The following is a 72,089-nucleotide window of genomic DNA, read 5'->3' on the forward strand; positions in this document are numbered from 1 at the left end:
AGCGCATGCTTCTGCGTCTGCATCGTTGCGTCGACGCACTCGTTTCAATTCATGGTTCTAAAAGTATTGCGTGTGTTGCAGAGCAATTCACCTCCAGAACAACAGGTGGAGTAACGTGTTTTTGTTGAAGACGACCTAGAGAGTCACGTCTTTGTGTGTGGAAGTCGTTGGTTTGTTTATTTATTTATCAGAGAATTTATTGCCCCGTGCATCGCCACTGCTGCTTTTCATCACAGACACATTTGTCCCGTATTTTCCTTCACAACTTCTCGACCGGCAAGCCAACGTTTGCGGCGATCCATCCATGAATCCAACCCGCTTCTACAACCCGCCAATGACGGGTTGTAGAAATGGTCATATTTACACATTTCTTCTGACAAAAGTTCTTCAATCTGATCCGTTCTCTCGTAAACATTGTTCGTTTTAATAACGACATTGTTCGCTTTTGACGCAAGCCTAGAAAAATGGATCGACGCACGCAACCACGCAAGGAGGTGTGAAAAGGCACGCAAGGGACACGCATGGGGCTCTTGCGTCTGCTCGCTCTGAAAACGTAGAAGCATAAACTAGGCTTACGACCTCCCGCCACACGAACAGTTTCTTCCCGTCGGCAGTCGGGCTCATCAACAGAGCCCGGTCCCCCACTGACTGACTCAGACATTCCACCGGTCACTTTCTTTCATACTGCACACGTCACTTTCACTTGTCACTTTTCACTCGTCACTTCGCTGGTGCACTTTATTTTTTTATTTTTAAATATTTTTAACTTTAACTTTTATTATTTTATTTTAAACTAACCCATAGCCTTATACTACTAACCCATAGCATTATATTTTATTTTATTCCTCGTGCACTGTTGTCTTGTCGTCCACTGTCGTACTGTCTGCTGTTACGCACCAACTACCAAGTCAAATTCCTTGTATGTCTGACATATTATGGGAATAAATGTTTCCTGATTCCTGATACGAATGACAATAAACTCCCCATTTTCTATTTTTTTCCATGACAGCTGGAGGAGAGGGCAAACAAAAATGGTTTTGGGAGGTCTTTGGACAGAAACTGAGCTCTTGGGCAGAGAAAGCAGATGTGTTGATAATAAGAATATCACAAGCAACCCTTTCTGTCCAGAGTCATATCCACCATGTGTCTTTTCTCCTAGGTACTTCCAGCCCCTCCAGCTGGTCGTCGGGGCTACGGTGGTCACCTTGTTGTTCCCGAGCTTCGTGTGGGTTGCCGAAAACCAAGCTTCCGTTCGTTGTTTTCGTAGAAACCACCCTACAATCTCCTTGTTGGCCATTCTCTTGGCCAGCTACCTGTTTGTGTTGGTGCTGGGAGGTGTGGCACTGTTCCTGTTTGGGATCGCCTTCCCTTTACTGAGTAAGGCAGGAACACACATACATAAATACATTACATATTCATTTCACCAAAGCATTTTCTTCCGCGTTGCAGTAGTTGTTTATTTGTGCCCCCCTGATATAATGGTGAAACACTGAACATACTGATTGAAAGTAAGTTACTTCAGCTGAGGTAAACAAAGCCTCAGCCAGCACCTGTGAAATTATTGTGATTTGAGTAACCTCAAGCCGATCCCTTCAACCCCCCTTTGCCTCTTTGCAGTGGTTCTGGTCCATGCTTCGGTGAGGCGGCGAAACCTGAAGAACAAACTGGAAAACAAGCTGGAGAGCATCGGCCTGAAGAGGACACCCATGGGACTCCTGCTAGAAGCCCTGGGACCGGAACAGGAGACTGGAACCTAAAGAGGAAAGGGTAGCGGGGCAGGGCATCCGAAGAGAAATGGATGTCAGTTGAGTGGAAAAGGTGAAGAATAGAGTTGTTAGAATTGTTGTTCAATTATAGTTAGGGCTTGTAAATAAAAGGGGGGGGGGGTGCCGCGGACGCTATGGCCGACACGGCTCGGGTGGGAGTGCGTGACAAGAGACCGAAATGCGTGACGCTGTATAATTTCCTGTTCAAAGACAGACAGTCCGTCTGTCCAATCAGAAGGGTCCGACCTCTGCTATAAGGCCCTACCCTTTCCGTAAGAAGTTAATTTCGTTGTTTTTTCCTATTTGACGTTGTGTTTTGCACTTCAGGGCCACTGTAGCTTTTCCCATAAATTAGAACTTTATCTTCCGAACTTTTCTCTAAATAGTTTCACTTGTTTTTGTCTTATAATCACTTGACTTTCTCATTCATAGGAACCGTGGAAGTATTATGCTCATCAACTCATCAACCCTTCACACCGAGAAGACGCTTTATTTGAAATAGTCTTCTATTCAGCAGAGCCGCAGGATCACAATGAGGATTCTCTTATTGTATTGATGTTATATGATCCACTGAAAATGAATACTCTTTTCCCTACCATTTAGTGAAATTCCATGTTGCATTGAAGAGTTATTTAAATAACATGCAGTGAGAAGGAACAGGGGGGGGTGAGGGACAAAAGGAAGCAGCTCAGTCTAAGACTCTTTGTGGGGCATACTGGAGTTGATACAAAACCCATACAAGCACATGTGAAGGAAACACATGAGTCATTTCTAGTTCTTCAGCCACAGCCCTCTATTGCCGCTCTCTGCAGCCAATGAATGACTTTGAACTTACCCTTTAATTCCTATTAAAACTTAAATCCTTGTTTGACTCCGCCAACACAAACTTTTTTCCCTGTAACCTACTCTGGGGTTTCAGCCATGCTGGTCCATTATTCTCCACAAATAGTGGATGAAGAGGATTGGAATTTGGCTGCAGACATTGAAGAAGCCTATTGACATAGTTGATCCTCTGAGGTGTCTACTAGTTCAGATAGTTTTTTGATTATATTTGGAATTATTTCAACATTTAATAGATTGACCAGTGAAACATGTTTTGGTCGATCGACAAGGTATGCTTAATGAATACACCAAGATGCCAAGACTCACTAGCATAGTGTTTGGTTCCCTGCTTCATTTTTAAAGGACAATGTTGTGTTGTTACATGTCATTAAGCTAATGAGTACTTAGAAGCAGCTATTCCTCTAAATTCTACTCTACTGTTTTAAAAATGTAATTCCATAGCTAATGATTTTGAAGCCGAGGCAGACGAAAGGCTGAAGGTATTTGAGTGATTGAAATTGAATGCTTCAGCTGCCTGTTATGGGGACGATGAAATATATTTATGCATGTGGAATTTGGGATGACTGCGTCACATAAAAACAGCCAACTTGAAAGGCTGAAGAAAGGGAGTTATATCAAGAGAAAGCCACAAGTGAGGTTGACACCGCTAGCGTTACTTTTATCCCGGTTAACCTATTCATGAAAAATAGTGAGTTAACAGCTACACCCTGAGTAGACTTAGGGACTTTTAACATAGGACAAAAGGGACTTTAGAGCAACGTATGTCCTGGGGATTTCTGTAAATCGCCAGACCTCTTGTGTGAAAGCTAACTGGTGTCAGTCTGTTTGGTGAAACATCATGCTAATTGAATATTATTTTTCTATGGTTCAACTTGTGACTTCATTTGATTATGTTAGGAAGAAACACCCTTTTGAATTTAAATGAATTATCTTTTCAGACTTATTTTGCTTACGGACTTTGTTCTGAGGTGAGGACTTCCAAAGAGGAATTCCAATACGCAACAATGCACTAGTCTTCAAATATCACCATTTAGCTAGAGAAAGTGGAATTTATATTTAGGGTTAGGGATCAATTTATTATATTGATTTCAGTGTAAACTTTAACAGTGGCTGGTCAGATACAGTTAAACAGAAATACATTTCATTACTAAATAATGATAGTACAAATTTAAGGTTTAAGGTGGAAACATAATATGTTGTTATAGGCCAGGCTGAGCTTTGCCTGGACAGGTTGCCTGTCAATCACAAAGAAAATGATATTACTTTGAGTTGTATATTACATTACATTACATATCATTTAGCTGACGCTTTTATCTAAAGCAACTTACAATAAGTGCATTCAACCATAGGGATACAAACTCAAGAAACAACAAAGTGCAATTTCCTCCAATAAGCCAATTTACAATTTGCTATAGATAAGTGGCTTCCCAAGTACAATTTAAGTGCTACAATTGAGTCTGTGTTGAGGTCTGAAGAGGTGTGTCTTGCGGAAGATGTGAAGGCTCTCTGCGGTCTTTTTTTTTCCAAGAAGTAAAAAACATATTTCGTATACACACTTGTTATTCAAGTTTAGACTAAAACCTTAATTCTGTGTAAAAGATTGCTTTTGCAGTAAAAGAAAAATCTGTGGCTTCCAAAAGACGATGTGACCGTAGTTTAAGGATGTTATTTATGTTTTGTTGTGTTGTATACGTAAACCACAGACTGTATGTGGGGATGTATCTATTTAATATCTAATTAATTACTTAACTAATTATATATAGATCTATATAATTAGTGACAGACAGCTTTGTAGAAGAGTAATACGGAGACAGTTCTTTTAATTAAGGCGTCCCATTCCACAACAGTCAGTAGCTGCCGGGTTGTAAAAGATAATGTAAAAAAATACATATATTTTTTACGTTATATATATTATTTTTTACATCATATATAGATATCTATATCCATAGATCACTCTATAGATATAGATTTATATTTATAAAAGATTTATAAAAGATTTAATATATATATATATATATATATATATATCACAGATTCGAACACTCACAACCACAAACGCAAGCACGCGCACAATGTTTTGTTTTTCCAGGGAGGAGAGCTTTACGTCATCGCTGGGTTGCTCCTTAAATAGTCCCCTCCCCTCCCAGTTAGACGGGAGAAGCGAGTGAAAGCAGAACAGAGAAACACACGGCGCGGAACACTACAGGTAAGACGCACTCTTAATAATTAACATTGTTCATGAACATATCCGCTCAAAAGTAATCTACTAACATGTAATCGCAAGTTGAGGCAGTATTTATGAATAAAAGAAGTTCTACGCCTAGTGACGACGTATGTTAACTTTCGTCAGTGCGCTCGTTTTAAAATAATAGATAACCGTCCTTGTCATAAATAGGTGATCAGTGTCAGGGATGAAAAACACGGTGTAACCTCCTTCATATTCGCTCGCGGGGAGGACCCGGGAACACGATCCCCATGCATAACATATTCAGCTGGACTTAATAATATGTGAAACTACTTTTACTTAGGTGTATTACAGTCAAGAATATTGTTATTTTACTCCACTTATGAATATGTTATAGATAACACAATGTGGTGTATTGTATTCTAGTTGTAGTGAAGACAAAATAATCAAGCCAACTTCAACAATAGTATGCGACCGTCCACAACTGTTACACAACATACTGTATTAATATTGTACACAACCCAGACGCGTTGGCGGATTCAAAGGTCTAGACCCAGGAAGAAGTTTTGGCTTAATAGAAATAGAACAACACACCAACACTTTTTATTTACCAAGACGGAAAATTGTCTTTGTTCACTAAAACAAAAAAATAAAAGCAAACAAAAACAGATCATAATGACGTCTTGTGAAGATCCTGGGGAAGACATGTTCCACTACAATATTATACGTGACAACAGTGCAATGCACTGCACTGAACTATTCAAACACTTTAAAGTTGGTGCTGCAAAGTTCCAGTCAGCTGTTCCACGGCAGCCTCAGCCAACAGGTCACCATGGCACCGAGGAAGGGCGGAGACAGCGACAGGGGGTTTCCAGGCAAACACTGGCATTAAAGCAAGGCGGCATGGGCGCAAAGGTGGTTACCAAACCCTCTAAGTAATTCCAAGTTTACTCAGAGAGAGAGAGAGAGAGGGAGGGGAGATACTAGCTGGTCTGTTTGCCTTAACTCCTCACACAAACTGTCACACATATTAACCACTGCCTCTGTGTAAGGAAGGCTACACTCACAATGGAATATTGACTCGGATAAGTGCAGTGGGGTTTTTCAGAGCAGGAGAGGGGGGGGGTCTCATGAGGCATATCAGCAAATGTGCACGCAGTAGGAACACCATTCACCAAATTCATAAACAAGAGTTGATCAGATTAAAGAGACATCTAACATATAATGTAGCCAAAAATAAAATGACACTTCCGGAGCTGTTTGCACATGTAGCTGTTGGCCAAACACACCGTCCAAAACCCTAAAATGCCACGTGCCCAGCCAGCCAAACTATTGAGTGACTGCTGGAATAGCAAGGTTAGGACTAACACACAGATGCTCACTCACATCGGTTGCTTGCCTGTGTTAGTCACACGCGATCTTCCTGGCAAAAAATATATATATGCAGGGGTGGAGCAGCAGTCAGATGTTCAGCGGGGGGAAAGTCATGTTTTTGCCAATGAAATCCGTCGCTTCCATAATGGATTAATCTACCAGGCAGAAAGGGCTGCCTCACTGCAAAGTAAAGTTTAGAATATAGAGTGCACACTTTCACAGATGTGGATTAAACATTTTTTCTAATGGTATTAATTAAAGATAGTGATCTCAGGAACCCAAGTTGTCATATTGCTTTCTTCTAAAAGTCAAATTCAGTCCGCTGAGCAGAAGCAGAGTCCATGAAAATGAATCCCCAGTGGGGAAACAAATTTGCCAGACTCATACAGACAACAGACACAGTCCAGACCACAACAGACAAGAAACATGTTACAAGGAACAAACAAGACAAGAAGATGCCTTATAAAACATGATTGACATCAGAAAGATGCTAAACCTAAAGGGTGTTCATTCTAAAATTGAACTGCTGCTGGAATAAAAGACCTCCTGAGTCGTTCAGTAGAACACCTGGGCATCCTGAGTCGCTCACTGAATGAGCTTCTAAATCCATTAAAAACACTGTGCAGTGGATGGCCTTCAAAAGAAACAATTTGTTTTTAACTTGGCCCTTGTTCTCTTTGCTTTAGTGACCTCTAGTGAGTACGGGGGAACCCCAATCACTGAACCAGCCTTTCTGATCAGCTAATTGATCCTATTTTTGTCATCCGTAGTAATGCCGCTCCCCCAGCAGAGCACATCATAGAAGACATAGCTAGAGATAGCTAAGATCCCCTAGTGTCCTCTTCTATGATGTGATCTGCTGGGGGGGGCATTACTACGGATGCAAATGGATTTGACCTGTAATTGCATAAATCATGATCATACATGATATTTGCCGTAACTTGTGTAATATCCATCCCATGCTGCCACTCCTCGGTTCCGAAGTAAGCTGCTCTCTTTTATAATCAGGGAGAACGGCTTTACGCAAAGAGCAACAAAGATTTTTTCAGATGAATCTTGAGTTTCACTGCCATATCAGTCCTCGTGAGTGAAGAGTTCCTTCTTTTACACTGATGATCAGTTGGGTAAAACTGAGTATTATATTCCATTAGGCTAGATTCTTCCAAGTCTTCCCGACCAGAGCAATGGGACGTTATAATTTAAAAGAAAATTTAAAGAAAACATCCCAACAAGTATTAGAGGAATTCTTATTTTTGCCTCTTTTCCTCAGGTAGCTTAGCAGTGGCTGACAGATCTTCTGGGGACTTAACATAAAGACAGCAGACCCCCGTTTCGGCAGCCTGATCTCCAAAACCTGTTCGTAAAAATGTATACGAAAATCTTGAACATACAAATTCGTAGTGATACATACTAAATAAATACGGACTGCAACTGATGACGTCACCCTATTCAAAGTGAATGGGGACCTGCACCCCGTAAACACACTTGCGTGAAGTCTAACGATGTAAAATAAACGTGTTATGATTGCATTTTTAATGAGAAATCAATGTTAAATTGTAAGAATACAATACTAACCCTAACCCCCTCAAAAAATCCAACATGGCGGAGAGATGTTCACTCAAGAATCCAACATGGTCCGCCATGTTGTTCACTCACGGGGCGTGGTTAACCACCGCCAGTTCGTGTGTATTGTTACGAATTTGTATGTTCAAGATTTTCGTATACATTTTTACGAACAGGTTTTGGAGATCACGTTGGTTTCGGTGGTGACCGAGCTTAGCTCTGGACCCTTGACCCGACCTCTGAGGAACAGAAAAACATGTTGCACTTCAAGAAATACTTCACAGAGGGCCTCATCCAGATGGCCATGCTGCTCAGCCTCTGCGGGGTGAGGGTCGACGTGGGATTGGAGCCCTACCTACCTCCCCCCTGGCACGAGATGATCTTGGGACCGACCTCAGCACTGACCCAGACACAGTTTCACAACCTCCGCAACCACCTGGGGGACGACCACGACCTGCACCCCAAAAACATTGACCTGGATGGCTTCTTCACGACGCGAAGGCTGCTGGGCTGGGTCCGCTCTCTGGACAGACTACAGGTGGGGACACACGTCCATTTCAGTCTTCATCTAAAGCCCATGCAGATGGAATCCAAATTCTGTAGTAGTAACCATGAGAACATTCCTAGGAGGTTGACATTGTACAGTCTTGATTTAACAGAGGTTCTCACCGATCCTATCGTGATACCTTCTCTGCAGGTTCCTCACACAGAACTGGAGACCTGGCTGGTACAGCAGGAGGCCAATCCTCTTCCCATGGTATGTCCAGACCTCCTGGAAAGAGCACCAGTCGGGGGTGAAAGAGACCGCACTGCCCCAACTGTGGAAGCCACAGCTGAACTTGGTACCCTGCAGGAAGAAGAGGAGGAGGATAAAGAGGTATATTAGTTTAATTTACTCTGCATAACAACATTTAGGATGTATGTTTTAACAGTTAACTACAGTTAATCAGAATACATACCTTTTAAATAAAAAAAGGATGCTGATATAGATTTGATTCCCACAAGAGGAAATATATTTGAATGAAGAAATGGTTAGTTGATAACGTAACTGGTTAGAGAAGTTTTAAGAGCAGAGTTCAGATAGTGTTGGACATGGTTATGTATACCATGGATCAGCAAGTTCTCTTGACCATTGTCCATGCCATGCCAAGAGATCTACCTCAAAAACATTTGTTCACAGTTTGACAGTTTATAAAACAGCTGCCAAAGACACATTGTTGCCTTTCAGGCGTAGGTTTTTCCGACCAATGGTCTGCTGGGAAGAGAAAGAAAGAAAAAAATTGGTTTACTGGTAGAAAGTTAGTTCCTACAAATGTGTTTCTTTAACAAAAGTTCCTGCGCAGTCCAAATCAGACTGCAACTAGTATTGAAAATATATAATAGTTGCTCCGAGAAGGTCAAAATCATCTGGTTTTCACAGCCAACTTTATACAAATTTAGACACTCCCTAAATCTGTTAGAAGACCACTGACCCACCAACATGCCAGAGAAGTAGCAGTTTAAATATGCATTTATAAATCATGCAAAACTGAGTGTAACGTCATGCGAGATAGTGAGTCAGCACAAAACCTCACCTAACCACAACCAGGGAAATTAAGCAATACAAACAGTGCAGTTGAAATATAGCAGGAACACCCTGCTGGAGAGAATACACCTTTTATATAAGCACACAGAGTAGCCGCCCTGAACAGTAAGTCTTAGTGCTTCCACTGCAGTATTACGGTACCCCTTGAAAAATAAATGTTTAATCTCAATGAGACTTTCCTGGTTAGATAAAGGTTTAAATAAAAACTGTCTGCATGTAGTAATGTGCTTCCTTCAAACATTTAAAAGGTGAGTTTGGGTGTTTTTAGGTCTGGTTGTATATACTCCAATCCACTGTCGGCAGCAGTGGATACGGTGGAAAAGCAGACAGGATTGAAACGTTCTTTAGCCATCCAAAAGAAAAGGCCCAACCCTTAAAAAACAGACTCAGACCATTATGTGTGTGGTCTTTGCCAGTTTACCTTGCAGTGAGACAGTCTATGTTTCCGATGCGAACTGAAGTCATTACTATGCTCCTGCACAAGCCACAGTGGCAGATTTTTTTTTTTTTGGTAGGGCCAGCCAATCAGTTTCAGCAAACATCCCAGTATAATTCAATGCAATGCAATCAAACATGTATTATTACGTTGCAGTTAAATAGTTAACATTTATTCCAACAGTTCAACATAATGAGGACATCTTATTTATACAATTCGGTATATATACATATTTAGTATATCATATAAATACCATTGTAAATATTATTAATATCATGATTATATTATAAGATATAAAGAAATTAACTATATTTATATAAAATCTAATAGAACGTGTATATTAAGATGCCCCTTTGAACCTAGTTGGCTGGGGAAACACCCAAAGTGTTTTGAGGAAAGACCAACTCCAAAGCACCACACAACTTCACACAATCAAATATTTTGGATAAAATGTGCCTGTTCTCCTCGTTGAGTTTCCTCACCGCGAGCCTGCGTGCGTTGTCCAGAAATGTTATCTTTTCCTAATACAGCGAGCTTGACGGAGTAGTCCAGTATGTCCTGGTGTTCTATCGTTTTGTTATTTCTTTTCAACAAGTGCTTCATGTCCCATCTGTCCATACTTTATCGGTCCCCGTTGATTTAAAAAGCAAGCATGGGAAGCAAAATACTGCATTATCCCAACTGCAACCAGCTAGCCATATATTCCGGGTGTAGCAGTCTCTACAGAAGCTTTGTATGTGCGGCGTCCCTTTCACTGCGGTCTGTTGTCTGATTGTGAGGCCAGGTTGATCTGGGCCCAGTTGTTTTACAAAGTTCTTCTCTCTAACGGGTCTTCAGATCATTTTCTCAGGATATAGTGGAGAATAAAACCAAGCTAAAATACAATCAATACAGGACTCGTCTCCACCAGCTTTGCACATCTGTGAGCATTGATGGGCCATTTTAAAACTGCTTTGATCTAAACTATTCCATTGTAGCTTGGGCTGTATGTTTACGGTCATTGTCCCTCTAGAAGATGAACCTCTGCTCCAGTCTCAAGTCTTTTGCAGACATCTTTCCCTCAATTCTAACTTGCATCCCTGTACCTGCCAAAGAAAGGCATCCCCACAGCATAATGCTACCACCACCATGTTTTACTGTTGGGATAGTGTGCTCAAGGCAGTGTTGGGTTTCCACCACATAGCGTTTTGCAATGAGGCCAAAATCTGACAAGAGCACTTGCTTCCACATGTCTTATGGCAAACTTTTAACAGCAGCTTTCGTCTTGCCACTCTTCCATAAAGGCCAGATTTGTGGAGTCCACGGCTATTAGTTGTCCTGTGGACAGATTCTCCCACCTCAGCTGTGGATCTTTGCCGCTCCTCCAGAGTTCCAATGGGCCTGTTGGTTGCTCCTCAGATTCATTTTCTCCTTGTCTAGCTTGTCAGTTTGGGTGGACGGCATTCTCTTGGTAGGTTTGGACTTTCAATTCAATTCATTTTATTTTCTATAACCCAAAATATCAAATTACATATTTGCCTCAGAGGCTTTACAGTCTATACACATGCGACATCCTCTGTCCCAAAACCCTCACATCGGCACAGGAAAAAAATGCAAAAAATGCAAAAACATTCCATGGGGAAAAACTGAAGAAACCTTTGGGAGAACGTCAGTGGAGGGATCCCTCTCCCGGGATGGACAGCCTACAATGGATGTTATGTGTGATCTGCATTAATAAAACGTTGATTATTGTAGAAAGAGAGAGTGAGAGAGGAGCTCTGTGTGTCCTAAGAAGTCCCCCAGCAGTCTAAGCCTATAGCAGCTTAACTAAGGGCTGGTCCGGGCTAACCTGAGCCAGCCCTAACTATAAGCGATATCAAAGAGGAACGTTTTAAGCTTTATCTTAAATGAGCTGACCGAATCTGCCCCCCCGGACTGAAAGTAGAAGCTTATTCCACAAAAGAGGAGCTTCATAACTGAAGGCTCTGGCTCGCATCCTACCTTTTAAAACCCTAGGAACAACAAGTAACCCAGCATCTATGTAGCGCAGCTGCCTTGTAGGGCAATACGGTGTTACAAGCTCTTTAAGATAACGGTGACGGTGCCTCATCAGCAAGTGCCCTGTAGGTGAGGAGAAGTATCTTAAATTCTATTCTTGATTTAACCGGGAGCTGCAGCATTCTGAATCAACTGGAGAGGCTAGATATTTACAAGAGCAGCCTGATAACAAAGAATTACAGGAATGCAGTGTATATATTTTATACAATAAATATTGTCAAAAGAAAATCATCAGAATCATACTGAATTAATTTGATTTGTTACTCGTGTATTGATTACATGCAAATGTTGATACAACTCTATTCCTCTATTTAATCACACTAAGTAGTCACATTATGACCTTTTCCTTCTAGAAATTTTCTCTAACTTTTTTCTCAACATTTTCTCTAACCGGACCTCTTCACAGTTAAAGGCACTACTTAACACTTTTCAGATTTCTATTTGTAAATCATTTTGAAATCCATGTAAACTTTCCCCCGACTTCCAGGTGCTGGACTATTTTATGTTGGGCCATTACATAAAATCACAATGAAATACATTTGTGGTCATACCATGACAAAATGTAAGAAAGTCCAAGTTACTGTATATAAAACAGAATGAATGCTAACGTTGCTTCATGGTCAAATATTTGCTAACAAAATCATCATGTTAACTATGCGCTTTAAATGGGGTGGTCTTCCAAGTCTCCCAGTCGTTCTGCTAAAGTAGGCTTATCTCATTCTTGCTCCAGGTTTGTACCGTAAGTCATACAGAGAAACAAGAGTGGCGTCTGTTATCTCATCTTGCATATTTAATTAAAGCTTTTCTTTGAGTCAGCCAACATTGAAGGGGACTCTACTGATGTGGATGGTTGCTCTGACTCTGTATTAGGGTACGGCTTAAGTTTAATTTGTTAATAGCAACACCTCAGACATGCCTAGGCAAGTTTTGGCCCATGAGACGGCCCGAAGCACATACATTACCTTTCACATCTGCCACCTCAGACTGAAAATAATCTGTTGGGCATGTCATGCAGAAAGACCAATCTAAGATAGCTGAAGGGTCCAATACACTGTCTCAACAACATATCACTAGAGGCTTTCCCGGTGGCCCAGACCTTCAAACTATGACGCTAATAGGGTACCCAGATCAGTTGTGGAGGTTCAATACACAAATGGTGTGTCTTTACAAAATAAACTTCTGATGGTTTAGGCGACAAAACAACTTAAAGCATTAGGAAAAGATTGTGTTTGACGTTAACTCGAGTAACTTACTTGACCATATTTGCTGATGAGACACATGAATAACAACTGGGGGGGACTGAATGATTAAACGCTGACCTTAAGTTTTACACAGGAGACGCACATCAGCATTCTGAATGAAAGTAGTGTGTTTGCTTCGTCCCCAGCAACCAGGTTTCATCACTGTTATTTAGGATTGCACAAAGTACACTGTGAAGAAACACTCCCACAGACTCCATAACACACACACACACACACACACACACACACACATATAAATAGCCCCCAGGTTGGCTTTGACATGTACCCCCACTGAGTAATACAGAGTCATGTGCAGCAGTTAATCAGGGTTCCAGTTTCACAGCAACAGTGGCTACATTCAATGAGAGTGTGTGCTAAGCATTCTTCTGTAATTTTAATTTTGTGGCACTTTGTCATGGATTACACACCAGCAATGACTCCTGAAACCTCTGTGCATAATGGAAGTTTAAGCAACATAAAGTTTTTGTTAAATAATGTTTTAAGATATATCATACATAATTATACATCTTATAGCTACTGCACATTGGTTTTATTCAGCTATTATATTTCCATTGTGTTTAGTAGAAGAACAATAGTGATATATTGACAGTACTCAGTTATACTAATAATGTATTGACAATATCTACAAATATGCCTAGTTATGGTATTATTGACAAACTGCTCGTAGGTCACATCTTAAAATATTACATAAATACTGTACATTTTCATATTAGACTGACAACATCTGGAGCTGATTTAGTGAAAGTTGGAGATGCCATGGATTCAGTTTGAGATGCGTGATTCTGTTTCCACAAAACAAAAAAGCTGCACATACACTGCTGAGTGGTTTGAAGCTCAGTGTCATCGAACAGCATGCCCACACACACACACACACACATACATTCGCGCTTGCACGCACAGAGGATATTCAAAACTTGACAAAGAATAAAGATTTACATAAACATGCTGCACCACCACTTCCCTACGTCGATCTGAAAGTTAATGTAATAATGTTTTCTAACACTCCTTATGTATCCAATGTCATTGGAACACAGAAACACACACACAGCAACTTTATTAGCTTGTGACCAACTGGCTTGTTTTGAAACCTGATCGCTGGCCATAGCGACCTGACTCACATTCACCTCCCTTCAGTTTTGCAATCTGTCCTGTTTACTGCCTCAACACACGCACACACGCACACAAACACACACACAAGCAGACAAAACCAGAGACTTGCATGTAAACAATCGTATATAAATGTATGAGGTGCTTACTTGGGCTTTTGCTATTCTGTTGCTGTGTTGCAGGAAGAAAACAGCAACATCTGCTATATAGGTTATAGGGCATACTGATCAAATGTAAATGTACCATGTGCACATATTATATGATAGGTCAACAGAATGTGCCATGTAAGAGTGGATACATTGTCTGAAAAGCTAGGAACCTGAAGCTCTAGCCTACTTAACATTTGCGTCACTCGCTTGCAGACAAAGCCGCATTGGAGGGGAAGTCGGCAATACGTCAACGGCAACAAAACTTAAATCCTCAAAGGTCAAACTGAAAAGCTCAGGGAGAAAAATAAGAGATGTCTGGAGGAAGGTGCATCAAAGTATTTTAAAATCTCTGACTTAATTCGGAAACCATCAACTAGTGACAGAACTTATTGTTTTCTTATGCACCTTCAGCATATTAAATCATATTAATGTTCTTCAGCCAGCAAAATGGCTGAAGAACATTTTGCGGGGCTTCAGCCCCCTAAAATAGGCCTAACAACGCCCCTTGGCTCTGAATGCAAGTAAGTAGCAAGTAACATGTGCGTAGGACTGAGTCATTCATTGTCATCTCATTGTCATTTAGTGTCATTGTCACTGATACGGTCTATGAGTTTGTCTGTAAGGCCCAAGCTAAGACAGGAGAATGGTAGGATATGCTGCACAGGATAGATCAGATGTGTCCCCAAATTGCCACCTGAAGGGCTGCGTCTTTTGACCGCATTCAGAGGAGCTAATGGAATGGGACAGCCGATGCCCATAGCTGTTGAAGACAGTGTCCATCAGGACTAACTAAACATTCATACCCATTTATATGCCACATGTGTCTTGCCCATGGACTCATCAACATGGACAAGCGGTGTCGGGGATCGAATTGCCGATGGGCTGTTCTAAAGATGGCTAGTGAGAAGAATAAAATGAGACTTTTTGAAATATCATGTGGGTACAGTGTTGATGTTAGGATGTCATGGTAGATAATCATAAAAATGAGCTAACCTCAGCCCTTTTTCAGATCGAGATACTATCTTGTAATACCACTTGTACCTCAGTCCAATGTAGGATGGTTGTAGACAATGTAGACATAAGGCGTCCCCAAAGGCTTGATAATATTACATCCATGGAGAGTGTGCATTATGATGATATTTATTATCTTTAAGTTGGACAAACATGTCCCGAAACCTGCCGATGGCGGGTTTCAGACAGAGGATGTTGTATGTGTACAGACTGTAAAGCCCTCTGAGGCAAATTTGTAATTTGCGATTTTGGGCTATACAAAATAAAATGAATTCAATTGAATTGAATAAACAAGGAAAAAAACACTCGTATTTCCATTTTCGGCGACTGTGGGTGAGTGGGGAGCACGGTCGTCCTCCAATCAGAGGGTTGTGGGTTCGATCCCAGGCCCGGCTAACCCGCATGTCGTTGTGTCCTTGGGCAAGACACTTAACCCAACATTGCTCCTGTAGCTGCGACTACAGTGTGTGAATGGTAGTTACTGATGGCAGGTGTCACTGTGTATGGTTCTCCTGTCATCAGTGTATGAATGGGTGTTAATGGGTGAATGATGTCGTGTAGTGTTAAAGCGCTTTGAGTGGTCAGAAGACTAGAAAAGCGATATACAAGTACAGTCCATTTACCATTTACCATTTTGTCCTCCCCCCTATCACAGGACTGCTGAACCAAGAGAAGAGCCTCCATTTAACGGTCAATGGAATTAGCATTGAGTCTCACCTGTGTGTGTGTTACAAGATATTGTTTACCGATAGTCTGTCTCCCGCAGTAGTGGCGCCTGTCATGCTTGGAATCGGAGCTGGATGCTTAGATGTTAAATGCAGGATTGCTGGCAGCGCAGCACAGCTTTCTAACACATAACATGCACAGATATGTGTACAGTATGTATGCATAATTATGAAAAATCCCATAAAAGTCAAAGGAAGGTTAATATCTCATTTTAGTTCATTTAATTAGTAACTTCATTTCATACTGGCATTTAAGTATATCAATTATGGAGAGTGCATTATGTCATTGTCCTTAGTTTTTTGGTTTGAAAAATAGAATCCACTTTGTCACACAGCACCACAGGTAAGAGGTCAGAGGAACAAAGGCCATGTATATAAGAGACCCACATGCTACTTTTGTCTCCCAAATTGTTTTAAAATGCATCTGCTGAAGAGGATAAATTGTAAATTGTGAAAACAGTTCAGAAAAGTGGACAGAAAATTATTCAGCATTTTCAACATCACTAATTCAAGGTAGCATATTCTACAGAAAAATATTAAGCTCATATGTAAATGCATTGTCTTTTAATTGATGAGAATTTAAAGTTACTGAAATTTGTATTTTCAGTTTCAGCAACCAAAAGTTAATGCTCCGTTGCTAGCCAGGCACCTGCTTTTAAAAGATGGTGTTCAGCCCTATAATATTTACCATGTTGACCATTGCTGTTTCACAAACTAGCATGCTAACATGAGCTAAGTAGCATTTAACACTAACTGCATCGCAGGATGATGGTAATGTCATTAGTTTTGCTGGTATTGGGCCTTCAGAAGAAGAGTCAATATGTATATATGTCTTTGCAATCAAGACGGAAACCACCATGTATTTATTACACATCTTGGAAATTGACTTATTTGTTGAGATATTTTAAGCATGTCAAACATTTGGTGGCACTCGTTCAGCTTTGGTGACCAGGTTTATTGGATTCATACCGTATACAGCCGTAATGATCATTGTGCAACATTTTAGTCAATGCAGCTCTCTCTCTCTCTCTTTTTTTTCTTTATTTCTTTCTTTCCTTTCTTTCTTCAGACTTCTGTCTCCCTTCAGGAGTGTTTGAGGTTGTTGGAGGTAACCTTTGACGTGCCAGAAGAAGAACAGGTAAGGCCTTTTCTTTTCTCTTCAGTACTTTCTGTTGTTTCCTTTTTGGTGCAGAGCGTTGTTAAAATTTTATTTTATTTATGCCATTTGTTATAAAGGCTTCCACACACACACATTTTTGTTTTCTGTAACTTTCTCAAATTACCATCACAGTTGTTATGAATGCTTTGGATGGGAAATACTCCAGAGTAATACAAACATTATAGACTTGGTAATGTTGGTATTGGTATTTCCCCATGTCCCCATGTTTAAAGGCCTGTACCTGTCTCTCAGTTACGTGATGTTGGTGACAGAAGGAGAGATCTGGAGCATCAGCCACCAGATAGAGAGGCCCTGCTGACTTATATCACCCCAACTGGTAACCCTTCCCTGGACCTTGAGAACCACTGGCAGGACCTGTTGGCTATCATGGACCCTGAGGTGACCGGGAGAATTAAGGAAGATATATTGACATTTGGAAAAATAGATTAAGATGACATGACTAGATGAGTAAGCCATGATACAATAAACCAAGATACATTTTCATGTATCCTTAATTTCCAGAATGCAGATGTTGGCATCATGACCTCATTTGACCACAGCCCAAATTCAAGAACGACTGAGACCCTCCAGGGTGTTGGGTCTGAAGCTGTGCGCCAAAACAACCATGACAACAGCATAACAAAGGCTGAGCAGGAGGTTCTTATAATGGAGACTTCCATGCACTACGGTAATTCATTCCAGAAGTGGATGCTTCTTGGACAGTACCTCTACATTTAAAAGACTCCTCAAAAATGGAGCTTGATGTTTGTTTGTTAATCTTAGAGACAGCAACTGGACGATTCAATTCTCAACAAAAAGGGCCAGTTTCTTCTTTTTTTACCATCCCTCCATCTCATGGCCGTCTTCGGCCTCCTAAACCAGCTTCATGGTTATTGATTAACTACATCTGCTGATGTGGCTGAAAGATTTGAAAAAAACGTTTGTTGTTTGTTGAGAATTTAAAGGAGCTAAATAAAAGTCATCGCTAGGATTTCCCACATGTGGCTCTTGACACGGCAATACTTTAATATTGCCCCTTAAAGGTGCAAGATTGTGAGCATTTTGATTGCTGCTCAACAACTCTTAACATTGCAACTCGTGGTAAAACATATCTGGGTACTATCTGGATGATGCAGTTCTACAAAAGTAAAACCATAACAATACTGTTTCCTGAATGTTCTATTGATGACTGCAAATGCAGTTTCATATCCTACAATTTGCAAAACATGCCCATTCCTTGTTTCTAGGTTTGTTGGGGCCTAAAAGGCAGTCAGAGCAAAAGCCAACCCTGCTTCCCCTCACACCCAGTACAGAGTTGGATGACCAAAGTTCAGCCTTAAACTCAAGGGACACTTTGCAAAACTCCAACATGAATCCTTTGCACAGTCTTCCAGACCACACACATCTGCTTGCTCAAGATCCTTCAAAAGATTTCTACTTGGCACTAAATGCAGATGAGAACTTGAGTACCCTCAATATGATTCTGCCAACAGAAGGTCTTGTGGATACCTTGGAAGGAAGTGCATATTCAGAGTATCCTCCGCCTATGCTCCAGTATGATTCACGTGACTTGACACCTTTCAGTTTAACCCCATCTCCACAAGGGAATGCTGTGACTCAAGACCCACTGATATCTATATCCGATTTCTTTCTGGTTGATGAAGAAGAGGATCTTGATAATGAAGATGGTTTCCCTAGCCCGCTTTGTGACCTCTTAGAGGATGATGTCATCCTGGACGAGATGAGATTGTTGGACCTGGCTCTGGATGAAGGATTCAGCCCTGAAATGGCAGCCAAGCTGGAAGAGGAGGGTTTCCTTGGGAGTGAAATTGCCCAACAACAAACTGGTAGAGATGTTGACCACTCAGACTCTGGCGTCACAATCATGGAAGATCATGGTCAACCAAGGAGACATCAGGGTAATTAAATGGTCACAAAGTAGACCTTCTTTTATAGTAACTATTTCTGACAAAATTACCTTTCATTTAGGAGCCTACTCATGTCCAATTCAAGTAAGCCATATAAAACTCTTGACCTTACTGTGACCTTTCCTCGTTTCCTTCTTCTAGATGTTGCAGTTGAGGCGGACTCAGACTCTGGTCTTTCTCTGGACTTCAGCCGCAGCCCTGCTTCTCCATGTGCTTCTGAGGCCTGCTCGTATTCATCTTCCTCAACCTCCTCTTCATCGTGTACGTCGGCTATGGGAAGTCCCTTTTCTTCAGACAAAGAAGAAGACACTGAGGAAGGGTTAGTTTGTTCAGATATGGAAGTGGAGGTGATCATAAAGCAGGAGGAGCTGGAAGAGCAGGAAATGGGGGCGGTCGGAGGAGGTTACCCAGAAGATGTTAAAACCCCCTTCCCTGCCAACTATGGGGATAACAAGCTGTATAAAAGCTTTCGTTGGCTGGAGTATATCAGCCATGATCACTCGTACAACCAGCCCTGGTCATCTGCCTCCTCTCCATCCCAGAGCAAGATGTCAACCGAACCCTCCTTGCGAGATGACAATGCCAAGCCTTACCACCGCTCCCCTTCCAGACACATCTCCGAGAGCAAAACGTGGAGCCGGGATGAAAGGCGGGCAAGATCCCGGAAGATCCCTTTCTCCAATGAGTTGATTGTTAATCTGCCAGTGGAGGAGTTTAATGACCTACTGGCCAATTACCAGCTCAATGAGGAGCAGCTTACACTAGTGAGGGACATACGTCGCCGCGGTAAGAACAAAATTGCAGCACAGAACTGCAGGAAGAGGAAACTGAATGTGCTGTACAATCTGGAAGACAGTGTGTCGGGTTTGAGACGCTACCGTTCGCGGCTTCTCCGAGAGAAACAGGAAGCCTTGAAGAACCTGCAGGAAAGGAAGCGCCAACTGGGCGTGTTGTACCAGGATATCTTTTCCAGGCTAAGGGATGACGACGGGATGCCACTGAGCGCTATGGAGTACCTGCTTCATTTTGGGTCCGACGGTAACATATCAGTAGTTTCACACCAGCAAGGGGCACCGCAACCACTGACAAAAAACACCAAGAAACTGAGGCACAAGAAAAAGTGAGACTTGGACAAATTCTGGCTCCAGCCATATTCTGGCTTCAGAATCTTAGGGCATTAACAGGAGTGGGCTCTAACCACAAACAAAGCAGGACATACTGATGCGATGGTAGATGAAGAGATACAGGAATTCTTGATCTGTGTCAGTGGAGGATGCTGAAAGGTACCATGAAATAGATATCATGCCCATATAGATATCACGATAGTTTGTTAGTGTTTTTTTATTTAAAAATATAGTGGGTGGCTAGGTTAAAAAAGATCTATGCTACTACATATTTGGATGAAAACAACAGACTACAGATGACCTGGGACCAGTACTTCAAAATGCTAGTTTGATGCCTATGCATAATGCATCTTGAACATACTGAGCTGAACAAGATAGCTGACGGATTGGAAAGGTGGATCGTGGCTGTCGGTGATATAGCCTCTGGGCCATGAAGAAAGGGGTGCTGGATCACAGAAAGGAAAGTTGTGATGATACCCGCTTAAACTGGCAAGGCTCTCACTCAAAGACACTTCAGCAGGCTTAACACAGTGGCCCATGGAGATTAAACCTGTGTCTTTTTCCAGATGGTGCAGTAACCACAGACCGACCCGATGCGGAAATGAACCATTCTATTTTGCAAAACTTCCATTTAAAAGAGAAGCCTTTGAAATTCTACTAGGAGAGAAAATATGCCAGCTTGACATATCTTGGATATGGATTAGCCTTGGATCTTGGATTAGCACAGATGTATTGGATATTTGTTCTTGTTTTAGGAGTACCACTCCTGCTTGACTGACTTTGAAGGTATCAAAGACAATTCACAAACAGAATTAAATGTTTTGTCAGTATAAGGGAGCTCCACTCATTCTCACAGCTGTGCACACCTGCCCTGAAACTCAGCAGAAAGTCCCATACATCATTCTGATATTCTCATATGAATAAATTATTGAGGAGTAAGAGGGGCCTGCAAGGATTTTTATTTAACGTTCTGAAAGCAGGACAGCAATTGTTTTACCTGTGTCTTTGCATGTGTGTTTTTTATTTTTATTTGATGTATTTTCAACAAATATTTGTGGAAATCCTATTGTCTATTTCAAATAAAATGGGTGGAATCTGTATGTCAAATGTGGTTGACGGCCAAATGCAAAACGCAGGATTGAAACCACACCAACAGTTAAAATGTTGCCCTTACTGTAGAAAAGGTTATTTTCTTACTGTGCCGTTAATCTCCATTGATTGGTAGACACGTTTTTGCTCCGAGAAACATTTACAGTTAGCTAGCTAGCAAACCTGTTTTATCGCCTCCTCACAAGGTCCTGACAGCACACACATTTATTTATTCAAACATTTTAAGTTTTTTATAAACAAGTATCAGTTCTTTTCATTGTGCAACAGAGCTCTCCTTAATTTGTATCTGTAGTTTCTCATTTAAAACCTGGTTTTGCAAACTCAGATTAGAACTCATTTTAGATTAAATGTATCCTTGTTGGTGCCAGTTTGTATTTGTATTCTTGCCGAACCAGTCTCCTGAGAGAAATTCAGCAGCAGAGGCATAAAACGTTAGTTTTTCCTTTCTCAGTGGAACATGATTATTTTACTCAAGCCATTTTAAGAAGGCAGCCATTAAAAAAGTTACACCTCTTCAAGTGTGTTTATAGTTAGTACTTGATCACAACAGCATTCATTCGAATCAAAGTGTATAACCAATAAGAGGCATGAATTTAATCCTTAAACTAGTTTAAACTTTTGGTGCAGCTAGATTTAGTCTGGTTTAAAAACTATCTTTGTTGGTGGAACCCTTAATGTTTTTGGTCAATATGTATGTCAAATGTCTCAAATCCATTTGAATGTACCTTCAGCTAATACTAAGGATTCCACTGTTACAGTGATAATTATATATATATATATATATATATATAATGTCTCAGATCTCAGATTTGTGAATTGTCAATCAGAGCATCAGCGGCTTGATCCCCAGCTCCGCTAGTCCTTGCCCATGTGTCATGTACAAATGTTAGTTCGTCCTGATGTGCTGCAGGTGTCTCGGTTTATGGTAGCTCCTGTCATCAGTGTGTGAACAGGTGAATGAGGAATCAGGAAACATTTATTGCCATAATATGTCAGACATACAAGGAAAGTGGAAGCCGGTTTCAGCAAAAAGGAACTTGATAACTCTCGCTCACATCCAACGACCAGGAAAAAAAGTAACGCTGCGTTCTATCGGTAATATAGTACAATGAGGTATTTAAAATATGACGGGGGCAGACTGTAGAAAGCTTTTGGTCAGAAAACCCCCTTTGTTTTTTTAACATGAGAGGCTAATTTGTCATGAATCTTTTCAGTTTGTGTTAATACACATTGAACTCTTCAGTAGATCCAGAATGTTGCAAAGGACTTGAGCAGTTTGTTAATAAGGAATTTATAATAATCTATGGTAGAAGTAATCATCGTGCGTGAGTAAAACAGGACCAATTGAGAAGCAGAAGAACAAACCCTTACGAAAACCCTTTATTGTTCAAAACAGACAAGTCAAATTAGATTGGCTATGACAGTGATGTCGCAAAGGGAAACTCAAACATGCAGCAGGACGATACAAGCTCATCCCCTAGATACAGAGAAACAGTTCAGGGACGATATAGAAAAGCTAACTGGCAGACCCAGGCGCAGGAGATTCCCGAACCCCTTCCTTTCATGGGGATGTATAACATAAGGCAGTCAGGGTGCAGGGCGTTATACTCCTAATACTGATGTACATGGCGAAGAAATAACATCCAAAAAACATCTTGTATGTATAATGTAGAAGGGGCAGGCAGAGGGGCAGTACAGAGATACTTACGCACAGTAGTTATAGCAGAACACAGCTAGTCACATTTCATATGCTAGAAGCTATTCACAGCAGTGCACTCATGAAAACACGAGAACGAGGACATAGTCTCACCGTCCTGTGACGTACGATTGGAGGTTTTGATAAGCTTATACACCCTGTAGTGGTGGGTTTAAAAAAAAAAACTTTCTTTTGAATTGGAACCTTTGTAGGTATCTTCCAACACCTGTCTAAGGATTAGGGGCGGATTCAAATGATGACAATATTTTTTACAAAATGCTGCTGCACTTAGGGTTGAAACGAGGTGCTATCCAGTGGAAATGAACTGATCCATTCAAACACCAGTTCTGTTTGAGGTCAGCTTTCCAATAAGTCTCCAGCAGCAGAAAGGGGATCTGAACCAGCTGACCCTGGGTCTGCTCACGGAGAAAGCAACTATGCTAATTTTAATACAGCAAACAGAGAAATAGGCACCGCCTGGGCAACACTCAACACATAAAACATTAAGCAGATATCATAAAAAGAATACGAGTTACACAGCGAGGCGAGGTGGACCGCAGAGTGCTGAATGGTAATTTCTCGAGAAGAAGCTGGGTAAAAACAAAAACACACATACACACAGACACCCGTAAGCAGTGTGTGTGTGTGTGTGTGTGTGTGTGTGTGTGTGTGTGTGTGTGTGTGTGTGTTGAAATGAGGATATGACGGGCTCCTGATCAACTCTTAGCGGTAAAAAGGCAGTGGTATATATATTTTTACAAGCAGGTCTCTACCTGGTCGCTGTAGGGGGGTGAAAGCCCAAACTACGGCGGACAACGGCTCGGGACTCCCTTCAGTGGTGCCCACTGTAGGAGGTCTTTCTGAGAATAGTCTGCAATAATCTTAGGAAAGCGACTGGGGTCCTTTGTTGCATTAAAAGTGATTCCATAAAATGGTATGATTTGAGTCTGTACACTTGAATAATCTCATTACCTGTAACACGTCTTTCTGCTTCTTACTAAACTGTGGTATTTGAGCCGCTACCACAGAGCATGAAACCTCTGACTAATAGTTTGACTTAGTTGGGTAGTTTCAATAAGATCGACCAGTCTTTGACAAACCGTTCACGTCAGATGGGTGAAATGTAGGGACGCCGTGTAAGTACTGATAAAAGAACGGCATCACTTAGAAAATAAATGAGCAACCCGGGCGGCACAAAGAAAACAAATTTGTACATTTCCCGGTGAGACACAGATAAGGAGGAGAGCGCTCCTTTCAGGGCAAGAAAACAAACCCCTTCTCCTTGATCAGCTACGTTGGCAGTTCCATCCCAACCAGGTGGGACTTTCTCCACCTCCGTTGCTACAATCAACTAAACATTTGGTCTGTTTCTTGACCCGCATCTCAAAACCGCCTTTTCTTCTTCGTATTTGCGCCGCCTCCTCCTGCTGCTGCTCCACCACCACCACCACCACCACTCCTCTAGTCCTTTTTCTCCTCCTCTTTTTTCTCCTCCTCCTCCGTGGGATAAGAGTGCCAGGTGAGACGTTCCTCGTAGAAAGAGATGACCACCTGGGGACATTTGACGTTCGCTTCCTTAGCAGGGACCAGATCAGCCTCGTCAGAGTTCTTCCTGTTCATTTTAATTGAGGAGACAAGAAGAAAGAGACAGATGCCAGAAGGTGGAGTTGATAGACAACAGGGAAAAAAGCAAAGGAGGGGAGAGAATCGAGAGAGGAAGAGCAAAAGAAGGAAGTGTTAGATAATGGCGGCGACTCATCATCATCATGATACCCTCCTACAATAAATACAAAGAGTATCTCTCGCTCTGATATACATATTTCATCTCAGTCCCTGCAAGACTACAGGAGTTTGCCAGTGGTCAGTCTTCCAGATTTCAAGTTAGTGCAGTTCAAAAATGCATTCAAGCCGTGGCCGTTAGGGAAATCATTAGAGTACGGCCCTACCCTTGGTCCACAGCTTTGGGGGGCGCGGCGGATGGACAGGGCACCCCCTAATAGAAATGGTGACCATTTAGACCAATGATTTCCATGACTAAACATCTTGTGAAATCTCAGTCTATTCATAAAAAAAAGTCAGAAAATGATGGTATTTGGGGTATTGAGAATTTCAAAGCATGCACATATTGCACCACGTTTCTCCTACCTTTCAATTAGCCCCAAGAAAGTCTCTTTTTAGCAATTATCCACTAGGGATGGGTATCGTTTGGGTTTTTTCAGATACGGTGCTAAAACGATACTTTTACTAATGAAATATATATGGACTGTTAAGTTTACAGTATACTTTCAGTGTCTCTGTAAGCCGTCAGTGTATAAATTAGTTATTTGGAATATCAATAATTGTATTTTTGATGTATGCTCAATGTAACATATACTGAAAAGCATTCATTCTAGATTGACGCTTCCTGTTTCTAAACTTATTGACGTCATGATTGCAGCAGGTGCAACACAGAAGAGCTGCAAAAGGCAAAACGCTTTGCGGCGTAATAAAGAAAAAAACGAGAAGAATCAAACCATCTGCTGTAATTCGCGTAAGTAAATGGAAGTCACGGTCTGCAGCTCAATTTCAGCTACTCCCTCGGTTCACAACTTGAGTGTGTTGTAGGGGGGTGGACCAGACGATGGGAGGGGAGGGGGGTGGGGGTAGTCGTTGGGGACGCGTTGGTGGGAGCGTGCTAACTTGTGTGCGTGCGCAGGAATGTGTGTTGTTTTTATGGCCACTGAACTGATCTGTTAAGGTGCGTTCACAATACCAGTATCTTAAATGAATTAAATATGTTTTCCATGACTTTTTTCCAGGCCTGGAAATAACCATTTAAAAATTCCATGACTTTTACAGGTTTTTCATGACGGTACGAACCCGGTTAATGTGAAAAAGAATGATTTTAGATATCTATACTGATATGGACCGTTTAATGTCCTAGGATTGAAAGGACCACACATCTTTTGATGGACATAAAAGTTTCAGTAGACACCCCAAAAATCAAAGTGAAAAAACAATGTGGCAGGCTCGTCCATTTTCTCAAAAAGCTCAAAAAGCTTCAATATCGCACGTGGCCCCCACGTGCTTGTATGCATGCTTACCAACATCGGGGCATGCTCCAATTGAGACGACGGATGGTGTCTTTTGGTACGCCCACCCAGATCTTTAAGGGCATCATTGAGCTCCTATAAAGTCCGAGGAGCAACCTGGTGGCGTCGGATGGACCGAAACACAATGTCCCAGAGGTGTTCTATCGCGTTTAGGTCAGGTATGAATTCCATCACCCTCCAGGTACTGTCTGCATACTCTAGCACCATGAGGACGGGCATTGTCCTGTATCAGGAGGAACCCAGGACCTACTGGACCAGATTAGGGTGTGAGCATGCGTTCAAGGATTCTATCCAGATACCGAATGGCAGTCACACTGCCGTCCTCTAGCCTGTACGGGTCTGTGCGTCCTTCTATAGATATGCCTCCCCACACCATCACTGACCACCAATTGAATTCATGCCATACACTGATAAAAGATAAGTCCATTTTTGGAGTAATGTATATTAAAGTAAAACATGATTGTCTCTTCAACGTGGTGGAAATTCTATACAAAAGGTCACTATGGCGCCTAGGGCTTTTACGTTAAATACTTTTTCTTGTGAGATATATTGCACCAACATTAATTGAACAGTATTATTGCAATTTTTGCTATTTTATGGCACTGAATAGATAACAATAATATCATAAGAATGCAGGTATGCACTTTCAAAGAACATTCTTTAAAAATTTAGAATTAGAATCTGAAATGTGAAAATATACCCTGAATAAATAAAACTAATGAATAATAAGTGCATGGTACACAGAACGGGGCAAAACATCGGACTTGCAATGCGGTAGGGTTAACAGCACGCTAGCAATCATCCTGCCGGGGACCTGCCATGGCCCTCCCGGCCAAAGAGGAGCACCTGCAGTCTGGAGGAATCGACAGTTGTTGTTCCCAGGTTGAAAGACTGGGTGGATGGGTTGTGCTTTAAAGAGATTTTAAATTAGTTGTGTTGCCACTTTTTGTTGCCGGCTCTTTCGGCTTTTGGCCTAAAGCCAAAATGTTCCCACACCGGAGCTGAAGATTGCGGTTACAAAACCAAGCTCATTATCCTGACTGGCTGTAGATTTTACAAAAAAGAACACGTCATAACCCAGTGGGTTCACACCCTGTCCGTGTCTCTGTGTGTGTGTACCAAGAAGTACCGGAGCTCGGCTGTGCTCGGCTACATTCCACCACTGCTAGAGTACAAAACTTCAGGAGCGCAAAGTCTTCATTTTGCTTTCAAATGAACAAAAGTAACAAAAGAAAGGCTCACCACTTCATGAGGAACATCAGCTCCCCACTGGAGTCTGTCGCGCCGATGATCCTCTCCGGCTGCAGGCCTCTCCCAAAACCTCTGGCCTTCTCACTCTGGAGACAGGAAGTTGACCGACACATCAGGGAAAACAGAGCTAGGTGCTGTACATGATTGACTAAATCACGTGTTTCAAATAGGTTTGTGTTTTAGGTGCCTTTGCTCACCTCCTCTTTCTTCCTCTTGCTCCCTCGCTCCTCTGAGTCCCCCGAGGTCTCACTGACAATTTTCCTCTTGCCCTCCTTCTTCTTCTCCTCCTTCTCTTTGTGTTTCTGCATGTACTCGGCAATGAGGTCAGGGCAGTCCAAATTATCATGGGGCTCCCACGTGTTATCCTCACTGACGACATTAACGAAATAAGATTTAGTTTAAAGACTCTTTGTCAGCAATTTTAAACTATAATTCAGGGGCCAAGAGCCCAAAGTATCATTAGACTCACTCGGAGAAGCCCTTCCATTTCAGCAGAAACTCCACTCTGCCCTTCACCACTCGGCGGTCCAACACTTTCTCCACCACATACTCCTCCTCTTCCTCCTCCTCTTGTGGTGCAGCAGCACCAGCAGCAGCCGCCGCCGCCGGTGCTGCTGTTGCTGCGGCAGCTGCTGCTGTAAGTGTTGCTGTTGCTGCTGCTGGTGGTGGTGCTACATCTGCGGCTGCAGGCTGCTCCTCCTCCTCGGCCTTCTTGCCCTTCTTCCCTGCTACGGTCGCCAGCTTGTCGTCTAAAGAGGGCACTCTGGTGGATCCAAGAGAAGGCAGGCAGAGATAAAAGGTGACGATAATGAAAGGCTGGATTAACTAGATGGAGGTAGAGCAAGAGGTAAATTACAGTTTGAAATTGGAACCACAATCTGCGTGGACAGCAACGAGCTAATGGTACGTTCACACCGAACGCGTCGCCAGCGTCTTGCGCCACAGGATTACACACAAAGTCTAAGCAGACGCGATGACGCTGGAGGGATGCGGATCTGTGATTGAGCAGCGTTTCTCACTCGAGTTTGCCGCAATTTCGGGCGAAGTCGCGTCAAACAGCAAACGCGAAAGTTGAAATATTGCATCTTTGGCAACAAACCGCCGAGGCGCTGCGGCGCGAATTGACCACAAATGTACCCTCCGGCTCGTTTGATGCGACACGTTCAGTGTGAACGTAGCATAAGATCAAACTCCGATAAAGGTCCGAAACATAAAGACGCGAAAAACGACATACATAAACATAAAGACGGGAAGACGACAAACATAAATCAGGAAACATTTATTAGCAAAAATATGTCAAACATACAAGGAATTTGTCTTGGCGGTTAGTGCGCGACAGTAGACAGACAACAGTGCACAAGTAATAAAATAAAGTGGAATGAAATGCTAATGCAATGGGTTAGTAGAATAAGGCTAAGGCTATGGGTTAGTATAAAACAAGGGAATAAAGTTAAAACATTTTAAATATTAAAAAGTTAAGAAAAATATTAAGCATAAAGTGCACTAACGAACAAGTAACAGACAAGAGACAAAGTGACAAGTGACGACAAAGTGATGGATTGCAGTTAAAGTGGCATGTGCAGTGTGAAGGGGAGTGACCGGTGGAATGTTATAGTCAGTCAGTGGGGGACCGGGCTCTGTTGATGAGCCCGACTGCCGACGGGAAGAAACTGTTCGTGTGGCGGGAGGTCTTAGACCTGATGGACCTCAGCCTCCTGCCAGATGGAAGGGGCACAAACAGTTTTTGTCCGGGGTGGGAGGGGTCGGCCGCGATCTTTTTAGCTCGCTTCAGAGACCTGGAAGCGAACAAGTCCTGCAGGGACGGCAGATTGCAGCCAATCACCCTCTCTGCGGAGCGGATGACCCGCTGAAGCCTGCCCTTGGCTGTGGCTGCAGCGTACCAGACTGTGATGGAGGAGCAGAGGATGGACTCGATGATGGCCGTGTAGAAGTGGACCATCATCGTCTTTGGCAGGTTGAATTTCTTCAGCTGCCTCAGGAAGAACAACCTCTGCTGAGCCTTCTTGGTGATGGAGCGGATGTTCAGCTCCCACTTGAGGTCCTGGGTGATGATGGAGCCCAGGAAACGGAAGGAATCCACAATAGTGACGGGGGAGTCGCACAGGGTGATGGGGCGGGTGGGGCGCTGTTCCTCCGGAAATCCACAACCATCTCCACTGTCTTTAAAGCGTTGAGCTCCAGGTTGTTCTGGCTGCAGAAGCGAACAAGTCCTGCAGGGACGGCAGATTGCAGCCAATCACCCTCTCTGCGGAGCGGATGACCCGCTGAAGCCTGCCCTTGGCTGTGGCTGCAGCGTACCAGACGGTGATGGAGGAGCAGAGGATGGACTCGATGATGGCCGTGTACAAGTGGACCATCATCGTCTTTGGCAGGTTGAATTTCTTCAGCTGCCTCAGGAAGAACAACCTCTGCTGAGCCTTCTTGGTGATGGAGCTGATGTTCAGCTCCCACTTGAGGTCCTGGGTGATGATGGAGCCCAGGAAACGGAAGGAATCCACAATAGTGACGGGGGAGTCGCACAGGGTGATGGGGCGGGTGGGGCGCTGTTCCTCCGGAAATCCACAACCATCTCCACTGTCTTTAAAGCGTTGAGCTCCAGGTTGTTCTGGCTGCACCACGACACCAGATGGTCAGACTCCCACCTGTAGGCGGACTCGTCCCCACCAGAGATTAGTCCAATGAGGGTGGTGTCATCCGCAAACTTCAGGAGCTTGACGGACTGGTGACTGGAGGTGCAGCTGTTGGTGTACAGGGAGAAGAGCAGAGGGGAAAGAACGCAGCCTTGGGGGGAACCGGTGCTGATGGTCCGAGAGGCTGAGACATGTTTCCCCAGCTTCACGTGCTGCTTCCTGTCAGACAGAAAGTCAGTGATCCACTTGCAGGTGGAGTCAGGCACGTGCAGCTGGGAGAGTTTGTCCTGCAGCAGAGACGGGATGATGGTGTTGAAAGCAGAGCTGAAGTTCACAAACATGATCCTGGCGTAGGTTCCTGGGGAGTCCAGATGCTGGAGGATGTAGTGGAGGGCCATGTTGACAGCATCGTCCACAGACCTGTTGGCTCTGTAGGCGAACTGCAGGGGGTCCAGGAGGGGGTCGGTGAGGGACTTCAGGTGGGTCAGGACTAGCCGTTCAAAAGACTTCATGACTACAGAGGTCAGGGCGACGGGCCTGTAGTCATTGAGTCCTGTGATCCTGGGCTTCTTGGGGACAGGGATGATGGTGGAGGCCTTGAAGCAGGCTGGTATGTGGCATGTCTCCAGGGAGGTGTTGAAGATGTCAGTGAACACCGGAGACAGCTGGTCAGCACAATGCTTCAGGGAGTGAGGGGAGACGGAGTCCGGACCGGCTGCCTTCCGGGGATTTAGTCTTCTAAAGAGCCGGTTAACGTCTCTCTCCAGAATAGAGAGGGTCGTTGCTGGTGGGGGAGGGGAAGGTGATATAGTTGAAGAGGCGTAAGCACCTGATGGGCTGGGGGAGGGAGGGGAGGAGGACTGCAGCAGGTTGGTGGAGCTGTGGGGGATGGGATCAGGACATTGTCTTTCAAATCTGCAGTAGAACTCATTCAGCTCGTCTGCCAGGCGGAGGTCATTCATGGAGTGGGGGGTTTTTGGCTTGTAGTTGGTGAGGTGTTTGAGGCCTCTCCAGACCGAAGCAGAGTCACTTGCTGAGAACTGTTGTTGGAGTTTCTCAGAGTACAGTCGTTTAGCATCTCTCACCGCCTTGCTAAACTTGTATTTTGCCTCTGTGTACAAGTCTTTGTCCCCACTCCTAAATGCCTGATCCTTTTGCAGGTGTAGTGTTCTGAGTTCCGCTGTGAACCAGGGTTTGTCGTTGTTGTAACTCACCCTGGTTCATGATGGTACACAGCTGTCCTCACAGAAGCCGATGTAGGAAGTTACAGCCTCTGTGAACTCATCCAGACTGTCAGTAGCAGTCCTGAAAACATCCCAGTCTGTGCAGTCAAAGCACGCCCGAAGATCCTCCAGCGCCTCACTGGTCCACTTCTTGAATTCCCTCACCACAGGTTTGCAGAGCTTTAGTTTCTGCCTGTATGCAGGAATCAGATGGACCATGACGTGGTCAGAGTGTCCCAGTGCAGTAAAGACGGGAAAAAGACAAACGCCAAACAAAACATGACTCCGAGGATACTTTGCAAACAGTAACCCCGACCACCTGCTGTGTAACATCATTCACACACAGATTAGCAGGAGGTGCACAAACGGACACACACGATTTGATTGGCTGCCTGGGACTAGAGTGCATTTGAAGCCTGGGGCTGGGGAGTTTGGTGGATACTTTTAAACGGACGGGGTACCGGTACCATACAATGGTTGTGGAAACACTGAATTAATTTCATACATAAAGACCGTGGGAAAAAGCTGCAGGTTTTCCCAAATCATTCAGAAATGTCCTGTTTAACCCTAAATTGTAGAAGGTTCAAAGCAATATGGTTGTAGAGTTTCTGACCAACAGTGCCGTGCACGTGCAGACCTTTATTCTGTTTGCACCTTTCCCCCATATCTCAAATTAAGCAATATTCACTATAAAACCCGATGGAATGATTAAAATCATACAATAATTACATTTCTATCACAGATTAGTGGACAAATATTTATCTTTAATAATTTGTTTTTTTACATGTCATATCACACAGAGAACCAGCATCATATTATGGCAAGTAGGTAAAGAGAAACGACCATGCATCATTACAAGGTCAGTCAATCCAGAAAGTTAAGAACTTTGAAAGTAGGCACTTGAGGATTCAAGTGCCAAACGAAAAGCATCAAAGGCTCTGCTGAAACTGGCTCTCATGGGAAAAAAATGTTTGACCAAAGAAAAAACATTTATCACTTGCACGCACACATACACACTGTAAAAACTGACTCATTTATTAGTCAAAGACAGACGTAGTCGCGTTAGTCGCACAATTTTGACTAAGCTGAGGTTTTTATCTGCCAGTATAACATCGAGCAGGAATTAGTCAATGTCAGTCAAAGTTAGCTAACGTTACCACTCGCTACATGGATAGTCAATGGTAATGCTAATGTTGCTACTCGCTAGCGTTAGCTACCGTTATGCTAATGACAGTCCTGTTCGAGGCATTATTTTCGTCGAGCAGAGGTTTTTAAAGGACTAGCAAAAACGAGCAATGCTAAGGTTAGCTAATGTTTCTACTCGCGTTGTGCTAGTGAGGGCAACTTGTTCATGTTTTCTAAATAAAGCTGAGAAAAAGGTAATGTTAAACTGCTCGGTTATACCAGCATGGGAGTTCTTCGCGCCCTGTCCACACGAACACGGGTATTTTTATAACAGTGACTTTTTTTACGCGGTTCGGCCTTCCGTCCACACGAAAAGGCAGTTTCAGGGCACAGAAACCGAACATTTTTGAAAACTCCGGCCAGGGTGAGCATTTTCAGAAACACCGGTTGCAGTGTTGTCGTGTGGACAGTATAACCGTTTTTTTTTGCCTTGCGACGTCAGAGTGTGCGCCATTATCCGCTGTGTTTGACGTCAGAATGTGCACCGCTAACTGCTTTGTTGACGATTCTGTGCAATGGCAGATGTAGCCCAAATCGTGCTTATAATAACTGTGCCGCTAACAGGGCTTCTAACATGTATACAGATACATGATCAGTTATATCACTATATTGAGGAACAAAGGCGTCAGAATGCAATTCTACGCAGGGCACTGCTAATGAGAACACTCGTCCCGCGACACAGACCCCCGCCACCGTCGGCAGTTTTGGACGAGACCCGGTCGGACCTCTAGTTGGTGGGACAACTTTGAGAACGAAGTTGTTGTTGTTAGTCTAGCGGAACCGGTAATAACTTTTTGCTAGGCTAGCGAGTGCCATTTTTTTAAAGAAAATGTTGTCTTTTCCTTTCATTTTCTTCTGGGAGTACACCAGAATGCTTAATTTACATGTTAAAATAGCAAAATTTGGCCGGGGGAGGATGCCTCCAGACCCCCCCTGGTTTCTTCCCTTTATTCCCTCTTGTAAGGGTTTTTTCATTTTTTGGGGAGTTTTTCCTGTGCCGATGGTGGGTTTCGGGGCAGAGGATGTTGTATGTGTACAGACTGTAAAGCCCTCTGAGGCAAATTTGTAATTTGTGACTATGGGTTATACAAAATAAAATGACTTGACTTGACCCCCCTACAACGGTTTAGTTTGTCACCTTTTTTCAACCCTTATGAGTTTGCAGGTATGAGACATTCCTCAAACGTCCTCATCTCAATAAGTCCATATATAGGAGGTGCATTACTCAGATTAGAGCAATTCTTACCATGTCCGTATTCCTGATGTTAACTATTCAGTAATTATTTTCAACATTTTCTGTGTTGGAATTAAAACTTAGATGTGCTGCTTGAGATTTACATTGGCAAGAAAATGTATCTAAAAATCAAGTTTATTTATTAGATAGTTTTTAAATACTATGATGTAGTGCAGAGTATTATTCAAGTTCCTTTTCATAATTTTTATTTTTGACACTTAAATAAGCTGTCACAATCAGGATGCTTCACCAGCTCGTAGAAATAAATTAATTTCGAAATGTTCTTGTTTTCTGGATAGGTATTGGGTGTTCCTGTTAAGATCTCCACTTTGCTTTGTGCTCAGTATCAAAGGCTCTGTAGTAAATGGTAAGTAATATACACGTTTTAATTTTATTTGACATGTTTAAACTAAATTGTCAAGACTTTCAAAAACTTTTTTTTTGTTGCTACAATTTTAGGTGGAAACTAATTCAGTCTAATATAGTCCTGTAATAAATCCTACCTTCGTAAAGGTTGCAAAGTGCAGTATTTGTTATAACTGTTTAAAAAATGGTGTTTATAAGATTAAATCTAACCTGGCTGTTCTTAATAACTAACATTAGGCTGTCTCTAGATTTGTTTCTCCCCCCGTGAATGTGGCAGTGTAAGGGGTGTTCAGTAGCAGTTGCAAGTAGGTCCGAGCTACTTAACCATTACAAACTCAAACATCCACATTTTCGACGTACTGGCCGCTATCCATGTACATATTGGAAATGCCCATGCTCCTTCAAGACATGGAATGCTTTAATCGTTCATCAGTAAGTAGAGTGCATTCCACACACGTTTGTCAGACTCAAAAAGCTGTATACTTTCAGCTGTCACTTATGTACATGTAAACATTTATCAAATGAAAGGGAGTTCTTTGTTGTAATTAACACCCATCTGAGGAAAAATGAAAACGTTTGTTGCATGTTTGTTGGCTGTAGTTTTCAAACTAGCATTTATGGAACCTTTAAGTCTCATAAGAGCCGCCAACACACACCTCACACACTAACGGATTTTATACCTGGTATTGTTAAAACAACAACATTACCACCTCCATCAGTACAGGATTCAATTGCTGATTGCCAGGATGATGAGTCTGTAGACGAGGAAGTTTCTGGGACATCCCTAGAAGGTCAACAGCAGGACTTCCTAAGTGTAATTGAGCAGCAGCTTGCAGCAGCCTTGTTGAAGTTGGAATATTTAGTGCACGTGCCAGGTACGGCTATTGATGAATTTTTACAAGAACTTAACCACCTAAGTTCTGCATCAGACCCACTATCTAGAGGTTTTGTGAGTGATATTTTTGAGCGTCACAATCTCAAAGTTGATCATTCTGTGGTTACAGAAATTACGACCGCAGTTTGCTCATCTAATCCAGTTCATAGAGCTATTGAAAAAGGTGGGTCTCTTAGCACTTCATATAAACGTAAACAATATTACAAGGACAAATTTTCTCTTGTCGAACCAGTTACTTACATTCGTGATCATAAAAAGAAACACCTTTCAGTATGTCCCATTGTTAAAGTCCTTGCTGCAAATATTACATTGCAAAGTCATTCTTGATAGGATCATTAAAAATCATAGAGGGCATCAGGACATTGAACTTGACCCCTCTTATGAATTCAAGTCTCCTGAAGATGGTTGGCATTTTAAGGAAAACCGCTTTTTGAATGCTGAGGATTTACAAATATCACTGCGTCTGTATGTGGACGATTTTGAGACCTGCAATCCCTTAGGTACCTCTCAGAAAACACACAAGCTTTGTGGTGTTTATTGGACACTAGGTAACTTGCCACCTGGCTCTCACTCGTCTTTATCATCTATTTATCTTGCAATACTTTGCAAAAGTGTTGACGTAAAAATATATGGTTATGACAAAGTGTTGGAGCCTCTATTGCAGGATCTTAAAACTCTAGAAGACCATGGAGTGTATGTCCCTTTATTAGGTAGCTCTCTTAAAGGGTACAGTTCAGAGTGTTGTTGCTGATAACTTGAAATGCGCACAGTATTGCAGGCTTCTCTGAAAGTTTTTCAGGTGAGTTCTTCTGCCGGTTTTACACAGGAAAAAGTTTTGATATTAGAACTGACTGTGTTGCATCTGGTGCCTTCAGCCTTAGAACCAAAGAGGTGCGTACAGACCATGTAAAAGCAGCACTTGAGAGTCATTCCTTTGGAGTTAAACGAGTAACCAAAAATCTGTCTCACTTTCATGTTGTTTCCGGTTATCCTCCTGATGTTGCACACAATGTTTTGGAGGGTAAGAAGGTATTTACATTAGATTACCTGAATAAAGCAATTTTGTCTTTCCCTTATAAATGGTCAGACAAAACAAACAAACCACTCGTTTTTCACAGAGTTTCTTGAGTCTGAAAACTATTGTGGGCAATACCCATGAAAATTGGAGTTTGCTGAGGTTTCTCCCGTTTTTGATTGGACCTCTAGTGCCAGAAAATGAGCCAGCATGGGTAATATTGATGGACTTAAAAGATATTGTTGAGTTAGTTGTTGCTCCTGTGCATACTGATGAATCCATCTCATATCTTGAAAGCAAAATAGTTGAGCACAGACAGCGGTACCAAGAGTTGTTCCCTGGTGTCAGAGTTCGACCTAAGCATCACTATCTTGAGCACTACCCTCACATGATAAGGTGTTCTGGACCTCTAGTCGCACTCTGGACAATGCGATTTGAGTCCAAACTGTTTCTTTAAGCAGATTGTGAAGCACACAAGTTGCTTTAAGAATATACCTCTGACTTTGGCTTCCAAACATCAGCTGGTGATCGCTTTCCACATAAACTCACCGTCTTATGGTAAATCTAGCCTTGATGTACTGAATGTGTCCACAGTTCCAGTTGATGTACTGAAAGAGGAACTGGCTTATGCTATTCAGTCAAAATACCCTAACACATCTGAAGTACATCTTGCTAAGAACGCAACAAGCGGTGGCATAGCCTACAGCAAGGGTATGATAGTTGCCTATGGATCAGCAAGTGGATTACCAGAGTTTGCTGAAATTGTTCAGATGTGTGTTGTAAATGAGGAGTTGTTCCTCATTGTCAAAGTGCTGTGTGGGTGGTACATTGAACACTACAGAGCCTTTGAACTAAGCTTGTCACCATCAAGAGAAACAAAGCTTGTGGCACTCAGTGAACTTCTGGACACCTATCCATTGGCAATCGGCAACGTGGTTCAATCAAATCGTATGGTGACCTTAAAAAGGCATGTTTTCGTAAAAGGTTGGTTAACCATCAGCATAGCAATTATAAGTTAAAGGCTTATTAAAACAGTATATAGAAACCTTGTAATAATTTTTCTTCTTAACAGACTAGAGCACAGAATGATGAATCCTTTGACCATTCTCAAAGTAATCCTGGGTGACAACAGCTGCCAAAGGTTGACTTTCCAAAACGGTCTTCCTGGATCTGTTAATTAACTTGTTAGTGAGGTACAAAGACAATGTGGCCTTAACTCAAACTTCAGACTACAATTCATGGATGCACTATTTGGAAACGAGTTTATGAATCTCACTTCAATGGATGAAGTACAGAATAAGGGTACCATCAGAGTAATTCCCATGAAAGAAATCTCACCTTCCACTTCAGTTCCTGCTCCGCATCAGCACGTTCTTGAACAATCCTAGTCCCTGTCTAGTGGGAATGTTGATACTGACATACTCTCTTCACCAGAGTCTGAGTAATCCAGCTCAAGGTCATCTTGGCCCAGTGTCTTCCATGTTCCTCAGTTTAGCTATGACGCCGAACTCAAACTTGAGCAGGGCAATGCAGCGTACAGAGAAAAGGGTACATTGCTTAATCCAGATCCAAAACTGAAGTCAAACATTTTAGAGGGACTGGTGCAAGAAATAGTCCGCTACAGAGTTTATGTCACTGATAAACAGTTTAACATGGTTGGAGAGGCTCTCATCTCAAAGCATCCCTGTCTGACTGAGAAAGGCTCCCTCACTGGATATGCTGGATGGAAAGCTAGCTTGAAGAATAAACTTGCAATCTACCACACTCACTTGAGGAAGCTGGGGTGTCGTGAGGTGATGGTAAACTCTCTCAAGCACAAACCAGAGGGCAAATCAAGTGCTGCTTTTGGCATCGAAAAAACCAAGAAGATCCGAAGTGAACTACTGCCCCCCCTATCCTACCGGAGAAACTGATGTGAGCCTTGAGAGTGTAAGAGTGGAACTTCTTTCAGATGTTAAGAAAAGGAACACCCGGCAGATGGTGAGGATGAAAATGGAAAAAACATTTTCACATAGGAGATATGAACTGGTTCGTGACGCACCAATTATACGAGACTTCCAGGCAAGGTGGCCAGCGCTGTTTGATGTAAGCGAGGTATGTGATTTATGAAATTTGAATATAATGTTTTTTCACAATTTTTTTTTTGACTGAATATGCTGATCATGCAGTGAAAGCTTTTATAGAAACAACGTCCAATTTCTCTCACAGCTAGATGTGCTGTCTGACAGACTTGTGAAACTATTCGAAAAAAGAGGAGGACAGATAGGCAAGCGGCTACAGAGCATTATGGCAGATACGAGTCAAGTAAGAATGCATTTTTTGTGTGGAGGGGGGGGGGGGGCTATTGATTTGTACACATCTGATAGAGCTAAGGACTCTAACCCCATGACTTGTTCTGCTTATGACCCTTTACTTAGGATGATGATGTTGATGTTGGGCGGGAATGTGTACTCAAGGGTCTGTGTGTGTACCTCAATGAGGATCCAGAAAATCTAGTGAGAGAATACACAGTGAGTATATTAGGGTTCAGTGGTTTTGAGATTTATGTTAAATACTTCATGAAGTTCTAAAACATCTAGTTATTGAAGAAACAGAACAGCTAGCCAATTATTTAGATATCCGTAGTGTTTTTGAATTTTAAAGAAAGTGGTCTAAAAATAGTTCATGTTTGGTAGTAGCCTAAAATATGTTGAAGACTGAAATTAAAAATAATTAATGTTTTTTGTGAATATCCATTTTTACATTTATAAGACCAGTAGAGTGAAATGTCTTATAATATGAGCTATCATATCATGAAACACAAAATGTATTTATCACTATGATGTTATGTTGCTTTGTGTTGTGGGAATTTTCATGATGGGTAACCATTGAGAAAACAATAGATTAACTAATAATGACAATTGTTAGTTACTGACCTTGGTATTCCATTAAATTGTAGTATAATTCAAAAATATTTACTGACAGAGTCCTTGTAGTTACATAAAATACGATGATCTTTTTATAAAAAATATTATCAAGGATTGCTTTGGTACTGGCTACATTTCTTACGTAAGAGCTGTTAACCTGTCAAAGTTCCTGAATGCTAATGTAGATCTGCTTTAATGTAGACTAAGTATAATAAAAAAATAAGACTGCAGACCTGGTGCCCTTTGCTGCTGAGGTAAATAAAGGCCCAGGCCATCATTTGAGGAAACTTATCAGTTAACGCAGATACTCATTAAATAGTATGATGGTTTTAAGGGCATGATAGATTTAAGGTTTTAAGTGTTTTTATTTGCTCTCATATGACTCTTTTTGTGAATGTGCACTCTGCAGGCAGAATATGTAGACCTGAAACAAGGAGCCATTGAGGAGACCACGCTGGGAATATGTGTTGTGAAACACAGATGCCACTGATGGACCAGAGAACATTGGGATTGTCCTGGAGGGCCAGGTGGTACTGCATGGTCTGGATAACGTTGCCTTAGCTGCTGCCATGTTGTTTGGCCTAATGTATGCCTTGAACCTCAACTACCCTCCTGAACTTAAGTACTCGTTCAAAGTGCTCCAGAAGGTTGTGATGGAGCTGGACGGCAACACACTGTCAAAGAAAGCCCAGGCTCTCAAAAACAGACTCCATCAGTGAACTGTTGCCATTTAATGGCAAAATGGATACAGCAGTTTCACCATCTTGTTTATGAATATGGACCATTGCTGCTTTATCATTGGACTTTCAGTAGGATTATTGGAACCAGTCATCTGCATGTTCTGTGATGGGCTGCTACCAAGTGTAGTGTATTTTCTTTTTTTCTCAGGGTCATGTGCCTTTTTTCATTTAAGTGTCAGCATTTGTCTGATGTGTTGAATAGACCTCCAACAGTTTACACTATTTTCAAATTTGGAGGTCATTTTTGGATTTCGCACATTCTTAACTGACATATAGTAGTGGTGGGAAAGCAAGCCATTACTCTTAATTGTATTAATTTATTTTCAAAACCAAATTTAGTTTAAGCACAAGATCTACATTTGCCAGGACAATAATGGTTCTTACATGTGTCCTTTTATTTTGTTAAGAAATTGTAAATGTAATGTTTTTTGCACGACATTCCTGCATTAGCCTGGCTGTATAGTATTCTCTTGATGCTGGTTTGATGTAACTCAGAAGGTGTTTTAAGGACCAAAATAATGTTGCCTCAGGTTGTAGCAGTCATGAATGTTTACTACACACTCTTGATAACTTGCGTACCAAGTGTTTCTTGTGAAAGAAAAAGGTACTTTGTTCTAATATGAGATTTGTTTGTGAATGTGTGCATGTGTTTGTGTATACGTTACACTGAACCTTCTAATATTCTATGACAATACGGTTGTAAACTAAACGTTTTTGTTTTGCCTTATTTATTTCGAAAATGTTAAAGGAGTAAATCCTGTAGGTAAGAGATTAGTAAAAATCGACATACAGAAATAATTTTAGCATGTAGAATTATACAGAAAAGTATGCAGGATCATTATCAGACTAACTTGAGCAGGAAGCAGTTAATTTAACAGAACAACATTGCATATACATAAAAATCTAATGTTGCTTCAATAGGTGAGAATTGAATACACTTAACATAAAAGGGACATTTTAAAGTAACACAAAAAAAATAAGTTGGGTTATCAGAATAATTCAATACAATTAACATTAATAAAATATTTTGGATTTACATGAGAAAATCATGTTTGTTTTACAAATAAAAATTCATTATATTAAATAGAAATGAATCATTTTGACTAAACAAATATAATATGTGCAACCGATGTACATATTTTTTTCATGTAAATTCAAAAGACTTTTTTTTTTCAGTGTGTTGATAGAAAATCATATTTGTGACAATGATTTTTTTTCCCTTATAAAAAATTAGAGAAGGTAATTCATTTGTTGATTTTCTTTAATTATCAAATAAAGTAGGAAGTGATTAGCAACCTCTGAGTAGCAAACTCAGATTTGAGAAAATTTAAAAAATCGAGATGCATCGATAATCGTTTTATCAGTTTAGAATCGATAATCAGTTTAGAATCGATAATCAGTTTAGAATCGAATCGTTGACCTCTGAATCGGAATCGAATCGTGAGGTGCCAAGAGATTCCCTCCCCTATTAATATCCCTGCATGTCGTTTTGTAATGTTTAAGCAACTTTAACCTGGGATTCTCTTAAAAGCCGTCGGGTTGGTGACATTAGTCACGCAGTCCCCACGTTCCAGGTGCTGCGAGTCAGCAGGAGATTCAGACCTCCATCTTTCTGTGTTCTCTATCGCAGTAACGTTGTGTTTCGATGGTCTCCTCTCGGCCTCCCCACGACCAGAGATGCTGTCATTTAGGGTCTACCTTGTGCATTCTATGGACCAACTCATAAAGAGTGATGTAAGTTGAAGCACATGTTGACATATAAACAAAGTGATCGCTCATCTCTTCTACCCGCCATGTCTTGGAATGGTCAAATCCCAACATACAATCATACTAGGGATGCACCGATCCACATTTTTTCACTTCCGATCCAGATACCTAAATTTGGATATCGGCCGATACAGATAATATTCCGATACCAGAGCTGTGTTTGAAAAACAGGAAATCCTGTTAACAGAAAACATTCTAAAAACAAATTTGAAACTAAGGGTTTCAGATTGTCATGTCAATATTTATTTAATTTCATAAATGTCAAATACTTGAGTCTTAAAAATTTAGAAATATGAAAAGTGCAAGTGCACACACAGACTTGACACAGTCTCACCCACTCGTTCACAAAAATAACGGCACAAATCAAGTAAACTGACTCTTGTATGATGAACAACATGTCAAATATCTGAAGAAAAGTGCAATAAAATAACTGTAAACATCTTACACACATACACACTTGACACACAGTCTCACTCACTCATTCACACACGCAATCACACTTACTCTCTCACACACGCAATCACACTTACACTCTCACACACTCTCTCTCTCGCTCTCTCTCACACACTTACACTCTCTCTCACACACTTACACTCTCTCTCTCACACACTTACTCTCTCTCTCACACACTTACTCTCTCTCACACACACTTACACTCTCTCTCTCACACACACTTACACTCTCTCTCTCTCTCACACACTTACACTCTCTCTCTCTCTCACACACTTACACTCTCTCTCTCTCTCACACACTTACACTCTCTCTCTCACACACACTTACACTCTCTCTCTCACACACACTTACACTCTCTCTCTCACACACACTTACACTCTCTCTCTCACACACACTTACACTCTCTCTCTCACACACACTTACACTCTCTCTCTCACACACACTTACACTCTCTCTCTCACACACACTTACACTCTCTCTCTCACACACACTTACATTCTCTCTCTCACACACACTTACACTCTCTCTCTCACACACACTTACTCTCTCTCTCTCACACACACTTACACTCTCTCTCTCACACACTTACTCTCTCTCTCTCACACACTTACACTCTTTCTCACACTCTCTCTCTCACACTCACACTCTCTCTCACACTCACACTCTCTTTCTCACACTCTCTCTCTCTCACACACTTACACTCTCTCTCTCACACTTACTCTCTCTCACACACTTACTCTCTCTCTCTCACACACTTACTCTCTCTCTCTCTCACACACTTACTCTCTCTCTCTCACACACTTACTCTCTCTCTCTCACACACTTACTCTCTCTCTCTCTCTCTCTCACACACTTACACTCTCTCTCTCTCTCTCTCACACACTTACACTCTCTCACACACTTACACTCACTCACACACTTTCACTCTCTCTCACACACTTACACTCTCTCTCACACACTTACTCTCTCTCTCACACACTTACTCTCTCTCTCACACACTTTCTCTCTCACACTCTCTCTCACTCACACACTTACACTCTCTTTCTCACACTCTCTCTCTCTCACACACTTACACTCTTTCTCACACTCTCTCTCTCTCTCACTCACACACTTACACTCTTTCTCACACTCTCTCTCACACTCTCTCTCTCTCACACACTTACACTCTCTCACACTCTCTCTCACACACTTACACTCTCTCTCTCACACACACTTACTCTCACACACTTACACTCTCTCTCTCACACACACTTACTCTCTCTCACACACTTACTCTTTCTCACACTCTCTCTCTCACACTCTCTCTCTCACACTCACACTTACACTCTCTCACACACTCTCTCTCTCACACTCTCTCTCACACTCTCTCTCTCACACTCTCTCTCTCACACTCTCTCTCTCACACTCTCTCTCACACTCTCTCTCACACTCTCTCTCACACTCTCTCTCACACTCTCTCTCACACTCTCACACACACACTTACACTCTCTCACACACTTACACACACTCTCTCACACTCTCTCTCTCACACACACACACAAAATAAGTTTTAAAACAGTGTGCATCAGAACAGCACTTAAGATGACCTGAAATAAACTAAACACAAGAGTCCAACTATTCTTTAAAAGAAAACACAAATTGAATGTCTCAAAGTTGACTCTGAGGAAGTGATGTAGTGTTCAACAAATCTTGACATTGGCAGGTTCTTCTTGAGGAATATGAGCATTTCTGCTCTCTGCAGTTAGACGCTTCCTTTTCTCATCCACGATATTGGCTGCCGTGCTAAACAGTCTAGCCTCAGCGCTATCCTGCTAGTCTGCTAGCTGGCCGCAAACTGTGGAATGGATTCCTGAACGAAGGCGCGGCTCAATGAGACACAGTTATGAGACACGCTCAGGAAATCCATTCCACAGTTTGCAGCCAGCTAGCAGGCTAGCAGGCGGGGATCACTTTTTGAGTCATTTCAGCAGACAACGTTAAAGCGCAGACATGGCTCATTGATATCGGAAATCTCCAAAGGTTGTATCGGAAAATCCGATACCCGAATTTCTCGGGTATCGGATCCCGATACGATACTGGATCGGATCGGCCCCATCCCTAAATCATACCGTTATTTCTACCAGTAAGTTGTGGCAGAAGCTGCTGGGTTTTGCAGATTCATTTAAAATTAAAGCTGCGAGCAGCGTTGGACGGGCCCTCGCTACTCTGCACGTCGGGGCACTGGCCGGACAGCTAGAAACGCAGCCAAGAACCCTTGCGGCCGTCCGAGAGTCAGTCGTTGTTAACCGTGTGGAGCGACGCGAAAGGTCATACTAGGCCTGCAACAACGAATCAATGAAATTCGATTATTAAAAGCGTTGGCAACGAATTTCATTATTGATTCGTTGTGTGATTATTACGTCACTCAATGAGTTGCGGAGATGTGCGCGGAGAAAAACTAAAAAAAGAGGCGCCGCATCGACGTAGAGGAAAGAGCAGCAAGCAGCGTCGGCAGAGACGTCTGTTCGACTAGTCGTCCAAGGTGTGCGAGCATTGGGGGGAAGGAATGTTGCACGGGAGCACCACGTTGTCCCGTGTTGACGTGAGGAACGTAACGAGCCTCCAGTTTACTCATCATCCAGCTGATCAAGCTAGCGTTAGCTCGCTAATAACCGCAGTAAAGCAGTTAGCAAGACTAAGATGTTTTTATTTACTCGCCTCTTTTGGACAATTCATTTTTCAATCTGTTGTCTTGTATATATTTCGTGCTTTGTCCCATATCGGTTATTGTTGACAAATATATTTGTGTGTGTTCTGTGTGTTTTAATGCGGTCATAAACGGTAGTCCAGTGCGTGTGCGCATATAGTGTTGGTTACAGGGTAGTTGATGTTATGCCTGTAAAGGGAGACACCCAGTGATCCATTAAGTCAACTAAGAAGCCTCTAATGCATTTATTTACAAATTCCATTTTAAACTCATCTCATAGCACTTGTTTTTTAGCTGTACGTGAACGTGAACGTGGGGGTGTGTTTGTGAGTGAGAGTTTGTGTGTGTAGTATAGAGAACAAGTTCTGACGTTAAAACAAATCCTGTTAAATTTTCTGATTTGTATTTTTCTTTTTTATAAATTATGTTTAAGGAGCAACTTGTACTTTCTAAAGTATTTTTGCAATGTGAATTTGCTGTTTTAGAATAAAGGGTTGGAAATTAAAGCTTGTTAATGCAGATTTTTTGATCCGATTTATCGATTAATCGATTATCAAAATAATCGTTAGTTGCAGCCCTATGTCATACATTACCAAACCTTCTTAAATCTCATTTACCAGCCTTTTTATCAATTTCAGATGGTATTTAAAAAGGAAACGATCAATAGTTACATGATGATTCCACATAAGGCAGAGTGTACACATCCCCAAGGTGTCACCCAGGGATAAGCAGGACATTCTGATGTACTATTCCAAAATGAAAGCCTCTCAAAATACCATACATGAGCCCAAATCTTAATCACAAGACTAGATCTGGTCAATTTCAGATTAGATTTAAAAGGAAAAAATCAATAGCTAGTCTCATCAAACATGTGTAAATTGGAAAGAATCCAATGATGTGGAGTAGTCACAACGGTTGAGTTGTAAAAAAAAAATACGTTCATCTTCCTGTTGTCACCAGGTACCGCTATAACTACAGGGTGAGAAGTTCATGCTATATGAGAAATATGGTGCATATTAGATAACTCAAACCCACACTTTGGGAATCGCTGATATAGAGATTAGTTGACATATCACCAGCCTGGTAGTGAATGTAGAATAAGATATTTGTGAACGTAGAAGTAATTTGGTAGATGTTCAGTTAGGACATTGTCTTGTGAACAGATTGAAAAAATTTGTTTAAAAAAAATAGAGCCGAGTCAAAACTATATTCGTCGCGAAAATATTTTTCGTCCACTGATTTTTCATTTTGATTATTGTTTTTTCCCCAATGTTCAACATCAAAACTTTCAGGTTCACATTTGTTTTTCAAATGAACAAAACTTTGGATCTGGATTTGGCTCCATACTAAGAGCAATCATCATTGAGTAATTCGTAATTAGCATTGACAGCAAAAACAGTGTGATCAAGGAAGAGGTTATATCTGCTGCCTTTTGTGCTGATCCGAGGCAAGACTTAATGCCTGAGGATTGTATTGAAGAGGTCAGATCAGTGCGTCTGCAGCTTTAACTGAAAAAAAACACATTTTCACAGCAAAACCTTAAGACAGGTTGTTTTTTTTACCATGTGGTATAATGCAATATTTTCACTTGACATATCAACTATATGTTTGACACATTACTTCATTTTTTTCAACTTCCCTGAAATTTGGACAATGTTTTTACAGTTTACATGAGCAGAAATCCACTGCAGTCTGTATTCAGAGATAAATTGGTGCCACGTGCAAATGTGTATAGCAGCTACTTCCCCACACAAAAACGGACTAAAGAGCATTCACTCGTGCGTGTATAGAGATAACAATGGACGAGAGAATAATCTACAGGACAACACATACTTGATAGCATACAGCCTACCAGGGACCTTGGTGTATATAAAATACCTGTATGAGTTATACGACGTGACACCTGAGCGCTGTGTTTACCTTAACGGGCATAGCGTCATTTCCGTTATGAAACGATGCCAAAAGAATAGCACAAATCAGTGCATGGAAATGACCAATGGTTCAAGACAACAAGTGCTTGACGGCCAGTCTCCTGGGGGAGATCCTAACCTCCTTTCTAACGTTTAGTGGTTGGAGAAGGAGGTTAGGATCTCCCTCCCCCTCCTCCATCTCTACGGAATAACCATGCGCGTGATTTGCAGACTGCAGCCACAGAAGAAAAAAAGCGCGGCAGCCGCAAAATTGCACAAATGTGTGCAAATTAACGTTAAGCTATTACTGAAAGAAAAGGGTTTCCGAGTTATAATTGCATAAGAGAATCGTCTAAGCAGGCATACTGAACGTGGATTTTGTCACCATGCATGCCATACATTCTAGCAACACGCACAACACACTCAATGCATAAGGATGGGGGAGCATTCCAGAAATTGACGTTTAATTTGATATACACGGAATATTTTGCATTCACCTAACGCCGGAGCGGGCAAACGAGCAGCTCCACCACCTCTCCCACAGGGACAGGGCAACATGGCTGGCGCGTTCTCCCCGCTAGTAGCTAGCTAACCTAACGAGAGCCTTACCTTTTCAGAGAATGCTTCGGAGCGGCTGTGTGGGCTCGTGGTCGGTCCGAGTGAAAGCACCGTGATTACTCACAAGTAGACACACAACTGCCCCGGGAATGAGTGGCGTGCTTCGGGTGGAGCTTTACCCCCAATGTGTTAAGCTACCGAAAAACACAATAGCCTCGGCGTCGCTAACAACCAACACCGACCCGGTTCTGCCCGCCAACAGCGCCACCGGACGCCACGTCACCGGATGGTCTGGTAGGCAATGCAATGTGGGAGTTGAAGTCTTCTCCATTAGAGTTTACTGTTTTTTATTAACAATTATGTTGCAAGGGTGAGTTTAAATATTTGGAATTAGACTTAGCAAAAGGAACCAATTTTCAAGGCTTCAAGTTAAAATGAGATAGCCCTGCTAAATATATTTTATTTTATTTTATTTATTTATTTGTTTTTGTTTGAATTCTATTATTATCCTATTTGATTTGATTACGTTCTTGCTCAATTTGAGGCAGAACTTTTCCTGATGACTGAAACATGTTATGAGGCCTTGATTGTAAATACCTTTTTAATTTGGCTGTTTAACAAATATATACAAATTTAAAAAAAGCTTTGACTGCATTACCGCCTCCAACTGGACTGGAGTGAGCAGCAAGAGATTGTGCAGGAAAATAAACAAGGTGTTTCAGCATTTTGGCTAAGATCACTTTCATTTTTGGCTGTTGCCATCTTGCTTTTTTGCAACCAGAAGTTACACAGGAGGGGAGTTATTAGGAATGCTGAAAATAAATTTTTGGAGTGAACAGGACGTTACAATTAACTTTCAGGAATTGAAAACAAACTGAAAGGGAGACAAGTCACAAAATTTGTGAAATTAGTTTTCACAAGCGGAAGCTTTCGCCTGTTGAACAGCATTTGCAAGCTGGTCATGTTCACTTCAGCATACAGCATTTCTGCAATGCAATACATCAACGTCTTTGAAATAGCACTGAAACCATCAGCTGCATCCTCGTTATTCCGGGACCCCCATAGACCCACACGTTACAGTGGCACCCAACGTGGCTGGGGGGTGGACATGGCAGACGACGACCATTGTGGCGATGATCGGAGGACTGGCGGCAAATCCAGAGGGAGCAGGCGGAGGCCAACCGGCAGTTCCTGGGGGCGCTCCAGGCCCAGGTGGGTGACTCCACCTGAGGCCCAGGCGCTGGAACAGCTGGCTGCCCGGCCCGTGGCCGCGCCACCAATACAGGGGCCTGCAGTGCTCGCCGGCCTCACGCTCCACCGAATGGCGGCGGGGGATGACGTCCAGACGTTTCTGGAGGCCTTCGAGGCGACTGCGGAGGCATGCGGCTGGCCGGCGAGGGAGTGGCCGGTCCGGCTTTTGCCTCTCCTGAACGGGGAGGCGCAGATCGCGGCCATGGGGCTGCCACCGGCGGTGCGGCGCGACTACGCCAACATTAAAAAGGCCGTAGTGGACAGACTGGGGATGTCGCCGGAGGACCACCGGCGGAGGTTCCTCAAAGCCAGGCTGGGTCCGCAGGACCGACCGTTCGCATACGCCGCATACGAGTGGCTGAAGGACGCCGCCACGAGGTGGCTGCAGCCGGACGGTGCGGGAGGGGTCCAAGAGGTGATGGCGCAGGTGCTGCTGGAGCAGTTCGGGGAGGGGCTCCCGGCCCGGACGGCTGAGTGGATCCGGTACCACTGTCCAATGACCCTGGAGGCAGCTATCACCCTGGCGGAGGACCACCTGGCGGTGCATTCCAGCGGGCAAGGGGACCGGGAGAGCCCGCCGGCGTCGGCCCGACTAGGGGCTGCACCGCGGCCAACCGAGTAACCCATACCGGCTCCGCGGCGGGCGCCCTTCTCCCCAGCTCGCGACCCACCGACCCTAGGCGACGCAGGCGCCGTTCCCAGCCTACAGGGAGTTTCTCGAGCGCCGGGGCAGGAGTGTTGGAGATGTGGGCGGTTCGGACACCGCCGGAGAGATTGCCCGCTGATGGAGGTGGGACAGGTGATCCGAGTTGCCGGCGTTCCAGCACCTTCACCCGGTCCGGGAGCGACGTGAGGTGAGGTGAGTCGTGACACTCAAAACACCCAGTTGCTGGTGCCTAAAAGGGGTACGAAAAAAGGCTAGACCGGATAATGACACGATTTTATTGGCCAGGCATCCGGGGTGACGTGCGCTGCCGGTGCGCGTCCTGCCCGGAGTGTCAATTAGTGAACCCTCCAGCCATTCCGAGGGCGCCGTTGGGTCCTCTACGTTGGTGGAGGTTCCGTTCGAGCGGATCGGCATGGACCTCATCGGGCCATTTCACCGGAGCGCACGCGGATATCGCTTTGTGTTAGTCCTGGGCTGGAGGAAAGTATGAATAAGACTCTGAAGTCCATGATCCGTAAATTTATTAGCAAAGATGAACGTAATTGAGATCACTGGCTTGACCCTCTGTTGTTTGTAGTGTGGGAGGTTCCCCAGGCCTCCAGGGGATTTTCTCCACTTTGAACTTCTGTTTGGCAGGACACAGAGGGGGGTACTGGACCTAATTAAAGAAAACTGTGAGGAAGGGTCCCGAGCCCCGGCAAGACGAGATCCAGTACGTCCTTGACCTGCGAGCAAAGCTCGACACATTGGGCCGGATGTCACGGGAGAACGACAGAGGAGCCAGGCTGCGACGATTCACACCTTCTTCCAACTCCAAACTCCTGGCTAAGTGGCAAGGGCCCTTTGAGGTGACACGGCAGATGGGGGACGTCGACTATAAGGTGGTGCAGTCTGACAGGGGCGGAGATACGCAGATATACCACCTGAACCTTCTGAAAGCTTGGAGTTTGCCCGAACACAAGAGAGAAGTGGTTCGGGGGGAATTGGTGAGTATGTTGGAGTTGGGGGTAATAGAAGAGTCCAACAGTGCCTTGAGCAGTCCCATTGTCCTTGTGGCTAAGAAGGATGAATCTGTACTGTTCTGCGTGGACTATCGCAGGGTGAATGATGTGTCACGGTTCGAGGCCTACCCAATGCCCGACACTGGATTCAACCTACTTGGATGATGTCATTATCCACAGCACCACCTGGGCGGCGCATGTGCGGCAGGTGGGCGTGGTGCTGGAGTTGCTGGGATGGGCTGGGCTTGTTAAGTTCAAGGAATGATTCCAATAAGAAGAGTTTTCTGGTTTGCATGAAATCATTTTATTGTCTATTAACTTTCAACTCTAATAAGCGCGGGGAAAAGGCCTCTCGGGAACAAAGGCCTTGTGGAGTCTGTCTGTTCTCCCAACACCCGCGACGCGCCTCTGGTTCTTTTATCCTGGGTAATCCAGAGAAGCCACGCCCACTTCAATCAGGTATGTCCATACATGGATACATACGTCACACCTGGTCAACTCCCTATTACCGTGGAAGCGTCTCCATTGGTAGAGCCAAACAATCTGCAATGACAGTAATTAGGGACATGCAATATAGCCACAACATACTCCGGCCCGATGAACTTTTCTTCAGTCTATGTTCATCCACTTCCAGCGGGTAGAGTGACTGTACAGGTCTCCTAAACACAAATCCAGACGGCAATCGTACAGCACATGATCGGATTTTACCGTTTCTTCTCATGGATGTCTCATCAATGCAGAGACTAGAACATTTAATTGGTATCAAAGGAACTGCACTCAGCTGGTTTAAATCCTACTTATCGGATCGATCCCAGTTTGTGCTTGTAAACGGTGAATCCTCAAAGACCACCAATGTTGGTCACGGAGTCCCACAAGGTTCTGTACTTGGACCGATTTTATTTACCCTCTATATGCTTTCTTTGGCCGATCTTATCCGGAAACACCGCATAAACTTCCATTGTTATGCAGACGATACTCAACTGTATCTGTCGATCAAGCCAGAAGAGACGGACCAGCTAGTTAGACTTCAAGAATGTCTTGGAGACATCAAAACTTGGATGACCGGCAACTTCCTGATGCTAAACTCAGAAGTTATCTTGATATCCCCAGAGCGCCTTCGAAGACAGCTGTCACGTGATACAATTTTTATGGATGGAATTGCTCTGGTACCCAGCAGCACCGTCAGGAATCTGGGAGTTCTCTTCGACCAGGATATGACCTTCAACTCGCATATAAAGAAGACTTCAAGGACTGCCTATTTTCATCTACGTAACATATCAAAAATCAGGAACTTCCTGTCTCAAAGTGATGCAGAAAAATTAGTTCATGCGTTTGTCACTTCCAGACTGGACTACTGTAATTCTTTGTTATCAGGCTGCTCTTGTAAATCTCTTAAGCCTCTCCAGTTGATTCAGAATGCTGCAGCACGTGTATTAACAAGAACTAAGAAAAGGGATCATATCACTCCTGTATTAACTTCTCTGCACTGGCTCCCTGTTAAATCAAGAATTTTAAGGTACTTCTCCTCACCTACAAGGCACTTGCTGGTGAGGCACCATCCTATCTTAAAGAGCTTGTAACACCTTATTGCCCTACAAGGCAGCTGCGCTCCATAGATGCTGGGTTACTTGTTGTTCCTATGGTTTTAAAAAGTAGGCTGGGGGCCAGAGCCTTCAGTTATCAAACTCCTCTTTTGTGGAACCAGGTTCCACTTTCAGTCCGGGGGGCAGATTCGGTCAGCTCTTTTAAAGTAAAACTTTCCTCTTTGATTCTGCTTATAGTTAGGGCTGGCTCAGATTAGCCCGGACCAGCCCTTAGTTAAGCTGCTATAGGCTTAGACTGCCGGGGGACTTCTTAGGACACACCGAGCCCCTCTCTTAGGCTCTCGTTCTACAATAATTCACGTTTTTTAAATGCACATGACTAATTCAGCTTCTTTCCGGGAGTTTTTTTGTGCTTTCTTCCCTAGCAGGTCTCTGTAGATCGTAGTTCCTTCTGGACCCTGGTCCTGACACCTGCCGTGGCCCTGCTGACGCTTGCTGCTGCCATCATCATTATTATTATTATTTTAGATAATAATCATATTACTGTACTCGTAAACCAACATTACCCTTTCCTAAAAGCTCTGTGCTCTCCCTCCCCACAGGCTTCTGTGGATGGTGGTTCTATCTGATGGTGGTTGCCCCTACAGTGGTCCTGCTGTGCGCCTGCCTTACTACTCACAATTACTTGAATAGTTTCTGTCATAGGAATGTATTATACATTGTTCATTCTGTACCCATGGCATCCATTGTAGTCTGTCCATCCCGGGAGTGGGATCCCTCCTCTGACGTTCTCCCTAAGGTTTCTTACCTTTTTTCCCTCTTGGAAGGGTTTTTCCATTTTTTGGTGAGTTTTTCCTGTGCCGATGGTGGGTTTCGGGACAGAGGATGTTGTATGTGTACAGACTGTAAAGCCCTCTGAGGCAAATTTGTAATTTGCAATTTTGGGCTATACAAAATAAAATGAATTTAATTGAATTGAATCAATCCATCCCATCTTCCACGTATGTTTGGGTTGTTTATAATCATGGATGAATACAACATCTCCAACTTTGAATGGTATGGATCGATTAATTGGGTTACTCACATGGTGTGCAGAACGTAGTTCCATCAAGTACTTTTTTTTTCCATCGGTTCCAGAAATGAGTACTCAGCCTCTGCCGATGCTGTAATCTCTTGTTAAACTGGGTGCCAGTTCTTTTCCCTAAACTGGAATCATGTAACCAAGGGTAGTAATCCTTTGTCCAGTCAGGAAATGAGCAGGTGTGAGGGGTGAAGGTTCACTGCTGTCCGTGTGCAGGTATGGAAAGGGGGCGGGAATTTATCACAGCCTCCACTTCACAGATCAGGGTTTGTAGTTCCTCAAACTCGAGATCTCCCCAGTACCTTACGTAAGCACGTCTTAACTGATCTCACCGATCGCTCCCACATGCCTCCCCACCAAGCAGCGCGCTCTACGATGTACTTCCATGTAATCCTGTTTGTTGCAAACAATTCCTGTATTTCCTTCTTGTTCATCAATGTCCACAGGAGTTTCAAATTCCTTTCAGCCTTCTTAAAGGTCTTTGCATTATCAGAGTAAATAACACTGCAGATACCGCGTCTAGCAATAAACCTTTTAAAGGCAAGCAGGAATGAGTCAGTGGTCAAATCAGAAACAAGTTCTATGTGCACGGCTCGGGTTACAGCGCATGTGAATAAAGCAATGTATGCCTTCTTATTTTCTGGTTTCACATAAACTGGACCAACAAAGTCAAACACAGTAATTTCAAACGCTTGGGTCTCGTTAATGCGCTCTTTTGGCAACGGTGCACTAACCTGTTGGCCCGCTTTTACGCGTGCCGTTCTGCTTGCTGAATCTCTTCTGTGCACAGTTGTCCATTGGGTTTTTCCTGTGTCCGTGCGTTATGCACAAAACGCTGTATCCATGCTTTGATTCTCAAAACTCTGTTTAATCCGCTGTACCGGCTCAAGTCCAACAGTGGTGCAACTGTACAGTCCGGATCAGTCGTGTTCTGAACGACATATTCCATCACTTCATTTTCATTCATCACTTGAGGTTCGGTTTCCTGCGTCTGCGCCGCCTTTCAGCCACTCCAGCCCTTGCCACCATAGTGTCTCCTTCTGAAGCGCTTGGGTACTCATTCTCTGGTCCCACAGTCAGCTGGATTCTCCTTTCCGGAGCAGTGTTTCCAGTTCTCCGGTGAAGTCAGACTCTGAATTTTACATACTCGATTCTCCACAAACGATTTTCACCGTTTGGAACTACTCCTAACCCAATGAAAAGTTGAGTCAGTCCAGAAATACATGTAATTTTCACTCCCATTCAAATTATTTGATATGATTTCTCAAGTCTCGCTCCAATAAGCGCTCCCATTAACTCCAATCTGGGTAGTGTAATTTTCTTTAAAGGAGCTCATTTCATTTCTTCATCATCATAATGACGTGGGATATTTATCCTTTTCAAATACGGTATCTCTGAGCACCATTGATGCCAGTTTTGCTCAAGATCACTGGGAAGATCTTCATCACATGCAATTCCTCTCTCCCACATTTCCTGAAATAGACATTTGACTCGAATGGAAAAGGGGGACAAAAAAAGAGGCCACGCCCACTTCAATCCGGTATGTCCATACATGGAGACATACATCACACCTGGTCATCTCCCTACTACCGTGGAAGCGTCTCCATTGGTAGAGCCAAACAATCTGCAATGACAGTCATTAGAGACATGCAATATAGCCACAAAAGGACTCACCGCCAACCCGGGGAAGTGTGCAGTTGGAAGGATGGATGGAAGGTACGGTATTTGGGGTACCACTTGGGGGGCGGGCAGGTGCGTCCTCAGGTGGACAAAAATGCAGCTATTGCGGCATGCCCACGGCCCAAGACTAAAAAAGAGGTGAGGCGGTTCTTGGGGCTGGCGGGGTATTACAGGCGGTTCATCCCCGGCTTCGCGGACCTCACCAGCCCCTTGACCGACCTGAACCGGAAAGGTGCGTCAGATCTGGTACAGCGGTCGGAGCAGTGCCAGCAGGCGTTTGAGAAGGTAAAACAGGCTCTCTGTGGGGTACCACTCCTTCATACCCCTAACTTCTCTCTTGGCTCCACCGCATGAAAGATACCAACGCCCGGATCACTCTGTGGTATCTGGCTCTACAGCCTTTTAATTTCAAGGTGGTCCATAGGCCGGGGGCGTAGATGGCTGTGGCTAACTTCCTCTCCCGCTCTTGAAAGGGGGGGGTAGGTTAGGCCGGACGCCTCCCCGGCCTAAGTCGGGCGGTGGGAGTATTGGCTCAGCTGCAGAGGGGACGGAGAGGGGAGTGGCTCGGGGAACGGTGCCAGGAGGAGGCATAATTGGCCTCAGCTGGAGGCAATGACTGTGTGTGCTCTGTCCTTAAGTAGGAAAGATCCGGCGACAGCGGGAGAACTGAGCGAGGGGGCTGGAGCCGGTGGTGCACTGTGTGAAAACGATAAAATAAAGACTGTATACTGAAACCCTCAGCTGCATCCTCGTTATTCCGGGACCCCCATAGACCCACACGTTACAAGCCTTTTAAAGCCTTAGTTAAACACCGTTGTTCAGATTCTCTGAGTTCCCCATTGGATACTGCCTGTTACGATTTCAAAACTGCTACCCCCGCATTCTGCCACTGGAGTCCCTGATCTTCCCATAGAATCACCTGGCAAGTCACAAGAGAGCTAAAAACTACATTATTGCTGTTCCTACCTTGTAGAACCTTTTTTCAGTGTTTTTTCTGCAGTCATTCTGATTGCTTGTTCTTTGCCTCATTCCAGATTTGCAGTTGTCTATCGCCCACCGTCGCCACTCGTCTGGATTGTTGGTTTGGCTAGCAACTTACACACGCCGGGACGCTGACTACTCTTCTGGATCCATATGTATAAATGTACAGTAAGGATAACTGGACTTTCGGACAATTAAAACGCCTAGCAGGGCATTAACCTTTTCCTGTCTCCTGAGTGTTGAGTTCAGAACACAACACAGTCCTAACACTGCCAGTTATGTCTAATGATCGGACAGAAGATTGCAGGTCAGTGCTCATTTAAAAAAATATATATACAAGCATGATAGGATGGTCTTCCTAATGTGAAGACGCCAAAGAACATCTGTCTTTTGGACTTGATTTCAGTACCTTCTTAAATAATACTTCTACCCACTATTGTTTGGTCGAATGACAAAAGAAAGGATCTGGATGGATGTGACGGGTTTCTTTTGATATGCTATCGTTAAAAAAATACTTTGCAAAAAGTGTGAAATGAATAATCACTTTCGGTCTTATTTTTACTCTACAAAAAAAACATCTTCATAACAAGGAGATGTGAAGGTTTGAACTAGTTCATCTATTGAAACCAGTGTCTTTTGTGAAACTATGCGTCAGCTGTCTTAGTTAACAGATGTGTTATGTCTTCTAAAATATGCTGTGGGTTGCAAGGTAACAGCTGGATTGAAACATTTGTAAATCATTATTTTCAGTTACTAAAATGGAACACTTTTGTCTTCATAAATTTATTTTGTGTATAGTAGTAATATCCAATTTGTAAAAATCCTTTAGGAAGGGTTCTTTTTAAAGTGAAATTTTATTAGAGAATTGCATGAATACACACCTTCTACAGCACAACTCTTAATTTAATAGTGCAGTGAATGCTATCCAATATTCCAGTTATTAAACTTTATTTGATTGGTTTTGTGTTGTTGAAGTTGGATTCATTTTAATGGTCATGTTTTTTCCTACCCACATGAATAGACAGAACAACATCAGTTCATTCCTATCCAGAGTCACCAGTGACTTTTTTTTAAATTAAAAAAATCTTGTACGCTATTGTTTGCATGTGAGTAGTTTGAGGTACACAGTTCTGACATTGCCAACAGTGGATTTGTGCCCTGTAGCGTGATTCTTTTTTTTTTTACCGCAGTGGCCGGGTTGGTGTTGAAGCCGCGACCCCTCTATCTGCCTACTGCGTCCCCCGTGGGTTGCGCCCCTCGGTTTTGGAATCACTGCCATAAGTGGGGGATAATAGATGGATGGATCTTTTGCTTTTAAAAACGTTTAAAAACTGCTACTCAAAATCATTAAACAGGTCCTTCATTAAATGATACTTGCAAGTAGGAGAAATAATTGACACATACAAGTCATGCGCTAAGGCGACTCAAAACATTTTCTTCTTTAGAGCTGAAATATAACATAGATAACATAGAAGATAACATACTGAAACAGTGGTAGGGCCAGTGATAATGGTCGAACGATCTCTCTGATGACATCAAGACTGCAGAGAGCCTTCACACCTCTATACCTTGACTAAAAGACTAACAAATTGCAGAACTTAAGTGCCATTAAAAGCATTTTAATTTATCCATAGCAAATTGTAAATTGGCTTATTTGATGAAATTGCACTTTCTTGTTCCTTGCTCTTCTAAGTTTATATCCCTATAGTTGAATGCACTTATTGTAAGTCGCTTTGGATAAAAGCATTAACTAAATTTACATGTAATCTAGGTGATTAACTCTGTGGCAATGAGACTCCGGTCCAAGGGTAACACTACGATTCTAACCGTAGTGGACCGATTCTCCAAAATTGTCCACTTCCTTCCGCTAACTAAATTGCCCTCCGTTAAGGACGCGGCAGAGGCTGTACTGTCACATGTTTTCCATCTTCATGGATCCTCTGCAGATGTGGAGTCGGGCCGAGGTCCCTAGTTCACGTCTAAGTTCTGGAAGTAGTTCTATACACTATTAGGAGCCACAGTCACAGTCTGTCTTTGTGATTCCACCCCCAATCCAATGGCCAGACCGAGCGGAAGAACCAAGAGCCGGAGACCGGCCTTCGCTGTCTGGTGTCCCTGAACCCCACCTCCTGGAGCAAGCACCTCATTTGAGTTGAGTACGCACTCATCCTTCCTCATCTACCGGGCTCTACATTTTCAGTGTGCTCATGGCTACCAGCCACCCCTGTTCCCAGCCCTGGAAAGAGTCAAGTGTCCCTTTTGCTCTAGCAATGGTCCGCCGTTGCGGCCGCACCTGGGGGAGTCCGACTGGTGCTCCTCAAGACCTCTGCTCGCTAGAAGAGCACAGCAGATCAACGATGGGTTCCGGTTCCTGCCTATCAGGTCGGCCAAAAGGGTGTGGTTGTCCACGGGACCTCCCCCTTCGCAAGCTGGTGCCTCGGTTTGTGGGTCCATCCCCATCTCAAAGGTGATTAACCCCATTGCAATGAGACTCTGACTTCCCAACCCCCTAAGTAGGACACTCATTCATCTATTATACCAATTTTATTTTACCAAGTGACGTTAGCAGAGCTGACAACTTTTTTAAAAATCTGAGATTTTGTCGGGTGACCATACAGTGGACGGACCAAAGTCAGACTTTTTTTTTAGTTTGAAAAATTGGTGTGGCGTGAGTGTGTGAAAATATGCAAAAGCGTCATACGTCGAAACCGTGAGAGTTGGCCGCTCTGCGTTAGCTAGTCAGCAGCTTTGTACCTAGCAAGCAAGCCATCACTAGCATAATTTATATCGGTTTAATTTAGGTAGTTAAATATCATACATTGTGTAAATCTTCTAAACATCTTTACAAACAACTCAATTGTTACCTATATTGTATAATATTACAGCTCACCTTCGTTGTCAAAGGGAAACGTCCATCCATCCATCCATCTTCACACCGCTTATCCTGCACATCGCAGAGGGAGTACCCAGAGAGAACCGACGCAGACACGGGGAGAACATGCAGACTCCAAAGGGAAACGTGCCTAAATAAATTAAAATGATTAAGCTGTACCCGGACATTTGTGCATAAGTACATGCTTGTTGAAATGGTGATGAGTGGTATTATGGAATGCTATTATTTTATATTTTAAAATGTCCAGATGCACTTTTTGCAAATTTTTGCAGAGACCCTCACCTCCCGAAGAAAACTCCCTGGACCTTGTAGGTTTGTTTACTTGTTAGTTATTGTTGGTAGTAATAGTTTTAGAAGAAGTAGCAGTCTATAAATGCATATTAATGAAGCTATAATCATCTGTAATAGTTCAAGATTATGTAAATACACTCAAAATATGACCTGACTCTTTCATTCATTGTAAACGACTTTCTGTAATGATGTGCCAACGGACCCAAATGCCAAACGCAGGACCACCAAGGTTTCTCTTAATCCAACAGGTGAATTTATGAATTTACACTCACAAGGAGTGATCGCTGCATGACTAGGCGGCAGATAGGCAGGCAGGGAAGCTCGACTGTGTAACACCCGAGGCACTGTCAGGCACACAGAAACAAAAACACAAGCACATGGCAAAACAATAACAAACAGGGGAATGACATCAGCATAAGGAGAGAATATGGGGGGAAACAGAGGGAAAGAACACTAGGGTTAGACAGGAATCCTCACAGTACCCCCCCCCCCCTCCCCTCAACGGGAGCCTCCTGGCGTACCGCCAGGCTTATCGGGGTGCTGGCGGTAAAAATTAGCTCCGCTCAATCCGAGAGCGTAGAACCCAGCATCGGTCTTCCAGGCCATAACCCCTCCAGTCTATGAGGTATTGGTAACCCCTGCCTCTCCGACGGTCATCCAGGAGACGGTCGACAGTGTACACATGACCCCCGTCGATGAGGAGGGGGTTCGGCCGGAGGGTTCAGAGGGTTCAGAGGACTGGAGTGCAGACTGCTGGAGTGCAGACTACACTCTATGTAGAGTTAAAAAGTCCTTGACACTAGATGACTCCAGCTCTTTGGTACAATTGACTCTGTAACCGTTGAATCAACTTTTTGCTGTGTGATTTGAACTCTGCACTTCAACACTTTTGCCTAACACCGTAAAATGAATTCTAAGAATTTAGCTGTGTACACACATCCTCTGTCTTGAAACCCTCACATTGACATAGGAAAAACTCCCTTCCATGAGAAGAGGAGGGATCCCTCTCACGGTAGGAGGCAGGAACAGGGTACATATATATAACCATGATCGACCGTCTCTGGTTGAATTAAAGCTGCACAACCCTCCCATCTAGTGGTCACAAACAAACAGCGCAGCTTCATCAGCTGTTTCTGATATGTAACGCCTGAGAAATTGTTTTTAACTTTAACTTATGAAGCTTAAAGTAAGTTTTTAGCAGTCTAAATGTGGTTCTTCGGGGGATACTAAGTGACTCCAGAGGATCAAAAAAACAATGCTCGGAATATTATTCACTCAAATCTTAAGTTGAAAAGGTATACAGTCCATTCTTTTATAACATCCCATGCATGTTTTATAGTTCGTGGATTTCTAAATCAGACCACACAGAAAAAGACCTTTTTGATGAAAAAGTATAAATGTCTTAGACATAGACACTGTATTTTGGTAATGTTTTTTTTTATGTTTTCACATGAACGTAATAAAAATGATTTCCAGCAGTTCTGAATCCCTCATATCCTATCCTCACAAATAAATAACAAAAAAAGGAATGCCATCTACTGTTCTTACTGGCCTTAGAACCCTGTAGTACTAAACATATCTCAAATTCTAAATGTTTGAATCATTCATCACCACTCCTAAACACTTAGATGCACTTGACCTTTAAACTTTAGAGGTTTTGCATGTTTTTGATTATTGGGCAAATAATAACAGGGCAAATAATTCCTTTACAAATGATCATTTCGTGGTTTAATTATTCCATGAATGTTTGAAAAGGAGTCGTGCAAAATAAGTGATAATAATTAATGAAATAGTTAGAGTATTACAGGTAGTTGTAGCCGCAGTAGCATTATCTTAGCAGAAATAGCAGCAGTATTATTCATTTAATTTGGAATGGAAGTGCTCTGATTTTACAAATTATATTTACATTAATGGTTACACACGCAACTGTGGCGTGTTTGAGAAATAGTAAGCAGGGGGCACCCGAATGGGCGATGCATTCTCTTGCATAGTGGGAAATGTAGGATTCAGTATATTTTGGATCTTGACACACAGTCAGAGGGATAGAGCGACTCAATCTCTCAACCACTACTTCAGTGATCTGGACCATTATATTCTTTTCATTGTCCCTTCACTTTGTGGAAATGCATTAATAAATAACTTTATCCCTCTGAAGAGAATACTGACTTCATGTAGCTTCACTTTACGAACAATTTTATAGTGAATAGGGTCAGTTGTTCATTCAATATTACAGCATGTATTAGCACAGATCAGTAATACAAAACTACTTAGCTAATTACAATATTATCTCTGTTAAAAAAAATAAATAAAATAACAATAAGTAAATACAATCTCACTTCATTGATGCCGTTTCTTGATAGTGACAGGTGACGTTGACGCTGTGGCCTGTGGCTGCAGGACTGCTAGTGACCACCAGGTGGAGCGTGGGGGCCAGTACTTACACCACTGGCACCACAAAAGCCTACTACTATACCATAAACAATAATTAAAAGAAACTTGATTCACTTAGCACCATCAAAAAGCGTTTTATAATAAAAACAGTACACATTAAAATACACAAAGAGAGTAAATGTCTAAAATGTCTAAAAACTAAACACGTAAACCCAGAGAGCAAAAGGAAGTGAAAAGTCATACTGAAAATTACAGTAAAGCAATTCTAAAAAAGTGAATAAAAACTCTTTTGTGTCAGAATCAAGGAGGTATGCCGTTGAGGCCCCAGGGGGCAGGGAGGGACTGAGGCCATTAAGAGATCTGATCGTGTCTTGAGTGAGCGCTTCCGTTTGGATGCAACAGGAATTGAAATGTTATAGAGCCACATTGGTTGTGCAGAGGTGAAAGCTTGAGTGACTGCTTTGCTTGGAGATAACACAGTCTGTAGACACTCAGCATCCTCTGTCCCGAAACCCTTAGGTTGGCGGTTAAAATCCCCGGCTGCTCCATGTCCCATGTCGAGGTGTCCCTGAGCAAGACACCTAACCCCTAATTGCTCCAGGGGCTAAAATGTAAAAAGCCATGGGTTATAAATGCAATGTAAGTCGCTTTGGATAAAAGCGTCAGCTAAATGACATGTAATGTAATGTAAAAGATGAAATGTCGTATAGATGTGCAGGTGACATGGCGAAGTGGATATGGAACCTGCTTAACACTACTATAGTGGCGCTGGTGGTGCGGAGTGGTGCGGAGCTCCATTCCATCAGTTTCACCAAAGGTTTCACAGTGCAACAAAATATACAACCATAGTACAAGTAAACAGGGTCCGACCCTGCTGCGGTTATCCACAGAAAGGTCGGAACAAAATTAATTACTTTTAGTAGCGTTAAGTAAAAGTACAAAATATCAGCGAAATTAAATCAAAACATATATGATGGATTGTCAAACACATAATAGTGCTCTGTTGTTTGTCTGAAGGGAACATAAAGCTGTGTTGAAAACAACTTGAAACTAGCGATTGAGACATTTAAAATGTTCATTAAGGTAATAAATCAAGAAGTGGAAGCATTTTCTCATAAACCTCTATACAATGGGAGGAGTAGCCCCCTGGAGGTCACTAGAGAGACCGTTTTTAAGACACTTCCACACTTTTCAGCTGTTGCGTGGTTCAAGCACAAAGTAATGGACTCAAGAACATAGTAATGGAAATGGTCAAGCACTGAACCTCTATTATTCTATTTAGATCTGCACTCAAGTAGAGTTACCTCCAACATACACACACACACACACACACACACACACACACACACACACACACACACACACACACCAAAAGCATCAGAACCATCGCAGAACCAGGAGAGGCAAAGAAAGATCCTTCTATCATGACACGATGGGATGGACAGAGTGCAATATATGTCGTGTGTGCATCTTAAGGGATCTTTGGGATGTACTGTACACCATTGTATACTGCCCATCTATGGTGTCGTTATAAGCAAGGCAGCATTAGAAAGCTCATAGTGGCTTATAATGACTGCATGAGGCTGCTGCTAAAAATCCCAAGAGACTCTAGTGCAAGCCAGATGTTTATTAGTGTCGGGGTACCTACCTGTACTGCAGTATTGCGCAACTTGATGTACAGATTTATGGGTAGGGTATCGGAGTCAGAAAATGACATAATCATTGTGTTGGCTAACCCAGGAAAAAGTTCTGTAAGATTTGCGTCCAGGTTGTGGAACCACTGGAGAACGTGTCTGTATGTTAGACAATGAACTGTTGAAGGGTTTTATACGTTGTATTGCTATTCTTTTTATTTATTTTTATTTATCTATGTGGGTCTGCTTTGTACTGTATTATGGATCCCTCTTGGTCTGAAATAAATAAATAAAATTACAACACGTTCAAAGCAGAGATGCTAATGCAGGAGTAATACTTAAAGACAACTTTTATAATTTCTAAGTTTAAACCTTCTGTCTCTTGGATCCGATTCAGCTGTTTTAAGTCGTCTTTATCAGTGAAACCTTGATGACCAGCAATGGTGGTTACGGGGTTCCACAAAGTTCTGTGATTGAACCAATTTCATTGAAATGCTTCCTTTAGGTGATGTTATCAGAAAACACTGTATAAAGTACCAAGAAAGGGGATCGTATTACTCCTGTATTAGCTTCTCTTGACTGGCTCCTACAAGAATATAATGTAAAGTAAGAAAAAAATGAATTGATTGAAATTGTTGTTTGTATATGTTAACAAAAAGCAAAAAACAAAGGATATACAATTCAAATGTTTACTGTATTCTTAGTTAGTCCCTTTACTTGTTAGTACACGTGAAGTGCTTAATTTCTTAAATAATATAAAAAATACAATCCTTGAAGTGTGTTGTATCTGAAAGTCAAAGGACACATCTTTATAAAAAATAAATGGCTACCCGAGCATTGCCATCTGGATAAACTATATTGTCAAGTTCTCTGATTTTTCTATGAACTCTGGCCCAACTTGAAATGGCGGTAACCCAAAGGACGCACAGGTCAACTCTTTCCAAATCCAATTAAAAGTTTCTTTTCTTTGATTCCTTTGTCTGGTTAGTTCACAAGGTTGAAAACCTCAAAACACAAAAAGCATAAATTATGCAGAAAATGCAAACAAATTTCACGTAATCTACATTTAACAAATAATGATTACGATGATTGTGAGGATTACATTACATGTCATTTAGCTGACGCTTTTATCCAAAGCGACTTAAAATAAGTAAATTTCAACCATAAGGAAACAAACTCAAAAGAACAAGAATCAAGAAAGTGCAATTATCAAATAAGCCAATTTACAACTTGCTATAGATTAGAGCCATGATTTATAATTACAATTTAAGTTACAATTTCTTAGTGTTTTTTGTCAAGGTCTACTTTGAAGAGGTTTGTCTTTAGTTTGCGGCGGAAGATGTAAAGGCTCTCTGCGGTCCAGATGTCATCAGAGAGCTCATTCCACCATTTCGGAGCCAGGACAGCAAATAGTCGTGATCTTGTTGAGTGTTTTGCTCTCAATGAGGGAGGAACAAGCAGTTTGGCAGATGCAGAGTGGAGTGCCGCTTAGGATGTAGGGTTTGGCCATGGATGTAGACTGGACACAATCTATTCACAGCATGGTACACGAGTACCAGTGTTTTCAACTGGATGCGGGCAGCCACTGGTAGCCAGTGAAAGGAGTGGAGGAGAGGAGTAGTGTGGGAGAATTTCGAAAGCTTTAAGACCAGTCAAGCTGCTGCATTCTGGATGAGCCGCAAAGGTCGAATGGCTAAAGCAGGGAGACCTGCCAGGAGGGAGTTACAATAGTCAAGGTGGGAGATGACAAGAGCCTGAATCAGTACCTGCGCCACCTTCTGAGTGAGAAGGGGATGCGTGTATCTACAGGATCGTATTGTTGCTGTAATGTTGGGAGTCAGGGAGAGTTAGCTGTCAAGTGTCACACCGAGGTTCCTAGCAGTCAAAGTGGGTGTTAACACGAGTTTCCGTAACAGTTGTAGTAACAGTCAGGTCCTGGGTAGGAGAATCTTTTCCCGGGGAAAGAAGTAGTTCAGTCTTGTCGGGGTTGATTTCCAGATAGCTAGTGGACATCCACTGAGAGATGTCAGTCAGACAGGCCGAGATCCGTGCCACCACCTGAGTGTCCGAGTGAGGAAAGGTAGGAGAAGCAATGCGCCCGAATGACAGAGCCGAGAGAGTTGTTGTAGAGCAGGGGTCTACCTGCTCTACAACAACTCCGACCGACTTTGGCCTCCCCCCCGTCGACCGTACAGTTCGTCGGCCGAACCGTCAGCGCCCCCCCTCCCTGTCGACTGTAATGTTCTGGCCCGCGTTCGGTAGAGGTGGGCTGCATCTGGCCCGCACCTGATTTGAGTTTGAGACCCCTGGTGTAGAGAGAGAAGAGGAGGGGACCCAGGACGGAACACTGAGGAACTCCAGTAGTAAGAAGACAAGGTTCCGACACAAATCCTCTTCCGAGATGTTTGCTGTGACCTGCCGTTCACAAGTGTTCTGATTTGAAATAAAAAGCAGCCTGCACTGGCCTGCCGGTGGTGCATTCTGCGACCTGCAGTTTCTTTTGGTCAAGTTAGTTGATGCACGCCGTCCTGCAAACTTCGAAACGCTGCAGATACATTGAAAGTGCACATTTCCACAACGCCGTACACAACGTTGACTTTAGCTGTCAATTATTTGCGGAAACCGACATAAATCACAGCGAACGCTCTCAGCTCACCACCTGCACGCACCCTCTCAGATCAGAGAGAGAGAGAGAGAGAGAGAGAGAGAGAGAGAGAGAGAGAGAGAGAGAGAGAGAGAGAGAGAGAGAGAGAGAGAGAGATTGTCAGATCATCATCAGTGGCAGAGAGGTGCCTCATTTTTCCTCTCGACCTCCCACTGACCCAACAATGGAAGGAGATAAGGGACGAGGACTGATAGGTAAGGAGAGGTAGACACACACACACACACACACACACACGCTAACAAACGTAGTTATTGTTTGTCATTTCTTTTCTCCCAATTTCCACTCCTAATGAAGACACTCATTGGCTTGGGAATGTTGAAGAAAGAGAGAGAAAGATATAGCTTTGGGGGGGTGTCAGTCTTTTCACGAGTCACCATGACAACCCTCGCAACATCATGTGTTTAGCCTCAAGGAGTGGCTACATGTATTGTGTGTTTGTGTATAAGTTGATACAGCGCATGTGTGAACTTTTATGACATTCAAATCAGCTTCTCTCTTGTTCCTCCTCCTCTCCTTTGCTCTCTTTTGCTTGTTTAATCTTCCAAACTCTCCACTCTCCTTTTTCTGTATTAATTAAAGTTACAACGTTTTAACTCCTTGTTTACCACCGCCCTGAGTTGTAGACAAGCATTCATCATCCCGTATGCATCTTAATATGGGAATAACTGATAAGACGCCAACAGCAGAAACAGCCTATCAGTCCAATGGGTTTAATGTTTGCAGTGTCAGTAACTACTCAACAAAAGTGTCAGCATATAATTAGCCATAATTCTTTTGGCCGATTTTCTCTTTTTTGACCAAAATCCAGTTCCAGATTTAGTATTTAGATACAGAGGAGAGTTTCTGACTCTAAAGCTCACAACGATAGCTTCATTGGAAAGGTTTCCTGGCAATGTCTTATATCTAGTTTTATCCAATCAAAGACCAAGTATAGAAATTTGTCTAGATCCACTAGTTCTTGCTGCATAGCACAACGCAGGATCATCGACATACCCTTGTATACTTGGTTTACACATTGTGTGCATTTGAACTTTTGGGGGGTCCATACAACTAGATTACTTGAATTTAGGGAAATTGTATTCTTTCCATATACTTCCTGCCAGATTACTATTATATCTGCTTTCTTAGGCTATCTGTAAAAAGTAAAAACACACCTCTACCGACTAAACCTGGGAGCAGCGCTTAAGATGACACTTACTTATACTTGTTGTTCTGAGTCTGTACCCTCATGTTTGAATGCAATCATTGTAAGTCACTTATTTTTTGTGGTGCTTAATATGAAATGTTACCAGCTCTAAAGGAACTGGATCACTGCATGTTTTGAAGTTTAGTAAATTCCCATTGGTGGACACTCTGCTCTCTGCTGCTGTATTTTCTTTTCCAGTCGTTTGTTTCTCCTTTAGAGCTGGAGCAACCAGAAGGTGCCCATTTAGAAAATCTGCACACACAAACACACACACCCATGGTCCCATCCACACACACACACACACACACACCTAAATGCATGGCAGCATGCTGTGCTGTATGCCCTCAGGGTATGTGTTTGTGTCTGTGTATTTGTGTGATGGAGAATAGGAAGAGAGTCGTTGCCCTGCTGGTGAACCCGCTACCTCTCAGTCCGCCTCTTCCATCTTCTGCTTGATGTATGCCGCTCAGCGTTCACACCTCTGAATCCTTTTTCTCTAAGTCTTCACTTCAAAAACAACCAAATAACGAACCAGAATTCATGGATAAAGATAAATCCCGTGGGTCTGTGTGTGTGTGTGTTTGTGTATTCCGCTCTCACTTTCTCTCTCCCTCTCTCTTGGTACCAATGTGAATTCCTCCTCATACAGTACGTTTGAACATGTTTATGCATCCATCTGCGTTGTTGAGCAATATAAAACACACAAACGAGGACACTGAGTTTGGCAGGAGCACCTGCTAGTTGTATATTCAAAAGACAATATTTATTCTCCTAGTTCTAGGTGAGAGCCCTCAGGAACAACAGCAAGGTGTCCCAGGTAGAATTAAAGTGTCGCCATCTCAGTTGAGTATGTTGGTACCATTTGCTAATTGGTACTTAACAGCTAGGGGTTGATTTGAACAACATTCGTGTAAATGTGGACATAAACCACCTATTGAACAAATGACAATTGCGATCATGGAAGAGTGGAAGGGAAAGTTGAGAGATGATCCTATTCAGAAGGCTTCATTCACTGGACACCATGGCTAAAAAGAAATCAAATAACCTGGGCTAAAGAAACTTCATCCCTGATTACACTGAACTTTAAAATCATCCTCTTTCAACTCCTAATTTATCAAACTGTTCTCCAAAGATTTAGATATATACGTGCATACAGTGTCCTTTAAAAATACTTCTGTGTCCACATGAATCACCCAAACAGCCACGGTAGGGGGTAGGAAAAGGTTGCGGTTTAGGGTAGAGTATTTTTTTTAGAAATCTACACTTAATATGTGTTAAATAACGTTAGATTTGCTTTTGGCAATTATGAGGGCCAATTTATTTGGCACTTTATTAATGTTTTAAGTATGTCTTGAAAATACAACCTTGTCCAGCTCTCACCAGTCAATCACCGCTGTGCACTTTCCTTTGCAAAAAAGATGGCATGCTATTTTTAAATATAGCATAAGGCAAGCCAAAGACCTCAGAACTGGAGTGATGTGACCACTTTCTTGGTTTTAATGAGGACTCCAGCTGTGGCATTCTGAATCAGCTGCAGTCTGGTTGATTATAGAGACCTGTGAACACACCGTTACAATAGTCCAGTCTACTGAAGATGAATGGACCAGTTTTTCCAAATCCTGTTAAGACATAAGTCGTTGAATCCTTGATATGTTCTTCAGGTGATAATAGACTGATTTTGTAATCGACTTTATATTGCTGTTCAGATTGAGGTCTGAATTCATACGTTTTTTATCATCAGCGGTGAAGCTGAGCGCTGACTTTTAATCGTTCGTCCTTTGTTTGATTGAAGAAGGTTCAGCGACATCCAGTTTTTTCATTTGCATTTTTGCCATCCTTTTGCACATCAGAACAGGCTACAGAATCGAACCTTAGGGAACACCAAATATCATTTTAATCTGCTTTGTTATGTAATTAGGTACAGACACAAAGTATTCTCGGCCTTAGGAGTAGGATTCAAACCAGTGTAGTGCTGTGCCAGAGAGTACCACACCGATTTTTAGTCTGAACAGTAGTATGTCATTGTGAAGAAAGAAGTACTCCAATAAAGCTACCCTGTGGTAGCTTTTACCTTGTAATGATGCATACTATGCACACTATTCATATATTACATTTTTTCTCTGGCCTAATCTTCCTTCTTTCCCCTCTCTTCTTCTGTCCCTCCACTCTTACCCTCCTCACTTTTCTCGCTCTTCTTTTCTTTCTGCTATGAAGTTGCTGTACAGGAACCAGAATATATTATAAAACTGGAAATTGTGCATTTTTTTCAAATTCAATAGGTTTATTTGTTGCATGTCATGTTCAAATGTAACAGATCATGTTCAAATGTAACCACCTCTGGCTGGTGCGCCTGAAGGTGGTTTGGCAGAGGATCGTCAGGGGATTGGGATCACTTGAGGTAATCAGCAGCCCTGGCAACACATGGGCTTTGTGTGCCAGTGCACTCTGATAAAAGGCCTTCAGGTCTCAGGTGCTCTCTCTCTCTCTCTCTGCCTTGAGACATCCGGTTTTGCTAATTGTTATTATCGTTGTTCTTAAACAATACAACACTACACATACCTTCCACGTATGCACTCACTTTCACCACTGAAACTACTGACTCCAAGTGCCACTGTAGCAGCGTTCGGTAAGAACTCTATTCCGACTAGTTTGTTGTGTTGTCTTGTTGTCATGGCCGTGCACAAAGTATGCACAATAACGTTAACCAACGTTATCCAAGTAATTTAAAATAACTCCATGTTGACATGAACTCTTTTGTTCAAAGTTGATCTGTCCAAAGCTACTTCCTACTGTAAGCAGTTTTGTTTATGTCACCCAACTTCCTCATTTGCTTTTGCCATAATTACAGCCACATGATGGAAGTGGAAATACTACCCTAAATATCCCAATGGTCCAATAACTAGGATTGATTAATATATATATATATATATATATATATATATATATATTAGATATTATTAACTAGCATTCGCTTACTTACTAATATTAACTCCTTTTTCCAGCTCTGTTAAAGTGACCTCACCAACTCCTTGGAAAACCTTTGTCAAAGTACAAATATCTTTCATCAAATTTGATTTCATATCTCACAGTAAGCTACTAGCTCATAATTCGTGGGCAGAAAAATCAAAGACAAAAAAATACATCTATGCTTGTCTGTTTCTTGAGTTTGAGAAGCTCTCACTCTCACAACAATACCGTTAACCGACAACTTTGACCGATGTGCCAAAAAAATTGTCCAATGAGATGCCCTTTAATACTAGTTATTAGTGAAATCCCATATTGGGTAAAGCCTATGACATGTAGCAGCACAATGGTAGAAAGACAACACGTTTTCACAGCTAACTGTAATTTGTGTCTCTTTTTTACTAAGCAGTCTGCCTTGTAGAAAACATCCATTTTGTGAAACCAATCCAACTTTAATTGTGGTGACGGTGTCGATAAGATTCAAGGACAATACTTTGGGTTTCTATGTGCTCTGACCTGTATTTGAACCCAGGATGAAACTGTGCTGACCCCCACACGGAACACAATGCCAGTCAGTTAGTCAGTGTATATTCATCAATTCCTTTTAGTCAACAACGCAGACTCCTAAACGTGAGGCTACATACGCTCATCTGTTTTGACAAATACAGGACTGTCTCAGAAAATTAGAATATTGTGATAAAGTTCTTTATTTTCTGTAATGCATTTAAAAAAACATGTCATGCATTCTGGATTCATTACAAATCAACTGAAATATTGCAAGCCTTTTATTCTTTTAATATTGCTGATTATGGCTTACAGCTTAGGAAAACTCAAATATCCTATCTCTAAATATTAGAATATTTTGAATAATTATTCTTTATTTAGAATAAGTAAAAAAAAAGATTTATAACAGCAAAACAAAATCAAACATTTGAAAATGTCCATTAATGCACTCAGTACTTGGTTTGGAATCCTTTTGCACGGATTACTGCATCAATGCGGCGTGGCATGGAGGCAATCAGCCTGTGGCATTGCTGAGGTTTTATGGATGCTTCAATAGCGGCCTTTAGCTCATTTGCATTGTTGGGTCTGGTGTCTTTCAGCTTCTTCTTCACAATACCCCACAAATTCTCTATGGGGTTCAGGTCAGGGGAATTGGCAGGCCAATCGAGGACAGTAATGCCATGGTCAGTACACCAGTTACTGGTGGTTTTGGCACTGTGGGCAGGTGCCAGATCATGCTGGAAAATGAAATCCTCATCTCCTTAGAGCTTTTCAGCAGACGGAAGCATGTAGTGCTCTGAAATCTCTTGGTACACAGCTGCATTTACTCTGGACTTGATGAAACAAAGTGGACCAACATCAGCAGCTGACATGGCTCCCCAAACCATCACTGACTGTGGGAACTTCACACTGGATTTCAAGCAACTTGGATTTTGCTTCTCTCCAGCCTTTCTCCAGACTCTGGCGCCTTGACTTCCAAATGAAATACAACACATGCTTTCGTCTGAAAAGAGGACTTTGCCTTGGACGTCCTCAGGCATCCTTAGCTGAAAGACAAAATTTCCCAACGTAAAACCATAACAACAAGGTATTATGAAGAGATTGTTAGTGCATCCAAAACAAATTCCCTCTGGTATAATAATAATCAAAGACTGTATAAAATATGGACGTATTCGCCGCAAGATCCCATAGTTGCCTTTTAGCCACTGTGCATTATGAAGCTCAAGGTTTTGCGGTTCGGTTGTCACAGCCGACCCAGCCTTACCCCCCACCAAATCAAAACGTGTGTGTGTAATATATATTTCTTTAAAGTTGAGTGTTTCGACACCGGGGTTTATGTTAGTCGACTCCATTGCTGATCTTTTGCGTTGCTGGAGGTTACAGCTTGCTGCTTGATAAAGTGTATGAAGCGGAAGCCGGCATGGAGGCTCCTGACTGCTCTCTGAACCCATGGTTTGCTGTGTGTGTGTGTGAGAGTCGACCCCAGGTTGAACCCAGACTGGGGTCAAAGGTCAGGGTTGAAGGGCGGGTGACTGTGCCTAATCAGAGGCTTCGAGTTGAAGGCCGGGTCAGTGTCCCATGGTAGCACACCGTCTGCCAGAGCAGCGCCTCCTGCAGGTCAGTTTGAGCTTCCTGCAATCATGACGGCTCAATAGTGTGTAAGACATAGAGGAAGCCGCTGCGCCTTGCTGGATTTAATACATTTCTTAAAAAGGGTGAACCTTTTGGTGAAATTCTAAATTCTCTTCTTAAAATAGTAATATTTTTAGACTGAGTAACATCTCAATCTGCAAAAGTGACAGCAGTAGGTGCAGAGCAATGTCCAAAACAGAAATACCAATGGCTTCAAACTGTGTACGTTTTTGTATTTAATTATCTTGTGGTTCTGGTGCAGCTGTCACTACAATAATGGTGCATATATAAAATATATATATATACACACACACACACACACAATGATATTGTAGTGACAGCTGCACCAAAAATATTTTTTTTAGTTTTTTTTACCAAGCAGCACTAAAAAATGAATGATTCATAATAAAATACCAGAAAAATTAACTATGGACATAAGTTCTTTTTTTTAAATTATCATCTACATAATATAATAATAATTATATACATTTCTAAATGTAACTTAGCCATTATTATAATCCAAATTGGTATTATTATTATTATTATTTTCTTCATGTTGTTTGTTCTGTGTTTTGACTTTTTCTCATGCAATAATTAATTTGTAATTGATAATACATTTAAAATAAATAATTTTAAATGGTGAATACATTTTTTATTTTTTGAGTTTCCAAAATCCAGAGACAACTCTCCCTCAGTACATGATGCTTCATTGACTTGTTTAAGCTACCTTTC

General features: G+C 42.5%; 3 protein-coding genes and 1 long non-coding RNA gene across 6 annotated transcripts in view; 3 read left to right on the forward strand and 1 right to left on the reverse strand.

Moving 5' to 3' along the window:
* The window catches only part of praf2 (PRA1 domain family, member 2), a 4,274-nt gene extending 1,637 nt beyond the window's left edge, over positions 1–2,637 (forward strand). The window contains exons 2-4 of the mRNA XM_078084387.1: positions 1,160–1,377; positions 1,618–1,818; positions 2,199–2,637. Of these exons, the coding sequence (XP_077940513.1) occupies positions 1,160–1,377; positions 1,618–1,757 (358 nt within the window). The 3' untranslated portion in view covers positions 1,758–1,818; positions 2,199–2,637. The remainder of the gene's footprint in view (positions 1–1,159; positions 1,378–1,617; positions 1,819–2,198) is intronic.
* Positions 2,638–4,697: 2,060 nt separating this feature from the next.
* Positions 4,698–21,354, forward strand: nfe2l1a (nfe2 like bZIP transcription factor 1a). 3 transcript variants are annotated; one of them, XM_078084386.1, is made up of 9 exons: positions 4,768–4,815; positions 7,439–7,524; positions 7,908–8,269; positions 8,429–8,608; positions 17,113–17,181; positions 17,455–17,601; positions 17,725–17,890; positions 18,450–19,121; positions 19,272–21,354. In XM_078084386.1, the coding sequence occupies exons 3-9, from the start codon at positions 7,988–7,990 to the stop codon at positions 20,252–20,254; spliced, it is 2,499 nt and encodes an 832-aa protein (XP_077940512.1). In that variant the 5' UTR covers positions 4,768–4,815; positions 7,439–7,524; positions 7,908–7,987; the 3' UTR covers positions 20,255–21,354. The 3 variants fall into 3 exon arrangements, with proteins under 3 accessions (XP_040046149.2, XP_077940512.1, XP_077940511.1); XM_040190215.2 differs by lacking the exon at positions 7,439–7,524 and having other exon boundaries at positions 4,698–4,815; XM_078084385.1 differs by lacking the exons at positions 4,768–4,815; positions 7,439–7,524 and having other exon boundaries at positions 7,868–8,269.
* A 1,377-nt stretch (positions 21,355–22,731) lies between these two features.
* On the reverse strand, positions 22,732–47,304 carry cbx1a (chromobox homolog 1a (HP1 beta homolog Drosophila)). The gene is made up of 5 exons (XM_040190859.2): positions 47,044–47,304; positions 27,873–28,166; positions 27,601–27,772; positions 27,395–27,489; positions 22,732–24,672 (listed from the first exon to the last, which is right to left on the reverse strand). Exons 3-5 carry the CDS (start codon positions 27,709–27,711, stop codon positions 24,522–24,524), a joined length of 357 nt encoding a protein of 118 aa, XP_040046793.2. The 5' UTR covers positions 27,712–27,772; positions 27,873–28,166; positions 47,044–47,304; the 3' UTR covers positions 22,732–24,521.
* LOC144384598 (uncharacterized) lies at positions 37,261–40,331 on the forward strand. Its single transcript, XR_013451398.1, has 3 exons — positions 37,261–38,276; positions 38,390–38,482; positions 39,288–40,331. It is a non-coding gene; the product is annotated as an uncharacterized LOC144384598 (long non-coding RNA).
* Positions 47,305–72,089: the final 24,785 nt, after the last annotated feature.

The sequence above is a fragment of the Gasterosteus aculeatus genome, chromosome 11 (assembly GCF_964276395.1).
Source record: "Gasterosteus aculeatus chromosome 11, fGasAcu3.hap1.1, whole genome shotgun sequence".
NCBI lineage: Eukaryota > Metazoa > Chordata > Actinopteri > Perciformes > Gasterosteidae > Gasterosteus > Gasterosteus aculeatus.

Coding starts and splice junctions, on each gene's coding strand:
- nfe2l1a (XM_040190215.2), top strand. CDS start 7,988: ATGTTGCACTTCAAGAAATACTTCACAGAGGGCCTCATCCAGATGGCC. Junction 17,891..18,449: donor GGAGACTTCCATGCACTACG/GTAATTCATTCC, acceptor CCTTGTTTCTAG/GTTTGTTGGGGCCTAAAAGG. Junction 19,122..19,271: donor TCAACCAAGGAGACATCAGG/GTAATTAAATGG, acceptor TCCTTCTTCTAG/ATGTTGCAGTTGAGGCGGAC.
- cbx1a (XM_040190859.2), bottom strand. CDS start 27,711: ATGCAGAAACACAAAGAGAAGGAGGAGAAGAAGAAGGAGGGCAAGAGG. Junction 27,490..27,600: donor GCAAGAGGAAGAAAGAGGAG/GTGAGCAAAGGC, acceptor TCCTGTCTCCAG/AGTGAGAAGGCCAGAGGTTT. Junction 24,673..27,394: donor CTGATGTTCCTCATGAAGTG/GTGAGCCTTTCT, acceptor TAAAATGAACAG/GAAGAACTCTGACGAGGCTG.